This window comes from Corylus avellana, chromosome 4 (assembly GCF_965113065.1).
Source record: "Corylus avellana chromosome 4, dhCorAvel1.hap1.2, whole genome shotgun sequence".
Lineage (NCBI taxonomy): Eukaryota > Viridiplantae > Streptophyta > Magnoliopsida > Fagales > Betulaceae > Corylus > Corylus avellana.
Window position 1 is genome coordinate 16,730,327 of NC_142493.1, and position 72,089 is coordinate 16,802,415.

Sequence of the window (72,089 nt, forward strand, 5' to 3'; positions counted from 1 at the left end):
TTGTTTTTGTAGGTCATTGGAAGAAAAAGAAGCAATCTTAGAAGTTTCGGACTTAAAAGAACTATTTTGGGAAAATTCAAGGCTTTGGTAGTGCGATCGATCGCAGGGGAGCTTGCGATCGAGCGCACTATAGGCGAAGACCACAATCGCAAGGCACCTGCGATTGAGCGCCCAGCATAAGAGCATCGATTGCAGTCCTGCGATCGATCGCACACGGGCTGCGATCAAGCGCACCCATGCGTGATGAGCAAGTCAACCGCCAACCTTGATATGGAAAGTGCAATTTCTAGGTTTTTGTAACTTAGTGCGAACTAGGGTTCAAACCCTACAATTTTTAGGGTTTCTAGAGTATTCCTAAGGCTTATAAATAGACCCTTAAACATTTAGAATAGACAGACAATTTTCAAGGAGAAGAATTGGAGCTCTTCAAGTTCAAGTTTCAGGTTTATTCTTTTCCTTTCTTTTTATTTTATGAAGATATTTAACATCAAACTCATGTGTAACTAATTTATTTAGTATGGCTAGATTGAAACCCTAGTTAAGTTTAGTTAATATTCAATATTGGCGCCTTTGTGATGATCATGTTGTGATATTTAACTTGATTAATTCCTGCTTTCATGAATTCCTCATATGTGTGTGCCTGATCAACGTATGCATGTAGTATGGACTATTTAGTTAAATCAATTTGGATGACCGAATCCTATGTTTAATAAAAGTAGCAAAAGAAATCCACACCGGTTCTTGGGTCAATCAACATGGAAAACCGGGAGTATACAGCCATGCCCTAGGCCTCATGTGTTTGTCGATTTCCATAGAATTATACTTTCTTTAAGAACAACTTAGTATACACCCATGCTAAATCCTTTAAGAAAGAAAGAGTTAGAGTATACACCCATTTCTAACTCGTTGCGTAGGGAAATCTATAGCTTAAGGAGTATACACCCATGCCCTTAGGTTGACAAACATTAGATATACATAACATGATCAAAACATTGGCATATTGTTATATTATCTAAATATAATTAGTAGTGGATATCAAAGCCCTACCTTTTTATTATTGTCAACTCAAAATCAATCCTTGTTTTACTTTACTTTTGAAATTTATTTTAAGCAAAATTTAGCAATCTTGTGGGAATGACCTCGTACTTGTATCATATACTACTATGTTGACCTTGTGCACTTGCGGGTAAAACATACAATTATTTGCCTATTAATTTAGGTAGGTATTTGTAACAATAAGTTTTTAGCGCCGTTGCCGGGTATTGCAGCAAATTTTGTTTAGAATTATTTTCCTTTAGTTGTGTTATTTTTAATTTTGTTTTTACCAAAAATCAAAAATATTTTCTGTTTTTCTTAATTTTTCTGTTTTCTGTTTTGTTTCAGTTTTGCGGCATCAGCATTCTGTTATTGCGATTGAGCAGCAGCCAAGTGCGATCGAGTGCACTAACCTGCGATCGAGCGCAGTTTCAGGGAGCATCCGGACAAGCAGCACTGAAGCTGTTTTGACTGCAGAGGCAATTCAATTTATGCAAGGTCGTCGATCTCAAGATTTAACCATTATTCCACTCGATCCCGAAATTGAGCAGAAAATTCGACAAAGGCCTAGAGACAAAGAAGAAGAGGAAGAAGTTGAGAACGCAATGGAAGATTTGCAAGAGAACCCACCGATAGTGCCAAGACCACTGGAGGCGAATCCATCACCGGAGCGAAGACCGATGAAATAGGCTTTCATCCCAATGAACCTCAACCAGCCATCATGCATAGCATATCAACCGGAGATGGAAGGCAATTATTATATTTCTTCTTAGATACTCAATGCATTGACTCACTTTAGGGGCACAACTACTGAGGATCCTAACTTGCATCTTAAGGAGTTCTTTGATCTATGCAAGCTGCAGCACATCCAAGGCCTAACTCCGGAGAGACTCAGGTTAGTCCTTTTTCCTTTCTCTTTGAAAGATAATGCTAAACTGTAGTATAATTCTTTGCCTGCAGATTCCATCCATAGATGGGAGGAATTAGCCACCAAGTTCCTGAAGAAGTTTTTCTTTGTTCAAAAGATAAGACAGTTTAAAAGGGAACTTCAAATGTTTCAACAAAGAGATGGAGATCTTTTCTTTGAGGCATGGGACCACTTCAATTCATTGCTTTTAAAGTACCCACATCACAACATCCCCCAAGATGATCAGGTACAAATTTTTTATGAAGGCTTAGATGATACTAACAAAGGGATGATTGATTTAGCTTGTGGAGGAGCACTTATGGAATAGAGTAGTGAAGAAGCCATGGAGCTCTTTGAAACACTAAGTAAGCATTCCCAACAATTTTGCTCTAGAGGGAGGCGAGGAGTAAAAAGCAAAGACGTGTATGAAGTGAACCTCAATGGTGGATCTCCAAATCAGATGGCTGATGTGGAAAGAAAGCTGGATATGATTGTTAAAGCCATGACTGCTCAGAACTTCTCACCTGTTCAACAGGACACACAAATCCAGGTATGTTCTCATTTTGATCACACTACTAAGACATGTCCGTTATCTCCATTTGCAAATCAAGAAGATGTGAATTATGTGGGACAAAATAGATGCAATTAGATGTGCCTGTTTAGATGCAATTAAACAGATTCCTTCATATGCTAAATTTTTAAAGGATTGTTGTACTAATAAAAGAAAGTTTCAGGAGCATGAAACAGTGGCCTTAACAGAGGAGTTAAGTGCAGTTTTGTTAAGAAAATTACCACCAAAGCTAACAGATTCAGGTAGTTTTACCATTCCTTGCAGAATAGGAGACCATCTTTTTGAGCACGCATTGCTGGATCTGGAAGCAGGGGTCAATTTGCTGTCTTACACTGTATATGAAAAGCTAGGTTTGGGGGAGCTACAACCAACCTCAATCACCTTACAATTGGCAGACAGAAGCATCAAAAGACCAAGAGGTATACTTGAGGATGTTTTTGCAAAGGTAGGTACATTCATTTTACCTGCTGATTTTATTGTATTGGATGTGGAAGAACCTTCTATGCCATCACCTTTACCTATTATCTTAGGAAAACCCTTTATGAGAACTGTTGATACTACAATAGGTGTGAAAAATGGTACTGTGAGTATGAAGGTGAATGGTGAGACAATAGAATTCTAACTATTCGATGCATTAAAATTACCTCAAGATAGTTTAGAATGTTTGATGTTTGTATGATCCAAGGTGTTAGTGAGCCAGATTTGCAGGACCCACATAAAGATCCAGCGAAGACCCCCCTCACTCACAAGTTCAAAAGGCAAAACATTAGGCCAATCTATGAAGATGTTACTAAGGACATCATTAAAGCAGAGCACCCCCTTGAGACCTTTCCACCATATCCAAGTACTAAGAGGAAGCTGCAGCTGCATGAACTGGATGAATTGAGGTATGATGCAAATGAGGATACCAAGTTCCACAAGAAAAGACCCAAGGGTTATCATCATAAGAAGCGTGTCAAGGAGTTCTATGTGGAACAAAAAGTGTTGACCTATAAAGTGAGTCCTGTCCCTGCACCACCAAGTGCACTTGAGCCATAGTCAGTGGAGGTCAAGTACCTCTCCCCAAACTGGTAGCACTGAAGCTACTAGTAGAAGCGTTAGAGCAGTCCAGGAGCTCAAGCGCATCTACTCAGCAGTGGTACTGCCACTGATGGCGGTACACTCCTCTATCTCTTAATTTCCTTTCCATTGTGTAAATTTCTTTACTTTACATAATTTTCTGTAATACTTTTAGTATTCTTACTTATCTTTTGTGTTTCCTTTTGATTCCAGAAAGTTGCTGTACATTTTGCATTTTTATATTCAAAAAACAAAAAAAAAAATTATGTCACTGCGATCAAACGCAACCTGCGTACGATCGAGAGCAGTTCTCAACTTTTGGTTATGTTGCATTATGCCAGTGTAATCGAGTGCACCTTGCGCACCTCACCCACACACGCACACCACTGCATGAGTGCGATCGAGCGCACTCGGGTAGCAGATCACGTGACCTATTTTAGGTTACTTTTTCCCCATTTTCACCTCACTTTCTCCTGCGCCGTACACACCCTATCACCTGCAACTAAACTCCACCGGCGCACCACCACTCACCACTACCGCACCCCCACGACACACCACACTCTCCGATCACCACTTTCCACCACACGACACACACAACCATTTCCCCCTTCACATATCACCACCCCAACTACATATCACCACCCCAACTCAGTTTCCCCCCCAACCTACATTTTTTTTTTTAATTTTAGCAAATTGTGGGTGTTTTTCCACCTACAATTGCTCCAGTGGTTGGTTTCACTTTCTTTTGCAGGGGGTTTGGGCAATTGTTGTTGTCATTTTCCAACTTTGGCCGTCACACTGCACACTAGGTGTTTGACAGAATTCTCGAACTAAGCTCATCATGCCGAAAACTCGAGCTTCATGGTCTCGGGGCCCTAAATCCCAATCCATTTCCTCCCCACCCACTTTTGAGGAGCGGGATATGCTATTTGAAACAACTTTTGCCATCCGAGAAGATTTCCAACACCTCGAGGCTACTTAATGGGTGGTTGCAGAGTTCAAGTGCCGGGGGCTCAAAAAGTTATTCAAGCCGATTACCTCCACTGCATACAAAAAATTGGTGACCGAGTTCTATGCACACTTATCTCATGATTGCAACAGGATGGCTGCCATATCTACCACAGTGCATGACCGAGCTATTGAAGTGACGAAGGCTGACATTGCCGCTGCACTCCAGTGCAATGATGAGTACCCTCCAGAAGAAGCACAACTTGCAGAGCAACCACCCAGATTCTATGTGGCAAAAATTATTGAAGATATGTGCCAAGAGCAATATGCCGACACTCACCATAATGCCGGCAGCTGGTCCAAGCTACCTCCACAACTATAGTTTGTGGACTCTGTTTTGCACCGCAATGCCTTTCCCTTGGGGCACAAGACTCAAAGGCTGGACCAATTTCTCTAAACACTCTACGCCTTTCATAAAGGTGCTTGGTGCTCCATTCTTGATATCATTTGGAACCAAATTCATAAATTTTGGAATGGAGTGCATATCGGAGGAGCTGAGTCCACCTACTCATGGGGGCTGTCATTTCCATACTTAATCACTTACATCCTCCGGAAGAAAGGCATCAAGGGCACCGCAGCAGATGAGCTAGACACCACTACCCCCAAATTTGGCATTCACCAATGGAACAAAAGCTACTCCCACATGCCTCGGGTACCTCAAGCACAAGCAGTTGACTCGGAAGAGTTCGAGGCCGAGCAGATGGCAGAAGATGAACCCCTGTCCGAGCCGGAAGCAACAGAGGAGGAGGCCCCGGTCATTCTTCGCGCAGCACAGTATCGCTCCATCAGTGAAGAAGTGGCCAACCTTCGGAGATAGTTGGCTGATCAAAGAAGAGAGGCTCGGGAGGATAAAGCCTTGATGTACCATAGCTGCCTTAGAAAAATTAATGCGGTCCATTCTCAGCCGTTTGCCACCACCATTTGGAGCATCTTCTTTGGGACATCGTTGAGAGGGGATCCACCGTCTAGCTGAAGACGTTAAACTTAGCGCTCATGAAAGGCACCCCATAGTTTATCTTGTTATTTTAATTTTTTTGTGTTTCACTTAATCTTTATATTTATCTTTAGTTTCGTTTTATTTCATTTTACTTGTTTTTGTGTTTTCTTATTTTGCAGGGACAAGTGTGCTTCAATTTAAGTTCGGGGGTGTGCTATGAGTCATGCTCTTCTAGATAGTGTTGTCCATCTCCCGGGTTAATTCTTTCATTGTTTTAGATCCATGGGAGACAATGTGTCATTTAAGTTTGGGGGTATGGAAACACATGTTGTCTACACACACTTTGTTCTAGTTTCATGTTATTTGTTTTGTTTGTTTGTTGTTTTAAAAAAAAAATTATGCATGTTCATGTTTGCCTTAAAATTTTAAGTTAATCTAAAAGAATTGTGGTTTGATTTCATTGGTGAACTTAAAATTTTGAACACATGATCTGATGAGAGAATTTGTTAATTTGGTTACTTGCTTAAGACAATTGATAAATCACATGTTTGATCTAATCACACAAGCACATTAGCACATAATTTGTGAGGTATGACATGAAGTCTGATGCGTGTGTTTCTATGTCTTGGGTGAAACTGGATGATTTATTAGATAGATACTTTGGCATATATATATATATATATATATATATATATATATGATTATTGAAAAGCTTTTCACTGAGTAACTGGACCTCTTGTCTCAAAGCATTGAGCGTTCATGTCAAAAGGTGAAAATTTTTGATTTGGTTAATGTCATGGTTAGTTTGGTTTTGTAGCCTTTTTGACTCGAGTTAGTAAGTCCTAGGGGTTTCTCTACACCTAATGCCCTAAAACCATCTGGTTTGGGAGTCATTGACTTAACACTCGTTACATGGGTCAATTAGAAAGCTTGAGGGAACCAAACATTGCACAACCTGACCAAAAAAAAAAAAAAAAAAATGTTATTGTTGTTCATTCTAATAGGGATTTTAGTGAATTTTGAGATATGGAGACATTGCACATTGGAAATACTTGGAAGCTTCATAATTTTGTGCTAGTTCACTTTACACTGTTTTCAAACTTGTGATGTTTTAGCATGTCCTTTGTAAGTAATTGAACTTTGAAATTCCAATTCATTGTGAAGATGGAGTTCATCTTCTTAAGCTTACTAATGAATAAAAATCATGATCTTGACGTTATACTTTAATTTTTGGAATAACATAAACTATGCATGATGTTTGTGGGTAACATTCCTGGAAAACTCTCACGAGACTCCACTCGTCCTCTAGGGAACTCCTATAGGTTTAAAAGGCTTGTTGCATACGCTAAATCGAATCATACATTCCACGAAAGATGGATTTAACTTTTTGTTTTTGTTTTTCCATTTAGTCTTTAGTTTTGTATTGCTAAGGGACTAGCAATATGTAAGTTTGGGGGTGTGTTAAGTGCTAAAATATTCATGTTTTAACCCTTAACTTACATGTATTAATCCTTTAGTTTTGGTTAATTTATGCCATTTTAGTTCTTTTATGTGTTTTTCTTGTTTTTGTAGGTCCTTGGAAGAAAAAGAAGCAATCTTAGAAGTTTCGGACTTAAAAGAGTTATTTTGAGAAAATTGAAGGCTTTGGTAGTGCGATCAATTGCAGGGGAGCTGCGATCGAGCGCACTACAGGCGAAGACCAGGAGCGCAAGACACCTGCGATCATCATGTTGTGATATTTAACTTGATTAATTCCTGCTGTCATGAATTCCTCATATGTGTGTGCCTGATCAACATATGCATGTGGTATGAACTAGTTAGTTAAATCAATTTGAATGATTGAGTTCTTGGTTTAATAAAAGTAACAAAAAAAATTCACATTGGGTTCTTGGGTTAATCAACATGGGGAACTGAGAGTATACACCCATGCCTTAGGCCTCATGTGTTTGTCGATTTTCACAGAATTATGTTTTCTTAAAGAACAACTTAATATACACCCATGCTAAATCATTTAAGAAAGAAAAGAGTTAGAGTATACACCCATGTCTTTAAGTTGACAAACACTAGATGTACATAACATGATCAAAACATTGGCATATTGTTATATTATCTAAATATAATTAGTAGTGGATATCAAAGCCCTACCTTTTTATTATTATCAACTCAAAATCAATCTTTATTTTACTTTACTTTTGGAATTTATTTTAAGCAAAATTTAGCAATCCTCGTAGGAATGACCCCGTACTTGCATCATATACTACTATGTTGACTTTGTACACTTGCGGGTAAAACATACAATTATTTGCTTATTAATTTAGGTAGGTATTTGTTACAACATATATATATATATATATATATATATATATATATATATATATATATATATTTACTCTTATTTGACTCCCTTGGTGTTTCTCTCCCAAAAAAATAGTTTTAGAACCCATCGCTGCTGTTGATATGAGTGTCTTGGTTTGTGATGTAGACTGGAAAGCTAAGGGTTCCATAAAGAAGAGCGATGATTAGGGAGAAAGTCATACTTGATAAGTTCTACTAAAAATGTCATATCTAGAGTTTCACTTGATCAAGGTAGATCACCACGATTCGATTTGTAACGGTTTTTCTAAAAAATGGAATGCCCAATTCCATTTACCGACTACGAACTTTCTATTGTTAAGTCTATATAGATTATGGATTAAGACCTTGTGTGATAACCACGTTACTCACACCCATATCTATATTTAGTATAATCCTAGGACTTTTCACATGCACAATAAATATGATGATTTTTTGTAATAAGCATGTAAAGATATTTTATATTTTATGTCATATGCTCAAAATGATTTAATCAGTGAATAAAACTTATATTCATTACAACCATTAAATGTCAACATCGATATAAAATCACTAGGAGTTAGGACACATTCCCCAACAGTAATGATCAATCTAGGATTGATAAAATCCTCAAATCCGTCATACTCTCATTTGAGGAATTCAGACATAAGATTAAAAGGAAAAACGCTTGTTCTTTGTTTGAATTAGAGAGTGATGCAGCAAATAGCAGGGTGGAACATCAACTTGGTATGTTGGTTGGTAACACTTTTAGCTCAATACCAAAAGGTGAAGGGAGGAAGGAAACCAAGAGGGATGGCTATACATTTGCCATATGTGTCAATAAAGCTGAGAAGAAGTCCAAAGGCAAGGCCAAAGAGATATGCTTTTATTGCAAGGAGAATGAGCATTGGGCAAGAAATTGCCCAAAGTATCTAACATTCAAACATTCAAGTAAAAGTTTTCTTTTTGGTTAAACACATGATTGGTAAAGAATTTCACTGAGTTCCTGATGTGTGGATTAAATGCTAATTATTTATGCAATTGGATTTTAGGTCTAGGAATCCAAAAAACCAAGAAAAGAAAAGATGGACCTTGAAGTTTGAAGTTGGAATGAAGATTCCAGAGTTGCCATTTTAAATCATTCATATTTTTAGATTATGTATGAGGAAAATTATTTTTTGAGGATCTAATGGATATTTTGAACTATGCCAATGCAAATTATGCAATAAAGAATTGTTTATCAATTTAAGGTTTATTGCTTAATTATAGTCTAATCATGATTTATATGATTGACATTTATTTTCATAATATTTTAGTACTTAAATATTTATCCTTGAACTAACAAAATATATGTATTGCCAAAGTTATATTGTGCTTGTTCATTCATCAAGGATCCAAAGACTGGTTCGAGATGGGTTCTTGAAGCCCATTAGATCTTGATGAGATCTTAGTCTAAAGAACTCTTCTTGGAAGATAGCATGAACAAGAGGTTCTTTTCTTGGAAAAGATAGTATGGTAAATGAATAAGTTTTTATTAGAATATTTTGATTTGTTATAAGAAGAGATGTAGAGTAATTCATGACGTGACAACTCTAGGAATGTTCAAGTATGAAAGTCTATGAAGAAATTCAAAGAAAGTTGTACATTGAAGCATCTCTTAGGATTACTCATCAAAATATGGATTGTGTCCTAAGTGGAACACACCTTGTTTATACCATAGATGGTATATTATGGGATGTAATCATGTAAGGGATAAACCATTTTGTAATAAAGAGAGTACTCTATCTTATTTTTTAAAAAGAAACAAAGGTTTTGGAAACTATGTAGTCTTACTTGTTAGGAAAATGTTGGTTCATACGAAGTTTCTAAAATGAAGACTATATGAGTAAGTCCAAGGAAATAGTAGTAAGATTCTAGAAGATACTTAGATGGGATAATCTTAGAATTATCTAAAGACATTATAGATGTTTCATATGTACCATGTTTTACTATTCATCTAGATATTTAGTACTTACTGTATTGTAGTGGGAGTTGAGATTCATTATTTGAATCATATCGCGAAGTATGCAATAAGATGGTTTGGATGCGGATAATTAGATTAATGCTATGTAAATCTAGTTCGTATTCTAAGTAAGTCTGACAGCTTGTAGAGGTTCTAACAACATTAAAATTCAGATGTTGAAATTGAGTCTACAAGTAGAGAGGATAGACCGGAAGAATAAAACCTTCAAAGCAATGGTAGTTAAGAAAGTTTTCTTACAAAGAAATGAATCGGCTATGAGAAATTTTTTTACCGAGAAACCATGCTAGAAGTCTGTTCAATCTAAGGTTGATTATTTTGAAATGATCAACAAGACAAGTATATCCAAAGTATACAGTCAAACAAGTGTTTAAGGAAGAATCTAGAGGCATGTGTTGTGCAAGATGCAAAAGCATATTGTTGAACTTTTGCACACATCCATATAATGGAATATCAAGTTTGATATAACAAGACAAGTGTTGGATCGAAACTCTGATAAAGCCATTTGTACAACAGATATCAAGAGAGATGGTAATGACCAGGATTGCTAAGCCCTAATCATTGATGATGATGTAGGAGTTGTATCTACAGTCAAAATCCAAACATTATTGAATGGATTGTTGATAAATTTTCATAGAGGTTTACTTAAAAGGTAAAAGAGATTACTTTTGTAGGTGAAATAGTAAGCTTGAGAGGTATAGCAACAAAGTGTTAACTTTATACTGGACCAAAAGTATTTTGCGATTCTGGGAGAGGCAAACGTTATCTCAAAGGAGAAGATGTGTCTTATGGAGAGTCTTTTAGAGAGATAATGAGGTGACATGATTCTAATGTGATTAAGTTCTGTTATATCTTTTTCACAAGTTACTTTCCTTGGTGAGATTGTGCATGTTTCACTTCATAAGTATAGATTGAAAATAAATGTCCAATTGGAATTAAGGACAAATGGGAGATTGTTGGAATTGGTGTCCAAAACTCCAATTGGTTGGTTGGTATTTTGATTATGTTTGAATAATGTTGTTTATTCTATGATTTTATTATTAAACAATTGGCATACACATTTATATTATTGTATGATAAATATTTGTGATTGTATATTTTCCTTTATATACAAGTAAAAGCCCTAAGTTGCGTTGTCTATGACTTTGGTGTGAATAATGGGATTATAAAAAAGATCTTAATCATAGGTCCTTACAACTTATAAGTTATTGTTCTAGGTTGTAAATGGAACTCAACATTCCATTCAGACTATAATATATCAACTTTAAGGGTCTATCTTGATGAGGAGAAGCAAGTAGGCTTCAGGTTGATATATTGGTGTAGAAGCAAGGTAGTAACCATGCACCGAACAGACCACATGAGTCATCATTCTTTTAAACACTGTCTTAAAGAATGATGTACGTGCACGATGACTTATAACAATTATTCTAAATCTTGAGAAGATTGTAAACGCAGATATAAAGTGTAGCTCACTTTGATGTATCTATGAGTGAGACTTTATGAAGGTTAACATCTCCATGCATTGGGTGATTGCTGTCGCATTGTGGGAATACTTTCTTCAAGAAGGAATCCAAGTTCTTTGTTAGGAACAAATTGATCATGAATATTTTCATTGTTTTAGATTTAATGGGAATGATTATCCTGAAGCTTGGGTCTTAGTGTTTTAGCGGGATTTATTGAAACTTATATATGTACAATGTAAGATTAAATCTCACAGGGTACATAAGGATAATCATATAATTAATTTAGTTACTTAAGAAAAAGAGGTAGTGAACAAAGTGGCAGTATATATAGACTTTGGTTCAACTAGGGAATGATTCTATGGAGCAGTAATATGTAATAAACAAGTACGTCATGAAGATTAGTTAATTTAAATTGAAAATAAAAATTAGAGTGTAGTCACAGTTATTTAGTGGAATTAATTGTGATTAATAGTGTCGTGTGACATGTCATGGGAGACAGGGCGACGAGCCTATTGGAGCAAATTGTATTTTTCCTTTTAGGTCTCTCTTTGACTTGATGTAAACTGACAATTTAGTTTGGGCTTCAGTTATGTATTTATTTATTTAAGTTATTTTATTTTAACAAAACATGGGGCAATATATTTATTATCTAAGTGGCTAATTATTTGGAGGTTATTGGGCTTAGGTAGGGGTGTTAAGTGAGCGAAGCCTTCGCGAGCGAGCTCGAGCTCATCTTGTACTCGACTCGATTGTTAAATGCGGCGTTTTGTGAATACAAATACTAGCTCGAATATTAAACGAAGCAAGCTCGACTCGATTCGGTTAGGCTCGTGAGCAGCTCGTATAGCTCAAATTGGTAGTTGCTCATATTAATATTAAACATTAATTATTTTTTTTCTTTTTCTTTTTGATAGCATCCTTTTATTATAAAAAGATGCATACCCTCTCTCTTAGAAACTAAGCACCTTGCTGTATTGACTCAGGCTCCATACTAGGCTAGCCAAGCTAAGCAAATGCTCAAATACAAGCTGACTTCTTGAGCCGTTTAAGAGTACTTGAACTTTAAATTTATAATAAATAAAAAATTAAATTAAATTAAATATAAGAACCAGCTTATGAGCTTGCTCGGCTCGGCTTATTATGAGCTCGAGCTCAATTTTTTTTGGTTCGGATTGAGCTCGGTTTGAGCTCGAGTAAAATTTAAACGAGCCGACCCCAAATAAGGAAAGCTTGCTCAGACTCGGCTCATTTACACTCATAGGCTTAGGAATTAAAATGTGCATTGGGCTCAGGCTTTTAATTCCTATAGGCTTATGCAAGAGCTTTAAGCTCAAAGAATTTAATCCTACAGGCCTAAGCAAAGTCAAATGAGCATTGGGCTTAAGGGATAAAGCTCAAGCCCATGCATGTGGGTGAAAGAAAGTGGGCAAGGGTTAACCCAAGGCTCATGGGGAGGTATTTCGTCTCCATGGCTGTGTTTCACGGTGGCAAGGTGAGAAAATATTCTCACCTTGGCCAGCCAATCTATAGAACTAGGATTTGTAGGCCGACACCACTTCGGTGGATATTTTCACGTCTTGCAAGTGACCCATTGTTTGGTCGCGGTGCGAAAATTATCTTTTAAAATAACACGATACGAATTCATCACGAAATTAATAGGTTAGGGTCGTTTGATTAAACGGATTGACCTATAAATTCTTATACTCATGCCTCAACACGACTTAAACCTGACATGCGAGTACTTAAGAGTTGAAATTTTTAAACACAGCCTGCAAACTCAATACGAAACGGTCAAATATTAATTAATTATATGGATGAAATAAATTCTTCAACTAATGCCCCGGATTGGTCAAGGTTTTCTAGAGTTGGCTGTCGTGGGGCAAAACAAACAATATACCGCAACTTCTACGCAAGACGGTAGGTAATCTATGTGTCCCAATTAGAATATGCCCTATTATGTAATTCACAGTTAGAGTGTCGTCTCTAACCAAAATCAATTGAATAAACATTCGATGTGAGACTTTGGACATATAATGTGCAACAATTCTCACACAATTGGGGTTAAAAAAATTCAAAATATTTATTATTAATTAGGAATGCAAACCAATCCACTCAAACGTACAATCTGCACGAGCCCTCCAAGCACATATTACACTCAAAATATAGATATAATTGTGACGTGACTAACAAGAAAGGAAAAAAAAAAAAAAAATATATATATATATATATATATATATATATATAGAGAGAGAGAGAGAGAGAGAGAGAGAGAGAGAAATCACTGATTAAATATTAACACGATAAGCGGCGAAAGTCAAAGAAAACTCAACAAAGACGCCAAAGAGTAGGATTGAGAGTCCAGTAAAGTTGACCAAACGCGATTCATGCTGATGCTGGAGTTTGAGGAAAGTAGCTTTCTCCATCAACCCCGTCAGAGCCGCGCAAATTGCCATGTACAGAAGTGCCCTGCCCCCCATTGCATGCCACCGACCAATTGTAGACCTTGTGGGACGTGAAGCTTTTGGAAACATGAATGTAACGAAACCAATGAGCCACTGCAAAACAAATTCCGTGGAGAAATTAAAGAGACAACCTTAGCAAATCAAAGTTTGAAAAATGTGACAAATTATCAATTGTTTTTTTTTTTTTTTGTTGTTACCTGCAAGCAATACAAGGAAATGGTGGCTATGCCAATCCATGAATGCAAGCTATACACATCCTCCAAGTTTCCGGCCATATCATGGAACTTGAAAACAGCGCATATCCCGGCAATTCCCAGACATATAGCAAGCAGGTTAAGGAACATGTGAACAAACTTTTGAACATTATGGGTCGCTGCCACTGACCTGTATGTCATCATCGCTGCTCATCACAAAACCCACATGCAGCTAGCTTCAATTAAGCCTCAAAGCTAAAAAAAAGAAAATTTTATAACACCAATTTCAGATGGAGGCAAGAGAAAGGTGAAAATACCTTCGCCAGAAGAAATGACGAGACCAAGTAACATCAGAAACGGGTGAACCTGCCCAAAAAAACAACCTTAAATTATAGCATGAAGTGGAACAAACAAACATTGTTAGGAAGCAAATTAAGCAAATAGATTTATTCTTACGTTGAAAACTCGATATGGATCCTCAGAATCATATTCCAGGCCCTCACGATAATGCAAGAGCCAGACAAGCATGAGAATTATAGCTAGGATTCCAAACACGCGTGCCACTACAGTTACACGCAAGGAAGAGCCAACGTACACTTGCCCCCCAACGTCCATGGTAGGTGGGAGGGATGGAGATGGGTGTCAAGCTGAAGAAGATTTAAAACAATTTTGATTTTGCCTTCTGTTCTCAATCAGTGAGTTCTTATATAGAAATCTCTTGTCAAAAAGCTTAAAGGGTAAATTCATTCTTCTTGGGATTGCTTGTTGGGTTTGGTATCATGAATGAGGAAGCTTTGTACTTTAGCAAAGCATCGCCAGGAAAAAACACTAAGCCAGCTCTACTCCTACCAAGGGATTTATTCTCTTTTCCTTGCTTCACAAACTTTGGTTCTACAAGAAAGAATCGGATATATATATAATTACTTTTTCATGCCCTACACCAGTACTGTGATTGAGAAAGAATAAAGAAACATGTGATCCTAGCTAGTCACACTGATGAATAAAGGTATCGCCTAGTTGATCAAATAGTTAATTATGATCAAATTTTGTTTTATAATGTCATTCAAAGCATAGCAATTAAAGAGGCATGGAAAAGCTATTGAATTGTAAGAGTGAATAGGATTGGTATTTATTGTCATAATTATATGTTTGATTTTTATAGGATATAGAAATTGCAAAAGTACATGAAAGGCCTAGGCACTTCGCAAAAGTATGAATCTTTTCTAAAACAAAAGGAATCGAAGAAACAAAAAAAGAAAAACATAGACAATAAGTAATGGAATCTTAGGCAAATGAATTATAATTTTACTTTACCCCTAACTTACATTCCTTTATCACTTTTATACATTAAAAAGTGAAATTTGGCCTCTTTAAATTACCACTCTATTACTGTTAACATCGTGCATCAGCATTTTTTATCAAATTAGAAGCAAATAGTCATATCATCCACACGTGAATTTTTTGAGCAAAACTTCTCAAAATCCCCTTTGTTGAAGTTTAAAAAAGTTAAATCACCACTCATTCCAAAAATTTCAGCTGATAGAAAGGAATGCATTCAATAATTTAATTTATTTTCTTACATTTCTCCTTATGTGTTTCAATAATTTAATTTATTCAAATTTCCTTTTAATAAGTAAAATCTAACACTTGAAATATTTACTTGAAATGATGAGCAAAATACCCACCTAGATTAATAGGCAAATATTTGGTATATTTTACTCGCAAGTATACAAGATAAAACGATAGTATAGCAGACAAATACGAGATCATTGCCATGAGGATTGGTAAATTATGTTTAGAATTGATTTCCTATTTAATAACAGATTGTCACGAATAGAATTGAAATAAATGAATAAAATAAAAGATTAACTAAAAAGGATTAGAGATTTGATATCTACCACTAATCAGACTAATTAAGATAACAATACGCCAATAGTCCAATCATACGGTATATTTAATGCTTGTCAGCCAAAGGACATGGTATCTACTCCTTAAACTATTGATTTTCCTAAGCAACAAACTATGCATTGTATCTATTCTAATTCTTTTCTTCCCCAAAGGATTTAGCATGGTATCTAGTAAGTTGTTCTTTAGGGAAGCATAAATTTATGAAAATTGACAAACACATGAAGCTTAGGGCATGGTATCTACTCGTAGTTTCCTATGTTGATTAAGCCAAGAACCCATGATGAGGTTCTTTTGTCACTTTATTAAGCCCAAGAGTCGGTCATCTAAATTGACTTAATTGACAGATCCAAACACATGCATATGAGGAATTCAATAAACCAAAAAATTAATCAATTAAAATACACTATAAAAAACCTGCACTTTATTGACGTGGCAAACAGTAACTCATGTTTGCCACGTCAATAAATTTTGACCTGTCTAAATAGACACGTCAAAAAAAACATTTTTTACGTGTTAATGGAACACATCAAAACTTTTTGACGTGCCATTTTAACACGTCAAAAAGTTTTGAGGTGTTAGGATGACACGTCAAAAATTACAATTAATTATAATTATAATTAGGTATTATATATATATATATATATATATATATATATATATATATATATATATATATATAATCTAAATAGTTTTTGACGTGCCAAAATCAGTACGTCAGAAATTATTTCTGTTCCAATTTTTTTTTTAATCTAAATAGTTTCTAACGTGCTGGTTTTGGCACGTCAGAAATTATTTATGTTCCAATTTTTATTTATTTATTTATTTTTTAAATCTGGTTTATTTCTGACGTGCAAGTTTTAGTACGTCAGAAATTTCTGACATGCTAAAACCAGCACGTCAGAAATTATTTCTGCTCAAAATTTTTTTTATTCTCAATGCAATAATATAGGAAAAAAAAAAACTTTTTTCTGACGTGCTAATTATAACACGTCAGAAATTTCTGACGTGTTAAATGTTGGCACGTCACTAAAAAAAAAGAGCGGGATTTTTAACTTTTTTCCTATCTTCTTTCCCTCTTCTTTTCCCTTGATAGTTCTTTTATATATTCAACTTCTTTGGTCCTTTTTCTTTCATTTCCAGACTCAGCTCTCTCTCTCTCTCTCTCTCTTTCTCTCTCCTCTCTCAATCTCCCTAGCCTCTTCTCTCTGCAGCAGATGCAGTCGGCCAATTCCCTCTAGAGGGAAGAAGAAAAAGGACAAAAAGAAGAGGAAGAAGAAGAAAAAGAAAAGGAGAAGAGAAGCAGTTTTGCAAAAAAAAAAAAAAAAAAGGAGAAGAGAAGAAGAAGAATAGAAGATAAGAAGATAGGAAGATTTTTTGGGTTTTTGAAGATTTGTTGAGTTTCCCGTTTGGGTTTTTGATTTTTCAGGTTGATTTTTTGATTTGGTTTTTGATTTTTTGAAGATTTTTTGGATTTAGGTTTTTGAAAATGGAGGAAAGAAGAGAGAGAGTGAGAAAATGGAGAAAAGAAAAGTGGGAGAGAGTTGGGGGAATAACGAAAATGGAGAAAATAAGAGAAAATGAAGAAAAGAAGAGAGGGAGAGAGCTGGGGGAGAAACACGGTGGGGTGAAAATAATTTATATATATATATATATATATATATATATATATATATATATATATATATATATTATTTTAATTGAAAAATAATTTAAATTAATAAATTTTTTAATTGAAGAAAAAAAGATGGCAAAAATTTTTGACGTGGCAAAACAGCCACGTCAAAAATGTTTTTGTTGCCACGTCAACAACATTTTTGACGTGCTGAAGACAGTTTTTTGATGTGGCAGTGTTGCCACGTCAAAAAATTCTAACGTGGCGACACTGCCAAGTCAAAAAATTGTAACGTGGCGACACTGCCAAGTCAAAAAATTTTGACGTGGCACTGTAGACACGTCAAAAACCTGGAATTTTTGACACCCCCGTTTTAACCGTTGAGAAATATCAAAGGGCGCACGTCAAAAGGGGTTTTTGACGTGTCAATACCATTGACACGTCAAAAACTCCTACTTAAAAATTCACTCCATTTTTGTAGTGATACCAAAATATGTTTGAAACAAAGGCGTAAATGAAATCCTAAAAAGACATGATTTGGGCTTCAATCTAGCCCTAATTAAAATATAAACTACATAATAAAATAAATGGTGGTAGAGAAAAAAAACCCAAACTCCTCTTGATTTAGCCTTCAGTTCCTTTCCATAGCTTGTGCATTTTTCTCTACACTTTTTTGTAGAGGCTTAAAAGTCTATTTATAGGCTTTGGAAAACATAGAAGCCCTAGTAAACCTAGTAAAATCGGAGGTCTAACTTCCTAGTCCAATTAGGATTAGGAAAACCTAATTTAGGGTGAAAAGAAGTCTTGGTTACATATGATTTTTCTTTAGCGCACGAGTGCGCTCGATCCTAAGGGGTTGCGCTTGATCGCACTTCTGTGATTGATCCCATTGATGTTGCGCTCGAGCGCATGTGCGCTTGAGCCTGATTCTTATGCGTGTGCGCGCAGCTGCTTGTGCGTGCGGTCCTTGGTCTGGTGCTCGAGCGCTGCTACGCTCAAGCCTAGGTCTTGTGCAATCGAGCACAGATTCGCTCGATCCTGGCGGCTTGTGCTCGATCCCAAAGCTCTAGATTTTCCCAAAAATGCCCTTTAAGTCTAAAATTTCCAGAATTGCTTCATTTTCTTCAAAAAAACGTATAAAAAGACATAAAACACAAAAAGGAAACAAAACATCAAATAATAACAAAACTAAGAGCCTAACATATGTAAATTAAGAGGCTAAAATATGTATATTTTAGCACTTATCACACCCCCAAACTTACATATTGCTAGTCCCTTGCTTGTGTTTTACTTGTTAGGGAGTAGGAACCAACTTATAGCTTTAGATAGGAGCCTAGAAGCACCTTGAGCATTTTGATTACAACCATAGCCCCTAGACGAACGCTCGTCCTAGGAACGAGCATTCGACCAGAGGCCGGTTCTTGTGCTCCCTAGTCCCCTTAAGAGTCTTAGCATTCTTTTTCGTTAGATGGACCCTCGTAGAATTCTTTAGTATAGCTAATAACAGCGAGTCATGTTTCGTTATAGTAGGGATTCGTAATGTCGGAAGGATTAAGCGAGCATACGAGGTAAGTAACCACTTGCAAGCACTTTTCTTAAAAACGTGGGATATATCAGTTGACTGACCATGAACATGATATGAGCATGTCTACTTTTTATAATAACTCGGTAACTGCCTTAATAAGCTGTTGGTAAGATGCATTATATGACATTGTATACCGGTATGTGCGATATAATGGCCATGGGCTTACTATATAGACTTGATTTTATGGTCAAATGTGTGTATTGTTATATGGGCCTTGGATCCAATGGATGTTTCATGACCTGTGTAGCCTTAAAGGGCTGTCACTACAGGACGAACATCATTAGTGGTGTAGGCCACCCGAGGTCGAACTCGGTCGTGCCACTAGTGTTATGTATGGTAGCGTACAATGGTCGGGGCACCGACATTGTATTACAGGTCTTTTAGGACAGCACCAACCCTATTGAGAAGGAGTAATATCTCGAGTAGACCATACATGATAGTTATGACCTATAAATCATTAGTTTGCTGCATTAAAATACTTAAGCGATTACCGCTAGGAGTATACCACTCTTTTATTAACCAAACAATAACTTTTATGGTGTATTAATAGAGACAACACCTTTTTTTTTTTAAAAAAAAAGTTTATCAAAATTTCACGTTTAATTCTGCTTAATAACGAGCTCATGTCACACCCAATCGTGAGGTTTACTTACTAAGTCGTTAGACTTACGCTGTTATTACTCTTATAGGGAACATGTTTCTAGAACTCAAGAGTGGTACAGCTACCACTACAGACTTGATTTATGGTTTACAAGTTGTTATCAGGTTTGTTCATCATTATTGTTAGATGCTCCATGCCTTTGAGATTGAGGTTTATACTTGTCCATTTGATGATTCAATAGTTTCTCAGATTTATTTTACCTTCCTACGCATTAACTTTGATAATGCTTAGAGGAGCAATTCCTCATTTAGCCACCAGTTGGTTTAAAGTGGGGTAATTGCCAGTAACCTTGCCAGGTTGGCCAATGTCATTTTTGGGGGTGTTACATGCTCTTACAATCTTACCATGTTTGTTATCTTGTTAAGTAGCATATTTTCAGAAAATGTAGAGTTCATAGCATAGCAAAAATGTGTTTCATAAGAGTTGTATAATGCATGTTTGGTACACAAAATAGTCGTGCAATGCAGAAAAAATAACGTCTAGTATTATGTGAGTTTGTACTCACCCAAGTCGTATAGCTCTTCCAAAAGTCCCCCCGATGGTTCTAAACTCTCCAAATCTATGAATCCTAATATTAGTTCTATGTCCGAGCTAAAACAAACATATATTCTAGAACTTTGAAAACGAAGGCTATTGTCCGAACAATTGGGCAAAATGGGCATACGTTGCTTAAAACACTTCTGGGCGAGCGTTCGGGCTCGAGGCCGAATGTTTGGCCAGAAAGTTTCAGGCATAACTCCATTTGGTCCAGCTAGTATCATGTGAGTTTATACTCACCCGAATCGTGTAGCTCTTCCAAAAGCCCTTCTGATGGTTCCAAACTCTCCAAATTTGTGAAGCCTAGTATTAGTTCTAAGTCCGAGCTAAAACGAACCTAAATTCTAGAACTTTGAAAATGGAGGCTACTATCCGAAAAATTGGGCAAAATGGGCGTACATTGCTTAAAACACTTCTGGGTGAGCGTTTGGGCTCGAGGCCGAACGTTTGGCCAGAAAGTTTCAAGCATAACTCCATTTGGTCCAGCGATCTCCTAAGCAGTGCTAAACTGGTTTTAAGGTTACAAAAATGATTTTTAACACATCCTAACCCAAAACACATCACCATGTAGCAAGAAATACATCTAATGGAAAAGAAACCCTCAAAACCAGGTTTAAACATAAACCTCTAGTTTCTAACAATTAAGCTACTGTAAAACATAAAACTAGCAGAACAACCTAAGAAAAACAGCTAGAGAGAGATGGTTACCTCCACACAGTGAGAATCCTTAATAAGTTCCTCCTTCTTCTTCAAGAACACCCAAATAATCCTTCAAAATATAACAACACTCAAGCAGAGTTTCTCTAAGGCTCAGAGGGCAAAATGGGTTGGTGAAGGGCGTGAGAGGGAGTTTATATAAGGGAGAAAAGCTGTGAGCTCTGCAAGATCAATCCTATAGTGCAACGAGTGTTTGGTACTATTGTGCCGAACGTTTGCGTACTGTTTAGCCAATGGTTTTAGGGTTGTAGGCGCACGCTCAAACATTAACTAGTGGTCAACAAAAAGTCAACGAACACTTGGGCTGGTCCCCACACGAACGTTCGTGTACTATTGCAGGCGAACGTTAGGGTTGTCCCCTCTGCGGAACGCTCGGTCAAATAGCCTAAAATTTCCAAAATACCCCTCTAGCAAACCCTAGTGACCCAAAAGTCCAATTAAGTCTTTAACCAAGCTGTTTAAGCCTAGTAATTATTTGGGTCACTACACCACATCATACACAAGCTTCTACCATCAAGACGTCTACTGGTGGGTCGGTAAGTAAAGGCAGTCGAAGAAGATTAGATAGCGGGGAGCTAGAGCAAAGGCAAGGAGGGAGCTTGTTGTTCATATAAAGTCTTAGCTTTTCAAAGGGCCGTAAGTATTTATGTCTCTATTTTGAATATTCTTAATTATAGTTTCTTTTGGGGATGTATATCTTTTGTTGTGTATATATCCATACTTGTATATATGGCATTGTGTCATATGTAACACTCTTGTATAGTTATTATTTGTTATATAAAAGATGCAATCTATAAACTTTAAATACATACATGATCATGTTAGCTCTATGTACGTGTTATGCCTATTCTCTTGTACTATTATATTTCTATTGCGATGTTATGGAACTCTTGTTGGGAATTATGCCCTAAATTCCAATGTTTTATTTTTATGATATTCGAGTTTGTAATGAATAAAGTTATTATTTATTGGTTTATTAAATTGAGTATATGGCATAGCCTTTTTTACATGCTTATTATTATTATTATTATTATTATTATTATTATTATTATTATGGTTCTAAGATTACATCGAATATGGTTTATGGCGTGAGTAATGAGATTATCACACAAGATCTTAGATCATAAACCTTGTAGTTTTAAACCTTTTATGTTCCCACTCGGTAATGGAATTGGGTATTCCATGCTATAACATAAAAGAATGGTTTACCTAGTCTTTATTGGAAAAAAAAGGAAAAAGAAAAAAAAGTTGTTTACATAATCATACAATTAATTTCTAGTAACATATAGGGAGTCCCAATTGAGTAACGAAGGTTCAAATTTTCTCTTGGCCCTTTCCATATGTCATAGGAGTTGCCACCTTTGGAATTGCCGGCAAGACGGCTTTTCAAACACCATATAATTGGGCGATATCTCGCTCTCAACCAAACAAACGGCCTTTGTGCACACAGAAAATTCTTTTTAATTAAAATAATGAGGCCTATTTATTCTTTCATTCTAAAGACACCATATTTACTTCAATGGCGCCTGCAAGTCGTAGCTACCAACTCTCTGCAACCCCCTTTGCAATATTCGCACAACTGCTAGCCATTTCAGTTACAACTCTTGTGTTTGTTCTCTTCCTGCATTTTCGGGATGGCTTTGCTTTCAAATCCGACAACAAACAGAAGATTTTCAATGTATGCGTGCGCATGTTTATGTTGTTGGATCATTAATTCCTGTTTCTTGTCTGATTTTTTTTTTTTTTTTCTTTATATGCAGTTGCACCCTTTTCTAATGGTTATTGGGCTTATTTTAATTGGAGGAGAAGGTAAGGAAAGCAAGCTTTATTATGTACTCATAGATTTATTTTCAAAAGCTTTTTCTTGTGCTTTATTTGTGCTCCAATCTAACTATTTAGCCTGCATAATTGGGACAGCCATCCCTCTTCCTTAAACTCCTCCATATTTGTCATCCACGTTTCTACTCTCTTTCATTGATTGATGATAGAGCTTCCACTTCAAGTATAAGTCTTGAATGTGAAAAGTGGAAATCGGGTTAGAATTCTTTCTAGTTTTGGTCATTTTAATTTTAAGATCCCATTTTTTCAATTTAATAGATTCAAGACATGAGTGTGGGCTCATCCTAAATTCGAGGCCCTTGTCAATCTTCCCATAAAATAGATTATAGAAATAATTATAAAAGTATTATACTCATCAAATAATTTCTTTTTTTTAAAAAATAATAATAAAAAAAATCGTTAGCCGCTAGCCACTGCTCCATAGAGTGGTAGCTCATGTCTAGCTCCTAACAAAAGGGATAGCTCGTGACCACCATCTTAGAGGCGTGGCTAGCAACCACACCTAATAGTGGGGGTAGTTCGCAGCTTTCCCTTAACATAAGATCGTCCAAATCACGGCCACTCCCCTGATAGGGTATGGCAATGTTTTTTTATTATTGAGTTAAATGACTTTTTATTACTAAGGATAAGTTTATTTAGAACTCTTAAACTACTATGTGTTTTAAGAAGATCTCCTAAATTTTAAAAATTTTCAATTTCGCCTCTTGAACTTCTAATTTGATGCAATTGACCCCCTGGTCAATTTTTGCTGTTAAACCCTAACGAAAACCATTAAAAATACCAAATTACCCTTCAATTTTTGTTTTTTTTTTTTCAATTTAAAATTTTATAAAAATTTCAAGGGTATAAAGGTCATTTCATCACTTTTAACTTTCAAAAGCTGACGGATGGAGTAGATTGTATCAAATTGAAACTTTGGTGGATGAAATTGATAAGTTTTAAAATTTGAAGAAATCTTTTTAAATCGAGTGTAGTTCAGGAATCCTTTATGAAGTGTTTCCTTATTATTATTCTTTAGATTGGATTGATTATTGGCATCGTGTATGAACACCTGCTATAACTTATAGGTTTGTTTTGATGTAGAAGATGAAAATGGTTACATTTTGAGCAATATATATTGCACTGAAATACCATTTTGGATATATATGGTATTTTGACATATTATTTTATGGGCTAATGAAAGATGCATAATATCATATGAAGCAGCTATCATGGCATACAAGACGGTCCGTGCTGAAAGGAGGACGCGAAGAGGGGTTCACCTCATATTGCATGTCATAGCTCTTACGGCTGGAATTTTGGGAATTTATATAATTTTTAAATTTCACCACGAGACAGGATTAGGAACGACGAATATGCAATCCTTGCATTCCTGGCTCGGCATTATTACCTTTTCCATGTACGCTTTGTAGGTACTGTTTGGTTCGAAAATAATATTGTTTCATTTTACTTATAATTTATTCTATTCTATTCTAACTTATTTTATTATGATTTCCATAAAATCTTAATAAAATAATTAAAGTAGAGTTAATATTGGAATTTCACTAATGAAAATGAAATGCGTTATCTTTTCTTTCTAAAATCTTAAAAATATTTTTATCGAGACTTGGGCCAGAAATAGTTTATTTGGATTTTCTCCTAACTAGGTTAACCATCTAAGACCATAAACTCTCTTAATGGGCCCAAACTAGTTACACTTAGCCTATTGGCCCGATGGGCATAAAACACACCTATCACTTGGTAAAATTTGGATCAAACAACCCCCAACAATTATGGGCTTTAGATATGAGATTCAAGCTAGATCATTACCATGAAACAATATCATTAAAGGGCCATTAAGTTTTTTTTTTAAAACGAATTAAGTTCTTATTTCCAAGGACAAATATTTTCTACAAAAAGAGAAATTTATCTTGTAAAGACACAGATAAATAATTGGATAAAGTTCACTTAACCCCCTCAAACTACCACCTCAATGACAATTTACCCTCCAAACTGCCAAAACAATGACAATGTATCCCACAATGCTAGCAAAAAGACAAAATTACCCCTATAGAATTTTCAATAAGACAAAAATACCCTTAAAATTTTGAAAAAAAAAATTAAATTTTAATATTTTTGTTTTTATTTCAATAAGGGTAATTTCGTTATTTTATTAAAATTGGGGATACATTGTCATCGTTTTGATAGTTTGGGGGGTAAATTGTCGCAATTGATAGTTTGGGAGGTAGATTACCATTGGGGTAGTAATTTGAAGGGGTTAAGTGGACTTTATCCTAAATAATTTTGAAGTTATCAAACTACCATCTAATGTTCACATTTTCATACACTTGGCTATTTACAAAACCCATGGTCATCTAAGATAAAATAAAAGTAGTTTAAGAAAATGAAACATATGTACATGGGTCTAGCTTATTAAAAATGTTTTTTATGAAATTGCATAGTATGTGTTTTCATAGGTATGAAAAGATCTAACAATATATGGACTTAGTTAACTAGTAAAGCAGCATAGTCACATTTTCATGGTTGAAATAAAATTTTCAATTCTTAAGCAAAACTTCATGGGGGTAGAGTGTTGAACTTGTGAAATTGAGGTTTTGAAACCCAACAAATCTTGGTCGCCTCTCTAAAAGTAGGTCATCTCCTATTGCCTAGCTTCTTCAATGTAAAGCAACTTGTTTTTCAAAAACTAGGTGGTCTACAACATGAAAAGTTTTGTGATTTCAAGGCATGATAATTATCAATCTTTGGCTTAGTTAATTAGGGTTAAGTGTATGTAAATCAATTATTTAATCAAAATTAGGATAAGTTGAAATCATAAGATTTTTAGTCATATTGTCATGAATTAATCCATTAAACTATGCATATCATTAGGGTTTAAATTATATCATAGATGAGAACATTACTTTAGGAAATTCATTACCCAATAAATTCGCCTCTCACATTTTAGTTTTTTATTTAATTGTTAAATTAAATTAAAAAAAAATTATTATGCTGACGCGGCGAAACGGTGCGTTTTGATTGGGACTAACAGCGGTTACCAAATTTTGACGGTAGGGATTTTATTGGTATTTTAATTGACCCAAGGAGTAAAAATTCAAAACAATAAAAAATAACTTAGGGAGAATTTAATTTTGGTGCATTGACCCAGGGACTTATAATATATTTACCCTTTTTATCAAGCTAACAAGGCCCAATACTGTTGACCTGTATAACTAAGCCATCTCCTTAAGCTGAGAGTGTCACAAATTCTTTCTTTTGTTTTGGTTGTTTGGTTAGTATTAGTAATGTGTGAAATTTGAGTTTGAAACATCACAAAGATATAATACGAATGATTTGCATAATAAGAAAAAAAAAATAATAAAAAAAAATCTAATAATTATAACTCTATAGGCAACAATTTGATACTTAAAATTTGTGAATGATAGACAATCAATATCCACAACCTGAAACAAAAAGCTTGTTACTTTATTGTCAAAGTAGAATTTCAAAACTTGTTTTGTATTTGAGTTATTTATGTTTGGGTTTTAACAAAACCTATTCTTCAGTTCATGTTGGGTTTCTTTGCCTATTGCTTCCCGGGGGCAGAAATGTCAGCAAGAGCAACACTTCTTCCATGGCACACATTTGTTGGCATGGTCATCTTCCTCTTGGCAGTAGTAACTGCTAAGACATGGTTGGCTATCTTCATCTATGGACCGCTCAACAGTGAAGGATATATAGTGAATTTTACTGGCCTCTTGATCTTTCTATATGCAATTAGTGTTACCCTCACTGTCATTCTCCCTCGACGTTATTAACAACACTTGGAAAAAGAAATGAGTTATCTGTTACGTCCCATCCGTTGTTGATTTATTTGCTAAGTAAATAAAAATATTTTGGATTCTTTTAATAAAACTACTTGGCTCCTTTGTAAGGTGTCTACATTAAGCATATGACAATTTTGAGTTTTATTTATTTATTTATTTTTTAATTTTTAGCAAAAAGATCTGAATTCTCATTGATAAAATTAGTTACACAGAAACATAAAGTTCTTGTAACACAATGTCACAAATACACTCTGAAATAGTATTCATCCAGGTTCTATCTATAACGTTCCTAGTAGCCAATTTAGCAAGGGAGTAGGCTGCTCCATTAGCATCCCTACGAACATGACTTGCTTGCCAACTAGAAACATCCTGTAAGACCATCTTCATGTCATCCACAATGTGGCCAAATCTAGCTCCTGTTGGGGTCCCCTCTTGTAAAGCTGTTATAACTAGCTGGGCTTTTCCTTCCACCATGACGTTCTGGATACCTATCTCCTTGCAAAACAACAGTCTGTGAAGCAACGCCAGAGTCTCCGCCACAGTAGCATCGAAGTATCCCAATCTCGTAGTGCTTCGAGTTGCCTTTACCTTTCCAGTGTGGTCTCGTATTAAAACACCCATTCCCACACATCCTTTTTGTTTGTCGCAGGCAACATCACAATTCATTTTTACCCACCCCTCCGCCAATTTCTGCCATTTCGCCACAGGCACTGAACGAGCCCCCTCACGTCCCTGGTTCAACAGTTGCAAATCCTCCACTACTCTTTTAGCTCCTTGTACCAATACATTTGGATGACTAAAAGCTCCTTCGTGTAGCCACGTATTACGTCTGAACCAAAGCCTTTGGGCAGTAACGGCAAAAAGCTCAAGATCAGTCCCTTCACATTTCTTGAAAAAATGTTTTGCTACCTGTAGAAAGTTTGGAGCATCGTATGTGCTTTTCTGAAAAATTTTAGTACTGACCCCCCACACATCCTTTGCAGCAGTACATCCCCAAAGAAAATGATAGGCAGTTTCCTTCTCCAAATCGCATATGGGACATGCAGAATCTTGAATGACTTTGTGCCAAACCAAATTCTCCCGTGTAGGTAGGAGGTTGTGGCAAGCCCGCTATATAAAATTCTTCCAAGTGTTTGGAATATTCATCTTCCAATGTTCCTTCCAAATTTCACTGTCTCCCACCTTCATAGAGCACTCTGCTTGATGGAAGGCTTCACGATCTTTTGCCATATAATAGGCACTACTTATTGAAAACATGCCCCTTGCATTACCTTTCCACACTTGCTTATTAGGCTGATTTGTAACACTTATTGGAATGGCTTGAATGGCATTAGCGTCCTTCGGATTAAAAATCACCTCAATAAGATGCTTCTTCCACCAATGTGTATCATGATCAATGAGGTCACTCACCATAGCACCCTCTACCATAATTTTTTGTGGGGATTGAACACAGTAGGTGGATGGTGTTGAAAGCCACTTGTCTCCCCATATGTGTACACTTTCTCCATTCCCAATTCGCCACACTAGACCCTCTTTGACCAAGTCTCGCGTACTAATAATACTACTCCAAGCAAAATAGGGTTTATTACGCACTTGTGCTTCCAATATTATGCTCCTCATATGGTACTTTGCCTTCATAATTTTAGCTATCAAGCTATCGTCCACGCTCCATAGTCTCCAACATTATTTGGCAAGGAGAGCTTGGTTAAAACAATGGAGGTCTGATAAGGGTTAAAATATTCATATTTTAGCCCTGTAATTTACAATTTTTAATTTCTTAGTCTTGTTATTTTGTGCTTTGTTATTTCTTTTTTGTGTTTTCTCTGTTTTGTAGGTCATGGAAGAAAAGGAAGCATTTCAAGAAAGTTCAGCATAAAAGACAAAATTTGGAAAAGCTGGAGTATGCGATCGAGCATACAAGAAGCTGGATCGAGTGCTTATGCGCTCGAGCGCCCAACACAGAAGATTGATCGCACAACTATGATCGAGCACCCAACCTTGTGATTGAGCACACCCGAGCGCCCAGTTTCGGAAAGGGCCTTTTTCACATCATCTAGGGTTTTGAAAGTCCTAGTTGAATTAGGACTTAGACCTCCAATTTTACTAGGGTTTCTAGGGGCTTCTAGGATTTTCCTAAGCCTATAAATAGACCTTTAAGCCTCATAGAATGGGGGGGACAATTCCAAGAGACAACTTTGGAGAGAGGAATTGTAGGCTACTTTATAGGGGTCATTTTCAGTTCTTTCTTTTCCCTTTATTTAATTATGTGTAACTAACTCTTTAGTTAGGGGCTAGATTGAAGCCCTAATTATGTATTTTTAGGATTTCAATATTGACGCCTTTGCTACTATCATATTTTGGTATATTTAAATTGATTATTTTTTGGTTAATTGAATTCTTCATATGAATGTGCATGATCAACATATGCATGTGGTATGGATTAGTTATTTAAGTTAATTTGGATGACTAAGTCCTGGGCTTAATAGAGTGACAAGAAATCTTGTCATTGGGGTTCTTGGATTAATGAACATGGAAAACTGGGAGTAGACACCCATGCCCTAGGCTTCATGTGTTTGTCGATTTTCATAGATTTATGCTTTCTCAAAGAACAACTTAGTAGACACCCATGCTAAATTCTTTGAGAAAGAAAAGAATTAGAGTAGACATCCATACCTAATTCATTGCTTAGGTAGATCCATAGCTTAAGGAGTATACACTCATGCCCTTAGGTTGGTAAACATTAAATATACCAGTATGATTAGCGCATTGGCATATTGTTGTCTTAATTAGTCTAATTAGTGGTGGATGTCAAAACCCTAACACTTTCATTTATCTTTATTTCTTTTTCATTATATCAATTTTGTGAAAAATCTTGATATTTAATTTAGAAAATCAATTCTAAGCAGAATCAACAATCCTCGTGAGAATGATCTTGTACTAGCACCCTATACGATTTTTTTGATCTTGTGCATTTGCGAGTTAAATGTACATTTATTCGCCTATTAATTTAGGTGGATATTTGCACAACAAGGTCCCTAAAGCCCATTCCTCCACGTGTTTTTGTCAAACCCATTTTCTGCCAACTCATCCAATGGATTCCAGCCCCCTTTGCTTGGTGACCTTACCAAAAATTCTCCAAAAGTGAGTTAATTTCTGCACAAAGAACTTTTGGCAAAAGGAAGACACTTATGCTATACGTAGGTATAACTTGAATGACCGCCTTCAATAAAATCTCCTTACCCGCCTGAGATATGAATCTTAGTTTCCAATCTTGAAGTTTTTTCCATATACGATCCTTAATACCTTTAAAGGCTTTTTTCCTCAATTTTTCCACAAGTGCCGGTAAGCCTAAGTAAGTATCGTACCTTTGCGAAGATGGGATGCCTGAAATCTCCAGAATCTGTCTCTGAACATCAGCAGGGGTGTTTCGGCTAAAGAAAATAGCAGTTTTCTCCCGGTTCAGCCGTTGACCCGAAGCAAGCTCATAGGAACGTAACAGAGTAGTTAAACTCGTCCAATGACACATGTCCGCCTTGCAAAACAGAAAGCTATCATCTGCAAAAAATAAATGGTTGATTCTGGGCCCCCTCTTAGAAGTTGGTACTCCTGTGAGCACCCCATCCCGTTCTGCCCTTGACAGTAGGGAGCTTAGAGCCTCTACACCTAGCAAAAATAAATAAGGAGAAATAGGATCTCCTTGACGGATTCCCCTAGATGGATAAATCCTACCCACCGGGTTACCATTGACAAAGACCACATAGTTTACAATACTAACACCCATCATCACCATATTAATCAACTGCTCAGTAAACCCCATTCGTCTCATAACAGCCTCCAAAAAACCCCATTCCACCCTATTGTATGCTTTACTCATATCAAGTTTGACAACCATGTAACCCTTTTTCCCATACATGCGTGTGTGCATAATGTGAAGAGTTTAATAGGCAGCCAGGATATTGTCCGTAATTAATCGTCCCGGGATGAAAGCACTTTGATTGAGAGAAATTACATGGGGCAAAACTTTCTTAAGTCTATTTGCCAAAACTTTTGATATGAGTTTGTAAAGCACATTACACAAGCTAATAGGGCGAAAATCAATTACAGAAACAGGGTTCTTTGATTTTGGAATGAGAGCAATGTAAGTAAATTCTTCATTAATAAAACCAAAATTGAGAGAATTTAGGACAGCTTAGCAAACCTCACTCCCCACTGTTTCCCAATTTTCCTTGTAAAATCCGGTAGTCATCCCATTCAGTCCTGGTGCCTTCAAAGTTGACATTTGCTGCAAAGCTGCTAAAACCTCATCCTTAGAGAACTCAGCCAGCTGACCCTGATTCATTTCCAAAGACACTTTCCCCTCCAAATCATGCAAACACGTGGTCATATCTCTTGGTGTGTCAAATGTAAACAAATTTTTGTAATAATTAACAAAAGCTTGTTACATATCTTCTGGGTTTTTCCATACTCTACCGTCCAAATCAATGATCTCATATATAAGACAATTTCACCTTTTTTGATTGACACATGCATGGAAAAACTTTGTGTTCCAATCTCCACCTTTTAGCCACAATTCTTTGGATCGTTGCCGCTAGTGAAGGTCCTCCTGCTCAAGAAGGGTGTGCACCTCAAGTTGGAGTTGCTGGACCTGTTTCTTGTCCGTGAGCCCCTCCACTCCTTGGAAGTCCTCCAAAAGTTTACTTTTTTCTACTATTTCCTTCTCTTTATTTCTCTCGTACCCTTAGTCCACCTAGTTAAACTTGTTTTACAATTGTCAAGCTTTCTAGTCAAGTTTTTCCATTTGTCCCCATGATGAAAATTTTCCCTTCACATGTGAGTGATGATCTCCTTGCATTCCTTCTCCAAACCCCATTTTGCCTCATAATAAAAATTCCTCTTGGCCCTCCCTCATAAAGTGTTATTCAGCCTTATACAGACTGGGTTGTGGTCAGAACTATGGGCCACTTCAATCTTCACATGTGCTGATAGGAATAAAGTGCACCAATCAGTCGTGGCCATTGCTCTATCCAACTTCTCCTGTATGAAATCATACTCCTCCCTTCCATTATTCCAAGTATATTTTGGTCCATTGGCTCCTAGTTTGAAGAGCTCACATGCAACCAAGGTATTTTTGAAATTCTGCATCAAACTCAGGGCTTGTCGACCTCCTCCACATTTTTCTGTATCATCCAGGATTTTGTTAAAATTACCCAAGCACAGCCATGGTCTCAATTCTAGATTAGCAATATCTCTCAGACTCCAAACTTCATGTCACTTGCTAGCATCCAGATGACCATAAAACCCTGTAAATTTCCAAGATCCCTCTTGTCCCCTCAATTTAATTATAGCGTTGATGTTTCGTCGGCTATAATTTTGAATTTCTAGGCCCACTCCATCATTCCATAACAATGCAAGACCTCCACTTTTCCCTACACAATCCACTACTAACAAGTTTTGAAAACCAAATTTTTGTTTTAGTTTCTTCAATCTACTTTGGTACATTCTGGTTTCCATCAAAAAAACCATGTTGGGCTTCTTAACCTTCACCATATGGCTTAGGTCCCAAACTGTTCGGGGGTTCCCAAGCCCCCGATAGTTCCAACTTATAATAATCATTGCGGTCAACGGGTTTGCCTAGCAGTCCCCACCATTCCCGATCCATTCCTAACCTCTAGCTCCAACTCATCTTCACCTGTAAACCACGTTTTTCCTTAACCCTAGTCCTTCCTCGTCATGGCTGCCCCTTTGCTTCATTGACCCAACCTCTGGACAAGCTTCCCAAAATTTCAAAGTTTGGTGTACACTTCGTGCAAGCCGTTTCCACGTGGTCACAAAAGGGCCACTACTTCCTAGCGGGTGTTTTTGGCCCATTGCGTGCAGGTGGAATAAGACTTGCCCCTCCCGAGCCCACTATCCCATTTTCAGTGACACATGCTTAGGAGTCCCCCAACTCTTCCACGTCCGCATTTACAACTGTTGGTGATAAGCTAGTATGAATTCCTTGTGAAGAATCCTCCATAAAAGGAAAAGAACCCCCAACGGGCATGCCAATATTTTCCTCCCTAAATGCCTTGGCCGAAGATGTATAATCCTCATTAATTCCCATTATTTCCTCCCCAATATTTTCAGCCATTGACTCCCTCTAAACCTCTTTCAAAAAGGCATTTACTTTCACATGAAATTTTCCATGATTTCCGACCAAACATCCGAATTTGCCATCATCACTGTCCATGTCTGTTACGTTCCTGCTTCTAACCGGCCCCCCTAGCTTCCCTCCGGCGTGCCCCATTAAACTTCTCTATCTCATAGGGTGGTCCTCTTGATTTACCTGAACCTCCTCCCCCACTTGACGCCCCCCCGTATGCTCTACTTACATGGTCATATTTCCCACCATGCCGGTTTTTGTCCACATTGAAGTGTCTGATTGGTGAAGAAACCCTCAACCATGGCCCTCGCACCCTAGTTTGGTGTTGCTCCTCGTTTCAAGCAGCCGTCTTTCCCATGGCTAATAATTCTACAATTGAAACAGTATCGAGGGAGACGCTCGTACTGGAAATCCACTCATACAGATCTCCCTTGGAGTTTTAAAAACCTTCCTCTGGATAAAGGTTTTGTAAGGTCCAACGTAATCCTTATGCGCAAGAACTCTCCCAACCCCAAGCCATCCATGTCAGTATCCACCTCCTCAACCGATCCCATCATTGATCCAATCAAAATACCTATGTCCTTGTTCATACAGGCCAACATCAAATTGAGTATACGTATCCAAAGGCTGTTTTCTCGAAAACAATCTGTGTTGGTGGTGTTAAACCATCAAACTCCTCCACAGAAAATAGAGTTCCTTCAAAGACCCAAGGCCTCCTCTCCATAACTCTAATCTCGTCCCACTCATGTTCAAATTCCATCAAAAAGAGGTTCTCTCCCAGTACTTTGAATGAGAGAGTTCATGTTGGTCGCCATCCCTGTATTAGGGTTGCTCTAATGGTCTCCTTGCTTACCAAACGATTTGCAATAAGTTTTTCGATAAGGCACAGTTTGCCTCTCTGCACATTCCATTCCATCTTTTGTTTCGATATTTCCAACTCCAACTGCTCCTCTTCCAATAGGGAAAAATTCTCCAACATCCTTGTTACTTCCTCCGCCATTGTTCCTCTACCTTGCTAATCACTAGAACAATACAACTGCAAAAGTTAGAAAATAACGAGAGAAAAGCTTCCTTCTCCTCTAGGGTTTGCGTCTAGAGAGAAAAAAAAATTTAATACGACAATTTCGAGTTACACACATAAATATGATCAATTTGATACACACAATAGTATTATGTGTTAGAGAATATGTGGGCTTGTCCCACATTGCTTATGTATGAGAGAGACTCTCCATTTGGCTTCAATATATTAACGTCTCCTATATATATATAGGAACAAAGATTTAATTTTTTATTTTATTTAAAGATGTGAGATATATTTTTATACGTCTTTTTAACTTATAATGGAAAATGATGTGTTTAAATTTTAAAATTAAATTATAATGAAGAATCCTGAGCATAGCGCGGGTTATAAGCTAGTTACTCAATAAAAGCAAGATGTAGCCTATAGGGCTTTAGTGTGTATGTGGACGTAGGCATATTGCCGAACCACCTTAATCTTGTGCCTCTTTATCTTATGTTGGTTTTCTATTCCACTTTTTATTTCCGCATTTTAAATTCTATCATGGTATCTTGGTTTTTCTTTGATTGTTGCATACGGGCAATGCCTTATTGAAGCCTTAAGCCAACATCATCCTCTTCCTCTTTTTGCAGCTGCAACTTTAGTCTAACACCCAAGCTTCAACCCACTACACATAAAAAAATAAAAAAATAATTTATGCGCCATATATTTGGCTACTTTCAAAATTGACTGTGAATTTGCAGTAAAATGCAATTTGCGGTGAATTCTAACCGTCCATTAGTGGTTTTGTGGCGAGATTCAACCGCCCCTTGGTATTTGAGGTGAGATCCGACCGTCCCTTCGTAATTTGCAAAGAGATTCGACTGCTCCTTGTTGTTTTGTGGCGAGATCCAACCGCCCCTTGGTGTGTTGCGGTGACATCCAACTGCCCACAATGGTTTACGGAAAGATTCAATCGTCCATTGCTGTTTTCGGCAATTTTTCAATAGGATTGAAGCTTTTAATGCATTTTCTTGTTTATGTTTTTATTTATAAGAGTCCCTATTTATATTGTGAACTTCAAGATAAAACACATTGAATACTTCAAGCTGTTTTAGCTTGAGGGGGAATGTTAAAGAAACAAATCTAGAAAATCTAGATGTAATGTGTAGTAAATCTCAGAAATTAATAAGGTTGACTATGCATGATTTGGGCCTCGATTCAAGGGATGTGCTCCATCTTCTCAAGTCTATACAATAGACTCTTTGTAAGCAAAAGATATATTGTGAAATAAGAGAATCTCTTCTTCTAAGATATATTGTGTAAATTTCAAAAGATATATTGTCGTAATAGAAGAAATTGAAGAAGAAGAAGAAGAAGAAGAAGTGTGTTTGGTAATAGGTTTATCTCGTAACCCTGCATATATTCCTATTCTAGTTCAGAAATATGCTATTCTGGTTTAAGTCTCATATTTTATTCTGTTTAGTTATGGGAATAAGGTAATCCTTATCCTAATTTATGTAATCTGAGAATAGGATATTATTCGGAAAAAAGGGATATATATTGGTTGAAAGAAAGAAAGAAAGAAAAGAGCCCAAAGAGGCATGTTTGGCCCATGTGGCGAATAAATAAATAAATAAATCAAAAATCAAAAAAATCAAAAGAGGCCATAGTTGCCCGTATCTTTTTGGCTCTTTGTTGGCCTCATTCATTTGGTCTTTTGTTGACCTAGACCGATTTTTTTTGGCCCTTTGTTTGGCCCATTATTTGGTATTCTGGCTTTGTGGTAGTGTTTGGAAGCCTAGGCCCAGCATTTGTGGTATTGTTCAAACTCAAGCCCATTTTAGCCCATAGTTGCTCCCATTTTAGGTCCATAGTTGGCCCATTCTGGCCAAAAGTTGCTGATGTTCAAATCTTGGCCATAGTAGCCGAAGTTCATGTTCAAGAACCGCTGATGTTTCAAATTCCGACGCCATCACCTACAGTCTCCTCCACCACTGATCAAGGAACAAACTCAAGATTTCACAAGTCTTCACCTTGAGTTTAAGGGGGAATATTAGAGAATATGTGGACTTGTCCCACATTGCTTATGTATGAGAGAGACTCTCCATTTAGCTTCTATATATTAAAGTCTCTTATGTACTATAAAATTACTCAATAAAAGCAAGATGTAGACTATAGGGCTTTAGTGTATAGACGTAGGCATCTTGCCGAACCACCTTAATTTTGTGTCTCTTTATCTTATGTTGTTTATTATCTTATATTGTTTATTATTCCACTTTATGTTTTCACATTTTAAATTCTATCATTATGTGCATCGGCAAGTTGAAAAAAATAAATAAATAAATTTAAAAAAAAAAAAAAAAAAAAAACCAGGGTAGTCTGCAGTTAAAGGATGCGTCCAAGGGGGGAAAATGAACATAATTTGGTGACTCTAAAGGCTAGTGTGAAATTGGGGTTGGGTTGACTCAATTCAAAGGAATTTAAGAACCAAACCTAGCTTCATTGAGTCTGACAAATTAAACACATAACCCAACTCATTCCTTCAAATTGGGTAGTTTCAACTTGGTTCGGTTTGGATTGTTCTTGAATTGATAAATATAACAATTTAGATTGTGATCTCATTTGGGTCACTATTTCTAAGCCATATATAATTATAGGGAGAAAAAAAATTAGACCCCTTCAAATTGTGATCTCATTTGCACTTGTCCTTTAAACTATCACATGTGATAGTTGTCCCCCACTAACAACTACTTAAGTACAGAAAGAAAAAAAAAAAAAAAAAAAAGTCCACTTGATTAGTTGTTGTGGTTAGATGGACTGATCGACATCGACATCAATATTTTGGACTTGAAATATTCAACTTGTCCTTTTATATATATATATATATATATATATATATATATATATATATATATATAATGTGGGTGTTAAGGGAGGTGATAAGATCAATCATTAAGGCTAAGAGATGGTCAAATCATCCCCAACGTGCTGATTCAGCCAGCCCGAAACACTTAACAGTAGTTTGTACATCCCCCGAAACGCTTGGGTGATGGCTGAGCCACCACCAAGGGTTAGGGTTTGAGGTGGCTAAACAATCTCTTCAGCAACTCTTTTTTTATTTATTTATTTAAAATATGTATGTTCCAAATGGCATGGCTCATGAAATCCACATATGTGCAAGTTCATAGGGCTTATAAGAATTGGGCTATACCTGCGCTCAGGATGTTGGTACATAAAATAGCACAGGAGTCTCTTGTTCGCTAGCCATTCGTCGTCTGCAACGTTAGAGAAAACCGGATGATCATGGCTTGACTCGGTATAGCATTGTGGGAGAATGCGTATCCCGGGTTGGTGATCTTACATACCAAGTATGAGGTCACTACTATAGTGTAACCCTAAAGGTGATTGAAAATGTCTCCTCGTGGATGTTCATGTAAAAATCCTTTCTATGGCTTTGCCAAACAAAGCTATTAGAGGATCAAACCCCTCACAATTTTAGGGGGAAGTACTCCAAGTCCCTCATTTTCTTCATAAAACTTCAAACAATCCTTTCTTTCACTTCGCCTACCACCCAAAGCTACCTCCAACCACGTCAAGCGGCGGAAACCAACATGAATCACCTCCAATCACTCCGTTCAACTACTAAATTTTCCATGGGTTATTAGGTTTTGGTTGATAATAAAATATTCTCAAAAATTGGTTTTTGTGACATGTTTTGCTGGGTATTACATTAGTTCAAGAAGTGAGTATATTTTCCTTTTTAATTATTGTTGGACCTATTGTATATATTTCTCTTTTTATCTTGTAAATTAAAGCCCCATTTATTTTTTAGTAAGCATAATCTCTATATCTTTAATTCTATCCTTTCAAAAAGATTCAATCAGTAGCAATTGTTTAGTTTTTAGGTTTGCATATTTCTACAATCTTTTAGCAGTAATCTGATAAGAAAAGAGAAACGTACACATATTCTCCTTAAACTTTAATTTCATTGTCAATGTCTCTACCAAACTATCAATTATGTAAATATTTTCCTTAAACTATCAAAAAATGTCATTGTTCCCCAAAGTCAACAAAAAGACAAAAATAACTCAAAAAAATTTCAAGAAGACAAAACTATCCTTTTAAAAATTCCAGATTCAAAGGAATTTTAGGAAAGGTATTTTTGTCATTGTAGGGAACCTTGACATTTTTTAAGAACTTAAGGAGGGACATTGACATCTTTTAGTAATTTAAGGGGAACATTGACACAATTAATAGTTTGTAAAGAACATTAAAATTACGTTGTAATTTGGAAGAGAGTATGTATATTTTTTCGGTATGAAAATTAGCACATCCTGTCTCATAACATAATAGATCTAATATGCATATCGACAAACATTCACAATTAGGGCTGTAAATGAGCCGATCCGAGTCGAGCTTTGCCAATACTGGATCGGCTCATTACAGAGGGAAAATAAATGAGCCGGTCTCGAGCTTGAGCCGAGCTACAAAACCATTGCCCATACTCGGCTCATTGGAGACAACATTGGCTCAGGATCGAGCTTGGGCTCACCAAAATGGGGAATTCGGGCCGAGTCAAGTACTCGAGTGGCTCGACTCGGCCCGAGCTCGTAAGTGATGGGTTTATTTCTTTCCAGTATACCGAGCCCGAGCCCAAGCCCGAGCCCGGTTAAAGGGCCAACCGAGCCTTAAATGTCTGACTCGGCCCGTTTAAGGCTCGTTAAATGGAACATTATTTCGAGCCCGAGCCCGAGCCCGAGCCCGGTTAAATGGGTCGAACGAGCCTTAAATGTGTGGCCCAGCCCATTTAAGGCTCGTTTAATGGTTAAAAAGAAGGAAAAATTCCAATTTAGTGAACAAAGTTACAAAAACACAAAATTCATCATAGAAATTCAATATAATTGTATGATTGTACCTACATCAGCAAACAGCCAAATGACAAACTACAAGCAAATTGGAAATGAACATAATAGAGATTACAAAGCAAATTCTAAATGAACCTTAAATAGAGATTACAAGCTAATTGAAAATGAACCTATAAAATAGATTACAAGCAAATTGAAAAAAAACCAAATACAGGGATTACAAATTTACAAGCTAACACAAAATGAACCTATAATATAGATTACAAGCAAACTCAAAATGGACCTAAAATAGAGAATACAAGGAAACTGAAAATGAACCTAAAATGGAGAATACAAGCAAACTCAAAATGAACCTATAATAAAGATTACAAGGAAATAAAAATGAACCTATAATAGAGATTACAAGGAAACTCAAAATGAACCAATAATAGATTACAAGGAAACTCAAAATGAACCTATAATAGAGATTACAAGTAAACTCAAAATGAACCTATAATAAAGATTACAAGCAAATTCAAAATGAACATAAACAGCAAGATTACATGAAACCAAATACATCAGTTTTGGTTCCCAGTTGCAGACTTGCAAACAAAATACATCACAACTGGCTCTGAGTCTCTGCATTCAATGATTTGAAATTATTTACATGATTCACATGAACAAGTTAAGATAAGCAAATTCAGAAAGAGAAAAGATTATATACCAATAAGAAAAATACAACTAAATTACACAGCCCTAGTTGCCACAGGCCCACACAGTCACTGCATTCAAATAAAAAAAAAAATTTGTTAGATGTTTTTAACTCCCTTGCACTTTGTCAAGGGAGAATTATCACTTAAGATTATGCAAATGGACATTTTAATGATTGTTCAAAAACCAGATCCGCAAAAACAATGGGAAGGGCAGTATGAACACAGGTTGATGCATGATATAGGCTAATAATAGGTTACAAGCAAACTCAAAATGAACCTATAATAAAGATTACACAATTAAAACAGGTTGTCCAAATGTCCAATATTGCAAGTTTCAACAAAGCTAGCAAAGGTATAAAAATTAAAACAGGATATCTAATTGTCCACTATTCCAAGTTCCACCAAAGCTAGCAAAGGTATAGCAAATTAGCAATTATTACAGAACATAACATCAAAATCTAATGTTGACATTCAAATTACATATTCAATGAGCAAAGGAAAGCAATAAACAGATTCCCTCACAGAAATGAGAAAATAGCATTCATGGCAAATTTGACAATTCCACTTCCAACATTTTCCCCAAACACAAAAACAAAGTCAATAAGGTGAAATTACAAGAAAAAAAGAGCTTAGGAAATGGAAATAAATCAAATAACAGAATCATAAAGAACTTGCATTCAATGATTTAAAACTAGTTATATGAACAAGTTAATATAATCAAATTCATACAGAGATAAAGATTAGACCAATGAGAAATATGCACCTAAATTACATAGCCCTAGTTGCCACAAACCCACACAGAGTCGCTGCATTCAATGAAAAAAAAAATTGTTAGAAGTATTTAACTCCCTTGCAACATGTCAAGGGAGAATTATCACTTAAGATTATGCAAAATTGCAAATAGACATTTTAATGATTGTTCAAAAACCAGATTTGCAAAAACAATGGGAGTGCAGATTGAACACAAGTTGATGCATGATATAGGCTAAAAGATTACAAGCAAACTCAAAATGAACCTATTATAAAGATTACACTTATAAGTTATAAGTTCCAACAAAGCCAGCAAAATATAACAATTAATACAGAACAACAGGTAATCCAAATGTCCAACATTCCAAGTTCCAACAAAGCCAGCAAAGTATAACAATTAATACAGAACAGCAGGTAATCCAAATGTCCAACATTCCAAGTTCCAAAAAAACCAGCAAAGTATAACAATTAATACAGAACAGCAGGTAATCCAAATGTCCAACATTCCAAGTTCCAAAAAAACCAGCAAAGTATAACAATTAATACAGAACAGCAGGTAATCCAAATGTCCAACATTCCAAGTTCCAAAAAAACCAGCAAAGTATAACAATTAATACAGAACAGCAGGTAATCCAAATGTCCAACATTCCAAGTTCCAAAAAAACCAGCAAAGTATAACAATTAATACAGAATATAACATCAAAATAAAATGTGGCATTCAAATTACATATTTAATAAGCATAAGAAAATAGTAAACAGATTCAGTTTTTTCAGAGAATCCCTCACAGAAAATGAGAAAACAGCACTCAGGCAACTTTGGCAATTCCACTTCCAGCATTTTCTACAAACACAAACACAAAGTTAATAAGGTGAAATTATAAGTAACAAAGAGGTTGAAAAATTGAAATAAATTAAATAACAGAATCATAACCTCACAGAAATGAGAAACAAGCATTCACGGCACATTTGGCAATTCCACTTCCACCATTTTCTACAAACACAACCACAAAGTTAATAAGGAGATATTATAAGTAAAAAAGAGTTTGGAAAATGGAAATAAATATAATAACAGAATCATAAACTTACAGGTATTCGAGATTTTTTCTTAATGCCATGAAGTGCTCTAACCCAATCTGCACCACATAGGAGCATCTCAACAGTATCAATTGATAATGATGCTCTATGGGGTTCAATAACTCTACCACCCGCACTGAAAGATGATTCTGAAGCAACTGTACTGATTGGAACAGCCAATACATCCCGTGCCATCTTAGATAAGATGCGGTACTTTAAGGCATTGGATTTCCACCATCCGAAAGCATCAAAGTTTGCATCACTATCTTCACCATGCTCACTATCAGAAATGAATACATCTTCTTCAAGATAAACATCCAAATCTGTTTTTATGGGCCGGATGATGTCATTGCTTCTAACATGTTGCCTAAAACGTGATCTGCCACCAGAAACTTCCTCTGTAACAGAGGCAACTGAAGTAGTAGCAGCACTGACTTCAGCAGCTACTTGTTGTTGAATGATAGATGCATTATGGGCAGCAACATAAACCTCAAACAACTCTTTCAAAGTACTCAACACCCCCTTTATGTTATCACCTTTCGTATCAAGTGGATAAATGATAGGAAAACAGAACCTAATCAACTTCATTTTGTATCTAGGATCCAACACAGCAGCTAAGGCCATCACCATATTAGATTCTCCCCAATACTTATCAAATTTATCACTCATCTTAGCTGACATTAATCTCATATATTCATTCCTATCCCCAGCCTTAATATCCACAATTTCTTTCATTCTCCACACCTCAGGTAAAAACAGATTGGATGTAGGGTAGTCACTTCCAGAGACAACATTGGTCACATCATTGAAAACAGCTAAAACTTGGTTCACATTCTCAACCTTATCCCACTGTTCAGGACTTACCACCCACAGAAAAGCTTGCTCTACTCTATGGTATCTAGGAAACACTTCCTTGAACCTAATTGCAGTCTTCAACATCAAGTAGGTGCTATTCCATCGAGTAGGAACATCTAAAACAAGTTTATTAGAACCCAAGTCCAAACGTTTTGCTATATCACTAAATGCAATCAACCGCCTCTCAGAAGCCACTATATATTTAATCCCCTGCCTAACAGAATCTATTATGTCCCCTATTTCTGAAAGCCCTGCTTGCACCAACAAATTGGTAATATGAGCACAACACCTAACATGAAACATAAGCCCCCCAATAGGCAAACTACCCCTCAACTCAAAATCATCTCTCAAAATGTCAATGGCAGCAGAATTAGCACTAGCATTATCAACAGTTATTGTAAGTACTTTATCCAAAATGCCCCATTCAATAAAACTGTTTCTTAAGGCTTCAGCAATAACAACACCCGAATGTGGAGGAGGTACATTACAGAAATTTAAAATTCTCTTTTGGAGTAGCCAATTAGAATCCACAAAATGGCAAGTAACCACCATATATGAAACCCTTTGGGAGGAGGTCCACATATCAGTAGTTATGTTTACCCTATCAATCCCACTTAGAAGTGTTTTCAACTTTTTCTTTTCAATGTTATAAGTGGCAATGCAATCACTTTTTACAGTGGCACGGCTAATTTTTTTCCAATATGGTGTGCAAGCCTTCATGAACTTGTTAAAAAGTTCATGCTCCATCATATTAAAGGGATATTCATGTAGAAGTACCATATGGGCAGCAAGTTCTCTAACTTTCTTCTCATTGAAAGTAAAGTTTGTCAATGTCCCTAAACCATCATTGTCATCACTAGGTTCAAAAGACAAAGTCTTTTGCTTCTTAAGGCTATTCAACTCCCCAAACTTCACACAAGCAGCTAGATGCCTACTAAGGGTGGAGGTAGTACTAGATTTCCCTACAGAAAACAACCTCTTACACCAATTACACTGGGATTTTTTTACACCATTTATTTCAATAGAAGAAAAGTCATTCCAGACTTTGGAAGTCCTTTGCCTTTCCTTCCTTTGGAAGGCAACTGACACACCTTCACCCCCAGCCCCAACCCCAGCCCCAGCCCCAGCCCCATCCCCATCCCCATCCCCATCCCCAGGACCAGCCCCATCCCTAGATACAACAACAGCAGGAGAAACCAGATTAACATCTACATCTGGTGTGCATTCAGTACTAGCAGACACACCAGATCCAGGAGTAGGGTCGGCAGTGGGTGAATCATCACCCATATCAACATCATTGAGTTGAAATGTATTGTCCATGATAACTGTTAATAATTTGTAAAATTAAAAACCTCAAATAAATAAAATAACATAATAAATGAATGGAAAATAAAAAATCAATTAACAGAAACTACATTAACAGAATACATTATACATAACAGAATATAACAAACATTTAAACATAACAGAATCATAATCCTAACATAGCAATTCATGTTTAACAGATTTATAACGTAGCAATTAATGTTAACATAGCAACATATAACATAGCAATTCATGTATTTATAACATAGCAATTCATGTTAAACAGATTTATAACATAGCAATTAATGTTAACATAGCAACATATAACATAGCAATTCATGTATTTATAACATAGCAATTCATGTTAAACAGATTTATAACATAGCAATTAATGTTAACATAGCAACATATAACATAGCATAGCAATTCATGTATTTATAACATAGCAATTCATGTTAAACAGGTTTATACCGTAGCAATTAATGTTAACATAGCAACATATAACATAGCAATTCATGTATTTATAACATAGCAATTAATGTTAAACAGATTTATAACAAGTTACTTTTAAAAAAAACCTGAACTTCAAGCAATTGAAACTGTTGCAGCTTGCAAATTCAGTGCTACCAGTACCAGACTCCCTGAAATGATGAAATTAGCAACATTAAAACCAGAATGGAATAATGAACTAAAAATACTCGAAAAATATAAAAAGTTCGGATTAGGGTTCAGGAAAAAAAATACTCAACTTAAATTTAAAGGCAGAAGAGGCTCTTCAAAAGTCAGAATGTTTTCTGGTTCGAATTTCGTTAGCAAGCAGCAAGCAAGAGCAGACAAATACAAACAACTCGAGTAACGTGCAAGCAAGTCTTGCATACATGATGCATCAGGTTCATACACTCGAGTATTATATAAGGGGGATGGATCATGGGGGTATTTGGGAATGAATAAAAAAATGGTAATCGAGTACTTGATAGCCCAGTACTCGATTTCCATTTCCATCACAGTCAGATCAAGAGCAATCATCTTTGTCTCTTCCACACCACAACCAAAAAAGTCACAAATCAGAGATTCAGAAGAACAGTTTAAAACTTGAAAAAACACAAAAATCAAATATAAACAATGTAAATAAGATAAGAAAATGAGAATTAGGCGGCGAGATTGGACGGGCTAGGAGAACTTTTCTGGTCTACAGTAGCAGCGATTCACGCGATTGATCAAAAGAGTTTGGCTTGCAAAACTTCTACGAGTGGCTTGAAAGCCGTTAGATGGATATCAGATGATCCATCAACGGCTCGATTGAGGATTTGAAACGAAGAGGGTGTAGGTAGGGGGTTGAGAAGGATTTATTGCGAGCATTCAAGTATTCGACCAACCACGAATCCACGATGGGATACGCATTGAATGCTCCCTCTCTTCACAAGCCTCAATCGTTTCTGCCTCTCTGGTTAGCCTGGTTACTAGTTCGTCTAGCTGGTTAGGGTTCTAAGTGAAATGGAGACATGGAGAACTGAAAATGGAGAGAACTAGAGAAGAAAGCAAGCGATTGAGTCACTGACGAGTGACGGCAAAGCGTGAGAGGTTGATGATTTTTAGGTTAGTTTTTTCTCAAACAAGTCCCAGCCGTTGGATCTGATTTCAATTTTATTAATGAATGGTTGGATTTGATCCAATCTTTGTCAATTTTCCCTAGCATGCCGCGTGTCCCACTTATGCGTTTATAAGTTTTTAATCCAATACGGCCGTGTCTAATAAATTTTCGTGTAACCCTTTCAGATAGTCCGTCGATTATATAGATCAAATTAGTGATTTTATTTGAGTTGTTCGATCAGTTTATCCTAGCAAGCTTACTGTGGCCTGCGGAACACTAGATTACTCTGAGGTTAGGCGTGGTATCCAGCTGTCGTCCATTAGAGTGATCTAACGGCTGGAGTTTAATCGCCAAAAATTGGACGGTTTAAATACAAGTCAAACGTGTCAGTCTTAATTGTCGTGCTTGCGTGAAGAAACGAGTCTGGAAATTAATCCACCGCGTGCGTGAGTTGGTCAATCCGGTGCAACCTATACTCAATATTTCATCTTGACCGTTTAATTACTTTTTGATTTTTTGATTTATTTTAGAACGTTGGATTAGTGAGCTCATCAGAGAAATGGGAGCACCAGATAACTATCACGGGTAGGCATGCGTTACAGCTGGCTTCCATTTTCTTAATCCAACGGTTCAGCTTTAATCTCTAAAAAATGGACGGCTGGAAATAAATATTGCAAATCGAGGCGCGTCAGTCTTGTTCACTGTGCGTTGCGTGCAAAAAGAGAATGCCGGAAGTGATTCTCTGCTGCATTAATTAAGTGAATCCGGTTTCTTTTGTGAAAACTAATTTTTTTTGACCGTTGATTTTGATCTCAAAGTTTTTATTTAATTTATGACCGTTAGATTAATAAGCTCATGCTGTTATTTGGAACACCAGATACATATCTCTGCGGGGGTGGTATACAGCTGTCGTCCACTTTGCAGATCGAACGGCTATGGAATAATGCCAATTAATCGAACGGATGATATTAATCTAGGTAAAAGTTCAAATATTTTCAAAATTCAAAAAAATTGAATTATCCCGTGTGCACAATTATATGTGAGCTCGCCTCTCCGTTTTCCCATAAATGATCTAAACCGTAGATCTTTACTAAAATTTCAATCAATTCAACAACAACCGTTTATTTAAGTTAACAAGTTGTTCGTTTTAGTACCCTAAAAAAACTCTAAACGTCTGTTTGGTTTTTTTTTTTTTTTTTTTTTTCTAAAAAACGTGTGGTGTAAGTTGTAAATTGTGTTTGGTAGGATTAATTTTATAGTTTATAGTTTATAGGAATTATAGCATTATATTTATTGGCATTTATTTTGCAATACCAATAGACATTAGTTAACAGATTAAAACAATATTTAAAAGGTAAAAACTTAAATACTACTTAATACATTTTATTGCATTTAAGTAGTACCATATAATTTAATTTTTTAAATAGCTTATTAATTGGACATTAAACCTAATACCTATAAATTATTATTATTATTATTATTAAATTTATAAATAGCTTATTAAATCTTAATTAATTAACTGTACATACATTGAACCTATGATTATGATGATTGCTATTATTATTATTTTTAACTAATTAATTGGACATTATACATTAAACCTAATACCTATAAATTATTATTATTATTATTAAATTTATAAATAGCTTATTAAATCTTAATTAATTAACTGTACATACATTGAACCTATGATTATGATGATTGCTATTATTATTATTTTTAACTAATTAATTGGACATTATACATTAAACCTAATACCTATAAATTATTATTATTATTATTAAATCTATAAATAGCTTATTAAATCTTAATTAATTAATTGTACACACATTGAACCTATGAATATGATGATTACTATTATTATTATTTTTAACTAAGTCATTGGACATTGGACATTAAACCTATAAATAATAACATTGTCTATACTCTATACGATGTTAGTTGTACACTTATAGTATAAGTTATACTATACCCTTATATCTTAATTAATTAACTGCACATACATTGAACCTATGAATATGATGATTGCTATTATAGTATTATTATTATTTTTAACTAAGTAATTGGACATTGGATATTAAACCTAAAAATAATAACGTAGTCTATACTCTATGCAATGTTAGTTGTACACTTATAGTATAAGTTATACTATACCCTTATATCTTAATTAATTAATTGTACACACATTGAACCTATGAATATGATGATTACTATTATTATTATTTTCAACTAATTAATTGGACATTAAACCTATAAATAATAACATATTCCATATAATGTTAGTTATACTATAACCTAGTTAATTGTATACATATTGAAGCTATCAAGCTATGATTATTATTGATTAATAACATGGTTAAAATTTTTTTTTAGTGACATTGTCGTGTGGGTTGGGTCGGGTCAGATGATAAAACGGGTCGAACTCACGAGCCATAAACGAGTCGAGCGAGCCGGGCAATTATCTAATTAAACGAGTCGATCTCACGATCCCTAACCGAGTCGAGCGAGCCGGGCGATTAACTAGTCAAACGAGTCGAGTTCACGATCCCTAAACGAGCTCGGGCAAGCCTTTCGATCCCGAGTTAAACGAGTCGAACTCACGAGCCCCCGTCGAGCTTAATCGAGCGAGTCGGGTATGTGTCATTAGCTAATCGAGCGAGTTTCAACAGTAACGAGCGAGTTTTAATAGTGTCGAGCTCGAGTTCGAGTCAAGCTTAGTCGAGCGGGTAGCGAGCGAGCTGTCGAGTGTGTCGGCTCATTTACAGCCCTATTCACAATAGGAACCATTTATCATTTCATTTGTTTTTTTTATGGGGAGCATTTCAGTTGTTGGACCAATTGATTAAGTTTTGTGGTGATGGGTAGAGTAAGCCTTCACAAAAAAAGAAATGTTAGGTGTTCTCTTGGTCCAAAATGGATATTATTTTCTAAAAAAACAAAAAAGAAACTGGCCCTTATTTCTCTTACCCGATTTTTAGAAAATAATATCTTGCTTCCTAAAAGAACACCAGAAAAACACCTAACATTTTCCCAGAGAAAATTTGATACCTTAGCACCAATCACCTGCGATCAAATGGTCCAGAGAGCACTAGTGGTGCATTACCTCTCTCCTTTATTCTCCCTCCACCAGAGTTTCTTTGTACAACTTCTAATGATGTTAATTCCTTCTTTGTTGTTTTTTTAAAAAACAAAAAACAAAAAGGCAACAAAGTGCTATATTTGTTTTTACCCAAAATAATACTATACCATATTATAATCATAGTAGAAAATTAAAATATAATATCTTACCCTAGCATACAAAGAGTGCCTGTAATAACAAATATGTGGTTCAACATTGCTCATTATCCATCACTATCCCCACTACCCATGAAACATTGACATAGAAATGATGCCTTGACAAATTGTCAAGTCAATTATAAGGGGGTCCATTGGCATTGATTCGTGTTCCTCTAGCCATATTGTAATATATCAATTGTCAGGTAAACTCCAAATACACGACTCCACTTGCAAGAATAGTGTATCAGTGTCATTCGAGTTGGCCCCTCGTGGGCACGATTCGTATCATTTTATAAGATGTGAACATCTTGGTTTCAAATCCGACAACACAAACTATTGCATCTCATTTGCTGCAATAGTATTGTTATGAAGCTCCTAGTGGTGAAGAATACTGTTTGGTATCATGCTCTGTCAAGTTGCCAAAAAAAAAAAGAAAAGGAGGGAAGAGAGGAGAAGAAAAGCCAGTTATGAAATTTCACGACAGAAACAATGGTTCATTGCATTCAAAATAACAAGCAGAATCCAAAATGGTAACATGAGAGGACTACACACTTTTAGTATCATTGTTAAAAACGACAAAAGAAGAAAATCACACCCATTGCTGCTTCGTTGCCTCCATTCTCTCTAACAAACCGGCAATCTCAGATTGCATTCTTATTTTCATGTTGAAATAATCACAATGCGAATTTTCCAAAACCTTCAGCTCATCCAGTTTCTTCCTCCGCCTTTCCTCAGTCTCTTGCAGACACAGTTTGGAAAGCTTTCCAGCATACTCTTCTTCCATCTTTTCAGTCTTGGTTTTAATCATCCGCCGGAAACCTTCAGCCTCTCTCCGTGCTTCATCCGCCTTGCTCTCGAACATCCTGGCTTCTGCTTCCTTGATCCGCACTAAGCTTTCCAAGCTGTCAAACCCATCTTTCTTTGGCAATGCCCCAAAATGGAAATCATCATCTGTGGTCAATTCACTTATGATGGAAGGTTTGCGGTCACTCTGACGGAGATTATTTGAAAGCAAGTCATTATGTATACCAGAAGAGCTCATGTTGAATCCAGAATATTTGTGGGATAGAGACGTGGATTGTGGAAGAGGGGTTGCTTCTTTCCTAAGAATAGCTTGAGTGGCCACCAAATCTTTTGAAACCACACCTGAAGCAGGAAAGTCTGACATGCCATCTGTGTCTATTTATGAAAAGAAAAAAAAAAAAACCCCTTCAAAGTTAGGCATGGAACATATATTTATATATATACATGTGAATACATTATTTACAGAAAAAGACATTGGACCAGTAAGTTACTGTGTGTGTGTTTACATAGCAGAAACGCTATCCCACACTGGGCTAGGTCCATTCCATTAAGGCTTGATTATATTTGCATCAATATCCTTCCCGTGTGCTACAGGCAGCATCAGTTACCAACAGATGAGGAATAATTTCTCATTCACAGCCAGAGTCTAAACTCAAACGGCAGAATCAACAAAAAAACAAGCCAGAACAATTTGGAACAAAGTACAATATCTGTTCAAAGTTTCTAGCTAACTTTGAAGATTAAAGTGTGATGTGGCAAGCCTTCATTGAGGTCAAGTTAGCACTCTAGATTATATGCCGCACTTCTAAATATTATTTTTTTGTACTTCATTAAATTTTCAAACAAAATCACTTTTCAAGATGCATTTTAATATTCACCATGAAAACAAGTCGTGAATTACAAATCTCTAAATAGTTAAATCAGAAACAATTAATGCTCTATGGATAACTTGGTTGTATATTAACAAAAGTGATAACATATCCTTCTTATTTCATGTAAAGTCCAGCTTAACCAAATCTGGTACGCACATGCAAACCAATACAGAAAATTCTTCTAATCTTTTAGAGAGGGAAGGAGTAACAAAACAGTTTTTTTTTTTGATAAGTAAAAGGAGTAACAAAACAGTTATCTAGATTGTTTCCATGGTTGCAGAGAGCAGCTTATTTTGAAATTCTCACAGGAAAGGCAATCCAAGCAATCAAATAGCCATGGCAATAGTGCTTCCCTCAAAAAGATCAAGAAATATATCTCCGACTTCTGTAAAAGATACATACTACAGATTTTATACATGATAAAAGGACTAATAATTTTTTAAAAATTCCTGAATATCGCCCTTAGGGCCAATTGCTTATTAAAAAAAAAAACAAAAAAAAATAAAATTCTTGAATATCTTGAATGACTCCAATTACATTGTACTTGTTAAAGTTCATTTTATAAGCTATTCTCATCATCACATATGAGGGTGCTGTTTGAGTCTTCATTATTGAAAGCAACAACAAACTTATTATGCAAAAAAGCAACAATTGACACAATTATGCTGAGTTATAAGTCCCATTTTACCAAGCAGACAAATGGAAGCATCATTAGTTAAATAAAATTCACCACTAAAGTAAAAAGTATCATTTCTTGTACTTATTCAAGAACTTAGCCATCCTAACTCCAATCACTATACAGTTCCCAACTAAACCACCAAGTCTAGTCACCTTATCCTTAACAGAAACAGTTATATAATAACCTGTTTTTTGATATGTTAGAAAATGTCAATCATTAAAAAACCATTCTATGAAGGTCAGACACTTAAAAAGCTCTGCCATATCAGCAAACTAGCCATGTTGGATACAGATATGCAAGAGAATAGGTGTATGATAAACATATGCACTCCATCCCAACTTTTAGATACATAGTTGCTGTTTGATGCAGGCAGCAAGGAGCTTGTTCCATTTAATTTATTTTTATTTAATTTTATGATTCAGGGGTATTTCAGTAATTTTAAGAATTTTTAGATATGGACTTTACTTGTAGCACTTGAGTCATATTATAGGTTTCATATGTTGTTACATATTTTTCTTTTGGGTTTTATTACTTATTTAGTTTGGTACTAGTAAAAACATATTAGGTCCAAGACTAGGATTAAGTAGAAGTTTTTTATTTATATGGATGTAGCATCTTTAATTCAATGGAGAATAACTTTGGCTAAATTTCAAAAGCTATAAAGGTTTTTTTTTCTTTGAAATTTGTATGATATAACCTTTATTCAAGGTGTGATGCCAAAAATATGGCAATAGGAAAGATGCGTATGAAAGCGAAGTGTGATGCATCAATCTATCTTCTTCTTGTCTCTCTATTTTCCAAACAATTCCTCCAACCTTCAAGCACTACAATCCAATCTCAATTCCACATCCCAAAAATCTATTTGAAACAATCATCTAGGAAACAAAACCATCCAAGAGCGGCCTGCTACAGTAATCAGGGTTACTGTACATGGTTTTATAAGAACAGTATTGTGGTGCTCTCCTAAAATCTACATCAATTTTGGCATCAAAGTGGGTTAAACCATTATGTAATTACTAGCCTATAGCCCGCACTATGCGCATTTATATCATACAAGATCCTTCACACTTACAATGACATGTAGTGAGAAATTGAAATTGTGTCTTAGATCCTGAACGGAGACTTTATTATGAGATTATTTGTCTTAAACAAGGTAATTTGTGAGTTATTGATTACACTAGAACGCTCGATGAACTGACTATCAAGTGTGGAGTAGTTGAATGTGAGCGAATGACAAATGCTCAAATCAAGGGTGGGCTGAGATCTAGAATTCAGATAAAGATGTCTCCTGTGCAATTTTTTTATTTTTATTTATTTTTATTTTATTTCAAAGAAGCTATTGGTACAACTCATGTGGGAAACAATCAGAAGGGTTCTGAAATTTGACAATAAAATAAAGGAAGCAGCGATTTTAAACCTCAAAAAAATAAAATAAAATAAAATAAAGCTAATTTTCCAATACAAAAAGCTAAAAAGCCACAACAGTCTGCTGCAAAGTTTGAACAGCGATAAAATAGAAGTGCATAGAGAAGTTTCTGAACAAGGTCTTAAAGACAGAAGCTTTGGCTGTGAAGAAGGCCCCTGAATTGCTTGACAAAGACAAGTTTCAAAATATAGGCAAAGAACAGGAGGTTAGAAATTTTGTTTCAGCAACAGACGCTAACTGATTAGCCTACAGAATTGCCTAGAGTACCAACTAAGCTGTCCAAGGACTGCACTATAGTTTCTTTGAAAGATTTCACAGAAGCCTCGCCACCTATGCATGACCACTCAAAGATACAAGCTGTCCAGTGAGTAAAACAGAACAGGCCAAGTTGAAGATGCAAGATGACGAGTAAGGGAAACTTGGAGTCACAATCAAAAGAAGATTAAAAAACAGATCAATGTGTTGGAAATCGATTCAAAGATTAAAAGTGCAGAAACCAAACTTGACTACCAATCTAAATGTAGCTAAAGTTAAAAGGAAAAAATAAATCTCATAATGAAAAAACATCTTAAAGTGATGAAAATTAATGCTGAAGTTGAAATCTACATGTGAGGCAGAAATATGTTAGCATTTGATTGAATGATTAAATTTACTTCTTCACATGATATCAAAGCCACAGGTCATGAGTTCAAACTCCAACTCTACAATTCACCCCCTTTAAATACTACAATCCAACCTTGAACTCCACTTTTAAACCCTAAAATCCTTGGGAAAGGGGGAAGAAAAAACCAAGTCAAGACACCATATCTAGGAACCAAAACCATCCAAAAATGGCCTGCCACAGTACTTATGGGTACTGTTCATGGTACTGAAAATACATTCACATCCTGGTGTCCTAGGTCAAACTTGCCCTTTGGTCGGTTCCACTGCTACTTAAGTCACACAACCAATATACTATATGATAACATAAAAATAAAAAGCAGACGACAAAGTTCAGAAACTCACAGTTACAGAACTGAATAATGATGTTGCAGGCATCCGAAGGAGAGATCATTTTACTTTCAAGCTTGGATAGCATCTCATCAGCTTTGATATGCAATTCCCTGCCTTTGTAATCTTCACTTCCCTTGAAAATCTTCCTCACACAATCAAGTTCCTTTTTCAGGGTTTCCAAGCCCCACTCTTTTGCACAGCACAAAAACACATCCTTAACGAAACCAAACATTTCTGAAGCATGCCCACATCCAATGCAGTGAAACTGCATCTCAGTAGTGCCTGAAGGCCCCTTCAAGCTAGGACCCGGCTTAATCAGATTCTTCTGAATGCCACAAGCAGCATGGCACCAATGGGAGCACACGTCACAACCAACCCAGCTACAAGTTTTGCTCGCACAATCAAAGTTCAAACAGATGGGACACATGCACTGACTGCAAAATCCCTTATTGGCCGAGCAAATCTTGCAGTCACAATCGTCAACAGGCAGCATGCTCCGGCAGCTCACATTTCTACATCTCATGTACAAAAACATCTCCACTAGCTCAGCAGTTGGCAGACGTATTTCACTAGATAAGTAGCTTCCAAGTCCCATTTTCACAGCAACCAATACTTCCAACTGCACTTTGTGACACTTCGACAAAGTCTCCTTAGTAAGATCAGATCTCCGTTCAAGCCAGCTTTGTAGTCCTACTACTTCCTCTTTCTTCTCAGGCATTGCAATGATATATTTCAAGTAATCCTTAACCAATGTAACAGTCTCGTCAGGAAGCTCCTGAATTGTCTGAGCCATAACAGGAATAGAGGCTGATACAATATCAAGAAGAATCCTTTCCGGTCCAGAAACCTTCCTAGGTCTCACACTACCATCAACGCCCTCCAAAGTCCTGAAACCCTCTGAACCCCGTCCTCTCGAATCGCCTGACTGCGTATCAATCCTCGGTCTAGCTGGGAGCTCAGATGGGAAAAACGAATGGTTATCCGAGCTCGTAGTAGTCTTATAATGACTATTATTACACGAATCCCTATTACGATTGCTCTGATTTCCCTGCATCATCGAAAAAAGACCTCCACCGTGATTCGACAGCGCCACAACCCCATCTCCGATCGGCTTAAACCGACTATGAACCGAACCATTAGTCCCCTCCCCACAATTCCAAATCTGGTCATCTCTCCCCACCGAATACTCGTAATTTTCCGTTGAATTACGTGTGAGTGAGCAACTGGGGTTGTGGGAATGGGGGTGAGAATACGAGTACGACATCGAATACGCCGGGAAATCATTGGAACAAGTGGTTTGGGGATTGTTATTAGACGGTGCCAAAGATTGCGTGCTCCTAGTCGGCTTTGGGCGAGCCAGAGGATCGGCATTTTGTGAAGGGTTTGGAGCGGTGAGAGAGAGTGACACATCGGGCAAAGCTAGAGACAGATTCAGAGTCTCTAGCTTTGGTTTCTTATCCACAACATTCTCTCTCTCAACGTCTTCCTCGACCTCTCGCTTCGAAGAATTCCCTCTGGTTTCGTTCATATTCAGGAAATCTCTCTCCACCCATTTCTCATCTTGGTTTGAATTCTCCGAAATGGAGATTTCTCTGCCTTTGAGGGCGACTTTCTCGAAGGAATTGAGCAAGTTCTTCCCGGGAATCTCTTCCTCGGGAAGACCAAGTTTAGAATTGTCGCAGAGGTAGCTGAGAGTGAGCTCCTGAGATCCTGAGGTCCCTGTTTTGGGGGTTTTTGATCGGAACCCATCAGAACCCATTTCTGATTCTCTGAGAAAACCCATACCCTTCCCAGGAAAATTCATTTTCTCACCCAGGCTGTCCTTGTTTCTCTCAGAAATGTGCTGGGAGGGCCTGCTCTGGGAGCTGTTCTCGCCCTCAGAAGCTACAGCACCATTAGGGAGATCTCTCTCTCCAAACATGACCTTGAAGACTCTAGAGAGAGAGAGAGAGAGAGAGAGAGAGAAAGAGACGTACCAGAGAGAGAGGATATGATACCCAGAGGGGCAGTCTTGGCAAAAAAGAGAGAATCCCTGGGTGCTTTTTCAGTTCATATGCTTTGATTCTCCAGCCCACCACTTTTGCTTTGATTCTTCAGCACACCATTGCCCCGGCAACGGCTGGATTTCCAAGCTTTTACACGAAGAACCCAAATGGCGAAACTTTTCTGTCTCTGCCAGATTACCACAATAACCCTCTGCGACACGAGGAATTACACAAGTGGTCTATTTGACTGCTTCTTCTTCCGCGTGAAGAGGGCGACTTTCATTCATTAAAAATAAAAAATCATTAAAAATAAAAAAAAAACAAAAAAAAAACAGACGACTTGGTGTGTGAACGCAACATTGTCTTGTAGGACCGCGAATCATTGTGTGTGTTAAAGTTCCACTTCTTGAAGGCCTAATTATTTAACGTTCGCATTACAGAAAAGAGAAACTTTGTATGGTACACTATCTTTGACGTTTGACTTAAAATCAAGAAATATAAAGTTTCTATTTTTTTTTTTCATTTTTATTTATTATTATTTTTTTTAAGTAATAAGAAGTGATTAATATTAATTAATGTACAGCAATGTTTGCCAATAGGCCGGACCAGCACTATAGCGGAACGACACTGTAGCTACAGTGCTGGTAAGAGAATACGGTCCACTGCTTGCAAACACAGACTTGCAGCACTATTCTCCAAAAAATGTTCGCACGGTCCTTACCATTAACCCAACCACCCATCTAACCCAACCACCACCCATAACTTCACTCATTTTCAACATAAAAAAAAAAAAACTAAAACTAAAACTTCTTCCTCTCGCATACTTTCTGAAACTTCTCCCAGATTTTTAAAACCACCTCCACACATTTTCATTCTCTCAAACTCCTTCTTCCTCTATACGCAAACTCAGACCCACACCCAGGCCAAACACTACGCAAACCCAGACCTTCGAACCATCTTTCCATCCCCAAAATCCTTCTTCTTCCTCTGTACGTAGACTCAGACCCAAGCCAAACGCTACGCAGACCCAGACTTTCAAACCATACTTCCATCCTCCATTCTTCTTCCTTGAACATCAGCGAACCCACCCCAACCCCAAAACCCATATCAACAGCACCTTCTTCTCATTCTTCGAACACGTTAACCCACCCCCCCCCCCCCCCCAACCTACAAACGCAGCCTAGCTATCCCACTGTCTTCTTCTTCTTTGAACCCACCTTCTCTGTGGGTGCACTCTGTTTTTTGACGAACGGTGTCTCAGTTGCAGACGTGATTCTGTGGCTTCCACAGCATCTTGGGGACAAAATCTACAACGCCCTCCTACATTGGCTTGGTCCCTGGGTTCCATTTAAAACCTTTGTTCCATCAGTGAGTTTTTGTCTTGTAAAACATTGTGTGTATTCTTCCCGCTTACAATCAGCCCATCCACGGAAAAAAAATTATTCTTCCTCTCACTCCCATCTCAAGAGCACTACCTCATTTTGTAGTATGCGACCAGAGGGCTCGACGCAACTGGCCAGACCATCTCCTTGGACCAGATCATCAACCAAGGTTAATGGCATAAATTCTCTTTGAGTAGCTTTTCATTTCTTTTTTATATGGCCACGTTGGAACATAGGTAGGGACGTAGAAATACACTTCAATGGGAATGGGCCATGTAGAAGTAAAAAGTAAATTGTGTTTATGCTAATGTTCTGCTGGATTGTTACCATTTGTATCATATAGAAATTGCAAAAAAAAAAAAAAAAAACGTAGAAATTGGTTGGGTATTTGTAATTGAAAGTGTACTTTGATTTTTGCCGTATGGTTTTAGCTTACATACAACTTAGTCGTCTGCACTTCTATAGCCTTTTAAACACGATTCCTATTTTCTTATACTGTTTACCTTTAAATTTCATCCTTTCTCTTTTAAAAGATAAAAAATAAAATAAAAAGATACAAAAATTAAGAGTAATGTTTGAAAAATCATATTTATCTCACCGAGTCAATTGACATTGTCATAACAGCATAGTGCGATATAAAATATCGTTTAAAAACGTGATTTCAAGTGTTACTTTCAAATTAATAATTGTCAGGGTTGTATTTCTTAAAGGGTAGCTCCATTGATTAGACAAACTAATTGGTAATTTTTAATTTCTTGTTCGCTAATGTGCAGTTGTATTCTTAGTTTGTTATTCGTTACTGTTAATTGGTATTTTTTGAGTTTCTGGGTCGTTAATGTGAATTGGTATTTGTAGTTTATTATACATTAGTGTTAATTGGTATTTTTTAGTTTCTTGTTCGTTAGTGTTAATTGGTATTTTTTTAGTTTCTTATTCGTTAATGTGCATTGGTATTCTTAATTTGTCATACGTTAGTGTTAATTAGTATTTTTTTAGTTTCTTGTCCGTTAATGTGCATTGGTATTTGTAGTTTGTTATACGTTAGTGTTAATTGGTATTTTTTAGTTTCTTATTCGTTAATGTGCATTGGTATTCTTAGTTTGTTATACGTTACTGTTAATTGGAATTTTTGAGTTTCTTGTTCGCTAATGTGCATTGGTATTCTTAGTTTGTTTTTCGAAGTTACTGGTAATTGATATTTTTTAGTTTATTGTTTGTTAATGTGAGGTATCGTCATGGTTTTTGTCATGGTGCAGCATATGGGGTATTTCCTTTGATCATTGGTGAAGGACAAACCGGCTATCTCTAGACCATCTACATTGACTATTCTACGACCACAAAAATCAATCTCAAAGGTATGATTTTTATTAGTCTATTAGATACATTACTTATACATTGCATCATCATGATACTCCTTGCTTTTACCGAGCTATATGTGACCGTATTTTGTTTTGAATAATTAGTAGCACTATAATTAATGTATAGTGTCATCTCATTCACTGTCTACGATATATTTACACCTATCACACTATCCCGTAGATGTCCACACATGGGACACCTCGCAAATCACCTCGTAAGCACCCAACCCCAGGTAATAATTGCGCACCAAAAGAGGTTGCCAAATGGGTTCTGCCCATGAACTTCAATTGCTATATATCTTGCTGGACAAGGCAACCGTTGGCGTAAAATCCCCATACCCCCAACAATTGGTCAATGAGATCACAACCAAACTGAATGTCCTTATTCGTCCACATGAATTCACATCTGACCAGGTGAAGAATAAAATTAAAAAATTTAAAACTAATTACACAGATTTCTCACAACTCTTGAAAGAGGATCTTATCTCGGGTTTTGGCTGGGATCCAGTGACCAATGTTATATCTGCCTCAGATGCGAATTGGGAACGGCTGAAACATGTATACCTCTCATCTCCTTTCTCACAATCCATTACAAGTTTTAAGAATCTCAACTAATTATTTGCAGCTGACCATCGAGGTAAAATTTTGCAAGAACACCATGAGAAGTCTCACATTTTAGAGGCTGTGGACCACCGTACTATAATCTCTTTTGCAGTATATTTGTTAAAACAATTGCTACTAGAAAGTATGGCCATGCAAGTACTATCACTCCACCTGATTCAAACGAGGGGGACTGCAGGTTCGACCTTAATACCCTAGCGTCAATCATCAACCTGTCAGATGGTGATGGTGCATCGGCACCAAAGTGTCCATTCAAGTCCAAAGGGAAGCAAAAAGTATCACATAGTGGGTCACTGGACTCACATGCCAGGAAGCGTGCGTCCATAGAAGACAAAGACATTGAGGCTTTAAAAATCCAGCTGGATGATATGTTAGGCAAGGTTTCATACTATGAAGGAAGGCGGCGTATCAAGAAGGTCATGTGCATCTAGAGCAAAGATGGACCTTGTTGAGGTTGCGATGGATATACTTAAAGAGATCAACGAAGAGTTCGACATACCTGATGAGAAATTTTTCTGGGCTTCCCACTACATAACTAACCTAAACTGTGCAAAGAAGATTATTAAAATGAATGATGCATCTAGGAAGAAGTGGCTACTTAAATATATTTGATTGGTGCATTTGGGATGGTTTGGTAGGGGCTGTATTGTTAGCTTGCCTTTACATTAGAGCTGACTGATTGGGGTTGACTATTTTAGGACAATTTGTTAACTTTTAATTTGACCTATATGCACTCATATGTTTAACACTCAAGTGTTTTCTTGTAGACTGGTTATGTATGCATGCATTTTAGCCTACTCTTTATTAGATCGTCTTTTAGATTTTATTTAGATTAACCTTAATTATTTGTATATTCTCTTCATGATACTTCACTTAATGCATGATTTGAACGGAAACCTATTTAGAATATGAACAAACAAAACTCATTCACCAAATTTGAATGTTGTAGGAGACATAGACATGAGTGAGAATTACATGAATGACATAGACGCGTATGACATAGACGAGGATGACATTTGGGTGGGTGACATAGACGAGGATGACATAGACATGTATGAGTAGGGACTTGACAATCCATACTATATTTACGAACATTGGTACGATACACTGGAACAGTCTTATGATCCTACCATCGATCCAGATGCCGATGAGGGTGACGTAAGCGATGATGATGGCATGGAGGATGCAATGGTTGATTTTGCACTTTATGAGATGGATCTAAAAATCATGGGATTGCAACTAGAACTGCATGAATTGGAATCTGGATTAAAAGGTAAGCGTAGGAGAGGTATACCTCAAAGGACTTCTGGCTTCACGGGACTGATGTGGGTACATTGGGTGTTGCACAATCCTAACCCAAATACATGCTATGAGCGATTTAGAACGTGTCCGGCCACTTACATTGCTCTTTGTAACACATTACAACATAATGAATTTTTACGCAACACCTGAGCTGTTTAGGTAACAGAGCAATTGACTGCATTTTGTTTGGTTATGTCACAAGGTTGGACAGCACAATCTGTGGCTGACAGGCTACAACGCTCAATATACTTCGTAAGCGTTTATGTTGGAAGATCGGCAAGAGCACTTTGTCAATTGAGGAAATCAATTTTACAACCCAATCCTGTTCCGCTACCGCATCCCAATGTCACCAATAATGCTATGTACTACCTATGGTTTGCGATAAGATATCAAAACACTGTATTTTACGTTTTTTGAAAGGATAAATGGATGCTATCATGATATTACTGTTTAAAGACGAAATTATTTATTGTGTGTTTCAACTATGTTCTTACTGTTAACACCACTCCTACTCGCATAATTATATTGGAGCAATTGATGAAACACAAATAGATGCACGTGTATCACGTAAAAAGCATATTCATTACCGAGGTAGGAAGTGCACCACAACTCAAAATGTTATGTGTGTTATGGATCTAGATCTTTGTTTTACTTATGTTTATACTGGATGGGAAGGGAGCACGCATGAAGCACATATTTTCACAATGTGCGTTAACGATTCGTGGATAAAATTTTCGACTCCAGTAGGAGGTATCGTACCATATCAGCTTCCCAAAAATTACAAATTTTTTTTTTTTTCATGGTCAACAATTTGAATAAATTAACTGATGATTAATTACATATTATACTTCATTTGTAGATGCCTACTACTTGGTGGACTCGGGTAACGGTTTATACCGAGAATTCCTAACACATTTTAGAAGAGAACTCTACCATCTTCAAGAGTGATAAGACGGGGGCTTACCAATTAATAGAAAGGAGGGATTTAATCATAGACACGTGTCTCTGAGGTCAGTTGTGAAACGCACATTCGAAGTGTTGAAGAACCATTTTCCTATTTTGAGGAAAGTGCCTCCGTACCCAATCTAGTATCAACGATTGTTTGTAATCACTTGTTGTACAATACACAACTTTATTCGAAAGCATTCCGGAGTGGAAGACATTATTTAAGGAAGCTCTAAAGGGTTTGAACCCATGGGTTGATGTTACCGTGCTCCAGCCAGAGGCAGTAGTCCCATATATATCACGTGGGTTACGGCCAAATCAATCAAGCGACAGCATAAGATATATGAGAAAAATTCGAAATGCACTGGCTCATCATATGTGGGAACATGGCACTTTTGAAGAGTAATGAGCATGGATAATGTAATGGATGCCATATTGGTAGTTTGTATGAGAACGTATTTTCTGGTATGACGGTTATTTTGGCTATTTTTAACTTATTAGATTTGGTTGTTGTGACGTCCCACATCGTCTGGGTATGGAGATGGAAATGTGCTAATATGTATACTTACACCCCTAATAACAATAACGCGTTTTAAAGCCGTGATAGTCATGAACCCATCAGAATTTCGCAATTAAGCATGTTTCTGCGAGAGTAGTACCAGGATGGGTGACCTCCTGGGAAGTTTAGTTTGGGGGAGCCAAAAAGCGGACAATATTGTGTGTCATTGAGGTGGGGTGTTACAGTTGTTATTTTGTAAAGTACCTTGTAGTGCATTTTGGTAATTTGTATTTTGGATCGCTAGTAGTATGTGTAAAAGTAGCATTTTCATTTATTACATTTGAAAAGTAATGGACATGTACAAGACGTTTGATACCACGCATATTGTTTGTATTGGAAATTAGTTGAATTTGCGACAGTTGGTTCGTTTGTTGCTTAGTTATTATTTTTAATATAATTATTTTGTGTTTTTGAAATTACGCTACTTGTGATATTTGTTAAGTCATTTTGTAAATTATGGTATATCGCACGACACACATCTCACTGCAAAGGCTTGTTTGAATGTATTAAGCTGACCTTAACAATGAAGCATAATCATAAGTAGGACTAAACAAAAATAACCAACCGCATAATTGTTACTGCATACTTAATTACAATAACGGTAATCTCACAATTGGAATACATATAGCTATACACATTTTAACATATATTTATAGATTAATTTACAAGGGCCCAAAAAAGGATGAAGCATAAACCACAAGATGCTACCATACCTAACTTTAACTGTCTAATGGTTGCGTCTTTGCTACGAAGTTCAACAATCAACATTGTGTTTTTTGCGATAAGCTCAGGGAGAAGCTCACAATAGATTTGACATGATGGGTCATCATACCACTCGAAAAAATTGCAGTACGACTCTCCCTTGACATATTTTGGACATCCAAAGTATCCTTCACCATGTTTTTTTTTTTTTTTTTTTTTTTTTGACCGGGCCATTTTCATATATGAGGTTAAGCCACAAAAGCATTGTTTGGTTTCATTGTAATTGTGTATGGAAGAAGACGACGAGTTGTCCGACACCTAGCAAATAGTGCGTAGTATAGGTAAATAAATTATCTACGTACAACTTGATAGAAATGCAATTAATAGGCTCATTTAAAATCAGTACGTAAGATAGCGAAAATTAGCTCACTAACCTTCGTAACAGCTCTAGCTTGGGTAGATGGCCATATTAGGTGTCTCGAGCTCTCATGATTCATACTACACATAATAGGACAGTTAAATTCATTGGCAAAATCAGAATTGTGGTTTAGATGTGTAAAGAAAAAGAAAAAGGATTGTTCAATTTGTTAAATTTTTTGCAATTATAACTACATAAATAGATAAGCTTTTGAACAAAAATGATTTATCATTCTAAGAGATGCGGAGTAACTAATGGTTACTGCCAAGGGAGTAACGATTACTGCTATGTTTTCAGGAAAGTATAATTGCAAAAAATTCTTATGTAGGTTACATAACTAATATCATAAATTGACTTGCTAATCGGTCAAACCATTATGTAGAAATCTATTTACATGGCAAGAATCACAACCCAAATCGTTGATCATTACTTATCACCAACCAAACACAATTGCAATCAACAACAAAAATAAATAAGTAAAAACACCAATAAATAATGGGCCACTAAGCCTGAAGACACCAATTTATACACAAATCCATATATCCTACATATCAACACCAATTGATGCACTAACCTCATCGCACACACTGTTCGGCAGAAACCAGAGTGCACCCACAGAGAAGGTGGGTTCAAAGAAGAAGAAACAGTGGATTGGCTAGGCTACATTTGTGGGTTGGGGGTGGGTTAACATGTTTGAAGAATGAGAAGATGGTTTGAAGGTCTGGGTCTGCGTACAGAGGAAGAAGAAGGATTTTGGGGATTGAAATATGGTTCGAAGGTCTGGGTCTGCATAATGTTTGGCCCGGGTCTAGGTTTGGGTCTATGTATAGAGGAAGAAGAAGGAGTTTGAGAGAATGAAAATGTGTGGGGGAGGTTTCAAAAATTTGCGAGAAGTTTTAGCAAGTATGCGAGAGGAAGAAGAAGTTTTTTTTTTTAATTTTTTTTATTGAAAACGAGTGGGGTTATGGGTGGTGGATGGGTTAGATGGGTGGTTCGGTTAGCGGGAAGGACCATGTGAACATTTTTTGAAGAAGAGTGTTGCAAGTCTGTATTTCAGGCAGGCAGTGCACCGTATTCTTTGATAAGTGTTAGAATATTCATATTTTCAGTCCTTAACTTGCATGTTTTAATCCTTTAGTTTTGGTTAATTAGGCCATTTTACTTCCTTTTTGTATTTTCTTTGTTTTATAGGCTTTTGGAAGAAAATAAAGCGTTTCTGGAAAAATTCCAAGCTTAAAGGGCAAATTGGGAAGATCTAGAAGATATGGTTAAGCTTAACCAATCATGGTTAAAGTTTAATCAAATAAAGGAAAAGATTAATTCGGAATTTCTCAATCTGAAGTCAAATCGGATTGGATGCAAAATTGGATTCTGAATACGTCTCGGTATTTTGGCCATAACTTTCAGCTCAGATATCCGATTGAGGTGATTCAAGCGGCATTGGAAAGATAACTCAAACTTATACAATTCATTGTGAAATATCATTTTCCCAATTCGGAGCGCCGCAAGGCCAAAATCACGCCGCAAGATAGGACCGCAATTTTGGGCGAATCCTATTCCGATTTGGGCTTAGGTTTTCTTTAACCTAATTGGGCTTGGACTTAGATCTCCGAAATTCTTAGGATTACTAGGGCTTCTAGGACTCTCTTAAGCTCTATAAATAGACCTCTAAGCCTCACAATTGACGGGATCAGACGAAGACGCGCCGGGGGCGCCGTTCTTGGTTGCTTTCCGTGTTTTCTGGGTTTTTGTAACTTGGAACTCAAATTCTTTTGTAAGTTTTTAATTTTAATGAAGTAATTTAGTTTCTTTATGATTTCTTTTGTCATGAGAGGCTAATTCTTCAACTAAGGTTGAAGATGAAGCCTCACCATTGATTAGTTTTATATTTTTATGTTTCGTTCGTACAAATCCGTCGTTTAATGTAATGTATGTTCGTTTCAGTTCAATTGTGTGACAAAATTGTGATTGATTGTTGTTTATAAATCACAAAAATGTTGGATATTCGTTGTGTTTCATCCAACGGATACATCGAATGATTTGATTGAGACTTATATCCATTGTGATTTATGGATACAATGGATCTCAATTGGATATTCGTTGTGATTTGTAATAGAGATGGATTCATCGAATGATTCAATTGGTTTATAAAAAAACAATAGAACATATATAGGGTTTAATTGTTTGTCGGATGCATGAATGAAAACATAAGAATGTATGCTTTGATTTGGTGAGGTGAATTCTAAAACCTTAGTCGTTTATCTTTTGATTATTTTTATTTTATTTAGTTTATGTTAGTTTATTTTCAAGATCAAAATCATTCGGAACTAGGTTAAGATATAATTGATTTAGATAGAAATTAAATTTCACAAACACAATTCCCTGTGGATCGACCTCGCACTTGCACACACACTATATTGCACACGACTCGTGCGCTTGCGAGTACAATTAAATTTGTACATCATTCTTTAAAGGGCACTGTATGTAGTGATCCAAATAATTAACTAAGCTTAAGTACCTAGGTTAGAAGGTTAATTTGGGTTTTGGGTCACTAGGAAAAGCTAGAAGGGCATTTTGGGAATTTGAACTTTCGAACCGAATGTACGCTAGGGTTACTAGATGTACGCTAGGGTTACCGGATGTACACTCTTGTCTGTAATAGAGGACGTACGAGGGGGGACCACCGTACGTATGCTGTCAATAGTACGCCGTACTCTGCTAATAGTACACAAAGGTACACTGGGGACCACTCGAACGTATGTTACTTTTAGAATACCCCTTGGTTAATACCTGGATGTACGCAACAGCTTTTGAACAGTTGGGTAAATAGTAGCAGACGTATACCCCTATAGTACCGGACGTCCGTTACTTTTCAGAAAAGTTGGTAGTACCCTCTACTATAAATACCCCCTACCCTCAAGGTTTCTCACACCCATTCTTGCCCCTAGTCTCTGATAAGTGCCAAATATTGCATATTTGGACCCCTTTATTTACATTAGTTAATCCTTTAGCTGTGTCGTTATTTAATATTTTGTGTTAGTTTTCTGTTTTTAGTATTTTGTAGGTCATTGAAGAAAAACTGCAGCTTTAAAGGGAAAAATGCGAAGTTTGGAAGAAAGCATACTTTGAGAAGACCTAGATTGTGTGGTTAAGTCTAACCAAATCCAAGAAAATGTTAAATCAGATTCAAGTTCAGATTGAATAAGATTTCGGATCGGATTCAAATTCAGATTCTGCACACGTCTTAGTATTTTGACCATAACTCTCCGCTCAAATATCGGATTGAAGTGATTCAAACGGTATTGGAAAGCTAGCTCAAAATACTACAATTTGTTGTGAAATAGGATTTTCATAATTCGGACGGTTTCTATGTCAAAATCGCCCCGCAATTAAGAGACACAAATTTGGACGAATCCTATTCCGATTTCAGACTTCTATTTTAACTGGGAGACAGACTTCCGAATTATCTAGGTTTACTTGGGCTTCTAGGACTTCCCTAAGCCTATAAATAGACTTCTTTGCATTCAAGAAAAGACACACAATACCAGAGAGCAAAATTCTTTTGTTTAGTTTTTCTTTAGGTTTAGATTTAGGTTTAGATTTTATTTTTATGTGGAGCTAAATTCCCAACTAAGGTTGGGGATAAAGCCTCACCAATGAAGAACATCAATACTTTTATGTAAGTTTTTATTATTCTGATTTTATTGGGTTTTATATTTCAATTGTTTTACTTCTAATCAATTGTATGGAGTGATTCTTGGATATCTCTTGTGATTCAAGGATACATGTGATGATTTGAGATAATTTCATATGATTGATTGCTTGGCTTTTAACTCATAAAAATTGGATATCCCTTGTGATTTGTTCTACGGATACATCTGGTGTTTCAATTTAATTTGGATTCCTTTTGTGATTTGGTCAATGAATGGATACATGGGATGGTTTTGATTAATTCTTTGAAGCATAGTAAAACATATCTATGATTTAATTTGTGAGAACTTCGGATTAATATTGATGAACATAAAGTATGTTGTTATGATTTGGTGAGTGTGAATTCCCAAACCTTAGTACCTTTATCCTTAGATTTACTTATTTTATTTAGTTTATGTTTATCCTTTAATTTTCAAAACTCAAAAATCAAAACCCTTTTGGAACTAGATTAGGATTTAATTAGTTTAGATATAAATTGCTCTTTCAAAAATACAATTCTCTGTGGGATCGACCTCGCACTTGCAATCCATTAAACTACAATTGATTCGTGCACTTGCGAGTTAAATAAATTTGCACAACATTAATTAAATTGTTATTCAAAGTCAATTCAATTGTTTGATTAATTTCATTTGATTGAATCTTGTTCTTTTATTCATGCTAAATTTTATATTCGTTGTGTTTCGTCCGGGGTACATCAAATGATTGGATTGAGACTAATATCTATTGTGATCTGCGGATACAGTGGATGATTTAATCTCAATTAAATATTCGTTGTGATTCTTTTAACGGATAGATTTATCGAATGATTTAATATGCGTGTTTACGACTTTTGAACAATGTATAAACTTTCGGGTGTCTATTGTATGCATAAAATGCAAGAACATGTTGTTTAATTTGGAGAGGCAAATTTGGATAACCTTAGTACTTTTCTATTAATTGTTTTCAAATCATTTAGTTTAGTTTAGTTTAGTTTATGTTTTTGCACGACAAAAATACAAAATTTGGAACTACTTTAAGATAAAATTGGTTTAAATTAGAAAATTGATTTTTGCAAAAACGACTCCCTGTGGATTCGACCTCGCACTTGCACACACATTTTACTGCACATGACTCGTGCGCTTGCGAGTATAATTAAATTTGTACATCAAATTTTGGCACCGTTACCAGGGAATTGTTTGTGTTGTGAAAATTGATTTTTGTTTAAATTGATTTTATTTTTCTACTAGTTATTTTCTTTTTACAATTTGTTTCTTTTTATTTATTTTTTATTTGTTTTTGTTTATAGTTACCAGCAAGAAAAAAAGAAAAAAAAAAAAAAAAAAAAAAAAGAGAGAGAGAGAGAGAGAGAGAATGTTGGTTGTTTTTGTGTTTCTGTTACAATGTCGGCAAAAATCGGTCCTTGCCAGTGCGATCGATCGCACCGCACCTGCACTCGAGCACACTAGCAATATGCGATCGCACCTGCGCTCGAGCACACTGACAATAGGCGATTGCACCTGCGCTCGACCCATCCCGCGCCTGCGCTCAAGTGCATTGCACAGTCGTGCTCGATCGCATTCACGTATGCTCGAGTGCACTTCCATAATCAGCCTCAACAGACCAGAAGTAGCTAATTAAAAAAAAAAAAAAAAAAAAATTGCAAATTCTTTTTGTCCATTTTGTGTTTTGTGTTTTTATTTTTATTTTTTGTATTTTTGTTTATTCTATTGTCCAAAACAAAAAAACAAAAAATTTGGTTAATGTTTCATGTGGAAGTGTGTTTTGTTTAAAGAGTGAGGGTAAGCATGAATTCTCCATTTGGTAATTTTGATTCTACCCCTAGTTGTAGGCCACCCGCTCCTACCAACTACCCTCACCATTTCTACCCACATGAACCATGTTCATACTACTCCAACCCTTATCATAGTTTAGGTAATTGTCCATCCTGGGGACAATTTTTCAATTTTTCACATGAGCAGATGAACACCAATTTCTCCAGTCCTGAATTTTAATCAAACTCCAATTTTTATAACTCGGACTGGAGCAACGATTCTGATTTCTCGTGGCAAGCTCATGCTACAGGAAATTTTGCTCCATAATTTCATAAACTGCACCATTTGGAATATTCGCAGTTCAATAATCCATCTTCCATTCCTTCATCATATGACTATCTTCCTCAACAATCTTTATTGGAAGATTCTCTAAAGGAATTCATGCAACTCACCGGCCAATCCACGAGGCCCATGCCACAACCAGAATTACCATTGGAAGACGCACTCAGTGAGTTCAAGCAAACAATCAACCAACCCATTCAAGCAATCACAGATGCCACTATGGCCAACACTGAAGCAATTGCAAGGTTGGAAGGACAACTCGATCATCTAGTTGTTGAATTCAACAGAATCGAGGAAGAGGAGCTTCAAAGTCAGGAGATGGCGATAGGGCAATACATGATTGATGAGGATGCTTCCAACAATTCTTATCATGAGCATGTCCAAGCCACCACCACAATTGGGAGTGAGGAAGTTGTCAAGGAGACTGTTAATGAGCCAAGTCTAGAGGATTCTTTGGAAGCATGCTTTGCTCAATTTGGAGATAATTTAGATTTGGATAAGTTACTTGAGCAAGCAGATGCAATATTGGGTCCTACTTCTGAGATGCGAACTGAGAATGGGGAAACCACTGAGATATCATTCCCTAACTCATCTTCATTAGCAGCTTAGTCTTTTGATAAGTGCCAAATATTACATATTTGGACCCCTTTATTTACATTAGTTAATCCTTTAGTTGTGTCGTTATTTAATGTTTTGTGTTAGTTTTATGTTTTTAGTATTTTGCAGGTCATTGAAGAAAAACTACAGCTTTAAAGGAAAAAATGTAAAGTTTGGAAGAAATCATACTTTGAGAAGACCTAGATGATGTGGTTAAGTCTAACCAAATCCAAGAAAATGTTAAATCGGATTAAAGATCATAAGCTTTAAAGGAAAAAATGTAAAGTTTGGAAGAAATCATACTTTGAGAAGACCTAGATGATGTGGTTAAGTCTAACCAAATCCAAGAAAATGTTAGATCGGATTAAAGATCATACTGGATTAATGTTCAGATTGGATAAAATTTCGGATTGGATTAAAATTCAGATTCTGCACATGTCTTAGTATTTTGACCATAACTTTCCGCTCTAATTTCGTATTGAAGTGATTCAAGCAGCTTTGGAAAGCTAACTCAAAATAATACAGTTCATTGTGAAAGAGGATTTTCCTAATTCAAATAGTTACTATGCCAAAATTGCCCTGCAATAAAAGGACACAAATCTAGACGAATCCTATTCCGATTTCAGACTTCTATTTTCATTGGGAGACAGACCTCTGAATTATTAAGGTTTACTGGGGCTTCTAGGACTTTTCTAAGCCTATAAATAGACCTCTTTGTATTCAAGAAAATATATATAATTCCAGAGACTAGTTTTGGGATACAATTTTGGAGACAGAATGTAATCCACAACTTTTCTTTTAGTTTAGTTTTTCTTTAGGTTTAGGTTTAGTTTCATAGTCATGTGGAGCTAAATTCTCAACTAAGGTTGGGAATGAAGCCTCACCGATGAAGAACAACATCGCTTTATTGTAAGTTTTTATTATTCCGATTTTATTGGTTTATTATTTCAATTGTTTTATTTCATTTCAATATGTGGTATGATTCTTGGATATCTTGTTGTGATTCAAGGATACATTTGATGATTTAGGATAATTTCACATAATTGATTGCTTGGTTTTTTAACTCATAAAAATTGGATATCCCTTGTGATTTGTTCTACAGATACATCTGGTGTTTCAATTAAGATTGGATTCCTTTTGTGATTTGATCAATGAATGGATACATGGGATGGTTTTGATTAATTCTTTGAAGCATAGTAAAACATACATAAGATTTAAATTGTGAGAACTTCGGATTAGTATTGATGAATATAAAATATGTTGTTATGATTTGGTGAGTGTAGATTCCGCATCCTTAGTGCTTTTATCTATTGATTTACTTAGTTTATTTAGTTTATGTTTAGTCTTTTAATTTTCAAAACCAAAATAAAAACCCTTTTAGAACTAGATTAGGATTTCATTAGTTTAGGTATAAGTTGATCTTTCAAAAATACAATTCTTTGTGGGTTTGACGTCACACTTGCAATTCATTAAACTACACTCGATTCGTGCACTTGCAAGTTAAATAAAGGGAAAAATATAAAAAAGCCCCCCAAACTACCAGCCGTTTTCGATTTAGCCCCCTAATGTTCCAAAAGTGATAAAGTAGCCCCCTAAACTACCAAACTATTGCATTTTGGCCACTCTGTTAGTCAAAACCGTCAGTTTGGATGGAAACAGCAAAACGACGTCGTTTGTTACGAGTAAGTTACTACAATACCCTTTTGGAAAAAATATAAAAAAGCCCCCCAAACTACCAGCCGTTTTCATTTTAGCATCCTAATATTCAGAAAGTGATAAAGTAGCCCCCAAACTACCAAACAATTGCAATTTGGTCACTCCGTTATTCATTACCATCAAATATGATGAGAAATTTAAAACTACGTCGTTTTGGCAATGGTAAGTTACCAAAATGCCCTTTTTGAAAAAAAAAAAAAAAAGCATATTAAAACAAGCAAGCAAAACGGCGCCGTTTTGCTTGAAATTAGGGTTTCCTTACACTTACCAAAATGACGCCACTTTGGCAAGTGTTAGGAATTAAAAGAAAAAACTCTAGACCCCACGCAGGTGACCCACGAAAAAACCCCCAAACCTAGTTTATCTCTCTCCCCAAAACCGCCGGCCACCACGTCGTCTATCTCCGACAACCTGTAAATCTTACCCATAACTCCATATTTTTATTGTATTTCATGGTATAGCTGTCGGATCGCTGTTGTTTATCTACGAATGTGGTTTTTTTGTTTGATTTCTACAATGGGTAAGAATTTTTCGGTGGCGCTTCGTAGCTAGTGGATGGTGTGGCCGGTGGTGATGGATGGTGGTGGCAGGGGCAGTCGATTTTGAGAGAAAGAAAGAGAGGGGTGTTGCGTTTTTTTCAATTGAGGGAGAAGGTTGCCGGAGATAGAACGATGTGGTGGCCGGCGGTTTGGGGGAGAGAGATAAACTGGGGTTGGGGGTTTTTTCTGCATGGGGTTTAAGGTTTTTTCTTTTATTCCTAACACTTATCAAAACGGCGCCGTTTTGGTAAGTGTAAGGAAACCCTAATTTCAAGAAAAACGGTGCCGTTTAGCGCGCTTGTTTTAATATGATTTTTTTTCCTAAAAGGGCATTTTAGTAACTTACCCTTGTTAAAACGACGTAGTTTTGAATTTTCCATCATATTTGACAGTAATGACTAACGGAGTAGCCAAATTGCAACTGTTTGGTAGTTAGGGGGCTACTTTATCACTTTCTAAACATTAGGGGGCTAAAATGAAAACGGCTGGTAGTTTGGGGGGCTTTTTTATATTTTTCTCAAAAGGGCATTGTAGTAACTTACCCGTAACAAACGACGTCGTTTTGCAGTTTCCGTCCAAACTGACGGTTTTGACTAACAGAGTGGCCAAAATGCAATAATTTGGTAGTTTGGGGGGCTACTTTATCACTTTTGGAACATTAGGGGGCTAAATCGAAAACGGCTGGTAGTTTGGGGGGCTTTTTTATATTTTTCCCTTAAATAAATTTGCACAACACCTTTCAATGTGTATAAGCATGAGGACGAAGAAAATGAAGTGCAGGTTGAACAAATTGAGCCCCCGAAAACTCCAAAAGTGTCAAATGACAAGGAAGTGAGTACTGAAGCCCATTCCTTTGTCACAATCGCTCTTGAGACAGTCCATGAACCCCAAGCTTCAATTTTTCAATGTCTCAAAGAGCCATCTCAAGCTAAACGTCTCAAGGATCTATGCACACAAGATCACAAATCGAAGAACCATGTTCCGAAGAAGATCCTTCGAAGCAAGCAACTAGACTACCTAAGGTGGCGAAACATCCTTCCAGAGGGATATCAAATTCTAAAGAAGAAAGGGTGGAAGGGATTGGTTGGACATCCAAATCATTGGGGAAAGCACTGTAAAGTTTCTTCCCCTTCTGCATATTTTCTTTATTTCTTCTTTCCATTTTCTTTCATGTCATTTTCTTTT

General features: G+C 36.4%; 4 protein-coding genes and 1 pseudogene across 4 annotated transcripts; 1 reads left to right on the forward strand and 4 right to left on the reverse strand.

The window, feature by feature from the left end:
* Window positions 1-13,595: 13,595 nt before the first annotated feature.
* LOC132179716 (putative transmembrane ascorbate ferrireductase 3) lies at window positions 13,596-14,639 on the reverse strand. The gene is made up of 4 exons (XM_059592479.2): window positions 14,444-14,639; window positions 14,305-14,353; window positions 13,991-14,193; window positions 13,596-13,886 (listed from the first exon to the last, which is right to left on the reverse strand). The coding sequence occupies exons 1-4, from the start codon at window positions 14,600-14,602 to the stop codon at window positions 13,617-13,619; spliced, it is 681 nt and encodes a 226-aa protein (XP_059448462.2). The 5' UTR covers window positions 14,603-14,639; the 3' UTR covers window positions 13,596-13,616.
* A 7,887-nt stretch (window positions 14,640-22,526) lies between these two features.
* Window positions 22,527-26,643, forward strand: LOC132177249 (putative ascorbate-specific transmembrane electron transporter 1; annotated as a pseudogene).
* A 213-nt stretch (window positions 26,644-26,856) lies between these two features.
* On the reverse strand, window positions 26,857-28,080 carry LOC148586379 (uncharacterized). Its single transcript, XM_088515600.1, has 2 exons — window positions 27,835-28,080; window positions 26,857-27,561 (listed from the first exon to the last, which is right to left on the reverse strand). The coding sequence occupies exons 1-2, from the start codon at window positions 28,078-28,080 to the stop codon at window positions 26,857-26,859; spliced, it is 951 nt and encodes a 316-aa protein (XP_088371726.1).
* Window positions 28,081-41,056: 12,976 nt separating this feature from the next.
* LOC132163016 (zinc finger BED domain-containing protein RICESLEEPER 2-like) lies at window positions 41,057-43,350 on the reverse strand. Its single transcript, XM_059573215.2, has 2 exons — window positions 41,188-43,350; window positions 41,057-41,092 (listed from the first exon to the last, which is right to left on the reverse strand). Exons 1-2 carry the CDS (start codon window positions 43,348-43,350, stop codon window positions 41,057-41,059), a joined length of 2,199 nt encoding a protein of 732 aa, XP_059429198.2.
* A 5,335-nt stretch (window positions 43,351-48,685) lies between these two features.
* On the reverse strand, window positions 48,686-55,216 carry TTA1 (class I heat shock protein, putative (DUF1423)). The gene is made up of 2 exons (XM_059589437.2): window positions 52,989-55,216; window positions 48,686-49,381 (listed from the first exon to the last, which is right to left on the reverse strand). Exons 1-2 carry the CDS (start codon window positions 54,895-54,897, stop codon window positions 48,792-48,794), a joined length of 2,499 nt encoding a protein of 832 aa, XP_059445420.2. The 5' UTR covers window positions 54,898-55,216; the 3' UTR covers window positions 48,686-48,791.
* Window positions 55,217-72,089: the final 16,873 nt, after the last annotated feature.

Bases quoted from the DNA above. Each gene is read 5' to 3' on its own strand.
- LOC132179716 (XM_059592479.2), bottom strand. From the start codon at position 14,602: ATGGACGTTGGGGGGCAAGTGTACGTTGGCTCTTCCTTGCGTGTAACT. The intron at 14,354-14,443 runs GTAAGAATAAAT...TTTTTTGGGCAG, and splicing joins ATCCATATCGAGTTTTCAAC to GTTCACCCGTTTCTGATGTT. The intron at 14,194-14,304 runs GTATTTTCACCT...TGTGATGAGCAG, and splicing joins CGTCATTTCTTCTGGCGAAG to CGATGATGACATACAGGTCA.
- LOC148586379 (XM_088515600.1), bottom strand. From the start codon at position 28,080: ATGGTAGAGGGTGCTATGGTGAGTGACCTCATTGATCATGATACACAT. The intron at 27,562-27,834 runs GTGGGAGACAGT...AACTTTCTACAG, and splicing joins AAGCAGAGTGCTCTATGAAG to GTAGCAAAACATTTTTTCAA.
- LOC132163016 (XM_059573215.2), bottom strand. From the start codon at position 43,350: ATGGACAATACATTTCAACTCAATGATGTTGATATGGGTGATGATTCA. The intron at 41,093-41,187 runs GTAAGTTTATGA...TTGTGTTTGTAG, and splicing joins AGAAAAAATCTCGAATACCT to AAAATGGTGGAAGTGGAATT.
- TTA1 (XM_059589437.2), bottom strand. From the start codon at position 54,897: ATGTTTGGAGAGAGAGATCTCCCTAATGGTGCTGTAGCTTCTGAGGGC. The intron at 49,382-52,988 runs GTGAGTTTCTGA...TTTCATAAATAG, and splicing joins CATTATTCAGTTCTGTAACT to ACACAGATGGCATGTCAGAC.